At 45.4% G+C, this 71615-nt stretch overlaps 3 protein-coding genes across 4 annotated transcripts; 1 reads left to right on the forward strand and 2 right to left on the reverse strand.

The window, feature by feature from the left end:
- Positions 1-30184: 30184 nt before the first annotated feature.
- On the forward strand, positions 30185-33326 carry LOC100282784 (ASC1-like protein 1). Its single transcript, NM_001155690.2, has 6 exons — positions 30185-30690; positions 31630-31856; positions 31943-32098; positions 32202-32387; positions 32531-32715; positions 32811-33326. The coding sequence occupies exons 1-6, from the start codon at positions 30535-30537 to the stop codon at positions 32840-32842; spliced, it is 942 nt and encodes a 313-aa protein (NP_001149162.2). The 5' UTR covers positions 30185-30534; the 3' UTR covers positions 32843-33326.
- LOC100194392 (uncharacterized) lies at positions 33301-42763 on the reverse strand. 2 transcript variants are annotated; one of them, XM_008652740.2, is made up of 6 exons: positions 42428-42763; positions 42011-42153; positions 35450-35581; positions 34713-34898; positions 34307-34431; positions 33301-33769 (listed from the first exon to the last, which is right to left on the reverse strand). In XM_008652740.2, exons 1-6 carry the CDS (start codon positions 42621-42623, stop codon positions 33544-33546), a joined length of 1008 nt encoding a protein of 335 aa, XP_008650962.1. In that variant the 5' UTR covers positions 42624-42763; the 3' UTR covers positions 33301-33543. The 2 variants fall into 2 exon arrangements, with proteins under 2 accessions (XP_008650962.1, NP_001132895.1); NM_001139423.1 differs by having other exon boundaries at positions 33302-33769; positions 35450-35590; positions 42428-42744.
- A 24833-nt stretch (positions 42764-67596) lies between these two features.
- Positions 67597-68408, reverse strand: LOC103634066 (pre-mRNA-processing factor 19). The gene is made up of 4 exons (XM_008655689.1): positions 68394-68408; positions 68017-68121; positions 67820-67936; positions 67597-67726 (listed from the first exon to the last, which is right to left on the reverse strand). Exons 1-4 carry the CDS (start codon positions 68406-68408, stop codon positions 67601-67603), a joined length of 363 nt encoding a protein of 120 aa, XP_008653911.1. The 3' UTR covers positions 67597-67600.
- Between the last annotated feature and the right edge of the window lie 3207 nt (positions 68409-71615).

Consider the following 71615-nt stretch of genomic DNA (forward strand, 5'->3'; position numbering starts at 1 on the left):
TTCTTGGCTCGGCACCACCATCAGATGATTGCCCGAGCAGAAGATGCAGAGAAGCGCAACCGTCAGCTCCATGTGGATCTCACCACAGCTCAAGCCCGTGCAACTGCATTGGAAACTCGCGAAGTCATTGCGGTTGAAGCCCTGAACCAAGCCAAGGATGAGCATGTCCAGAAGCTGATGGAGGCCTACTTAGTAACCCACAACCAACGTAGAGCCCTACGGATCCAAGAGCCCGCTTCATCCAACCCAGTCCAACCCATGAGAGCTGAAGATCCCCAAATTCTTGAAGGTCACCCGGTCTCTATCAAAGGAGAGAAGAAGGCTTGGGAACTCCCGGAAGGAGCCATAGTCTTGGAAGGAATTCCAGTCTTCCCTCAGGCTATGGATAAGCAAGAGCACCCCGAGTCCTCCCAAGATCCCTCGCCAGAGTTGTTTGAGCCCCTCACCATGAAGAAGATTCCAGCATCGTCCCTTGAAGTCAAGGAAGAAGCTGCAAGCACCCCGCCAGCACCGCCGCCCTCTGAGGAGCTACAAGAGCCAGTCCCGCTTGAAGAAGAGTTCAACCCCGTCTTGCCATCTCAGTCGCCGCCAGAAGAAGTCATCAACATCAGCTCCCTCTTGACCCATCCAGGAGATGCCTCAGATTGAAGTTGTGCGCAAGCCTTGCCAGAAGAGAAGTTGTCAGATCTGAAATTAGTTTGCCGAGTCCTCTGCATGCATTGGGTAGTGAAGTTTTCTTCACTTTGGCTAGAGCCCTGCATGTATGAGAGGTAATCATGTAGACTCGTGTTTTGCAAAACTCTAATTGTGTGGCCCCCTAGGGCATTTCAGAATGAATTTCGCTTGATGTTTTCTCCTCTTTTGAGTGCATATGTGATGCTTTAACGTTAGTGCTCATAAGTCGCGTTTAGCATAGTTCTCAATTCAGGAGCTGAGCAATAGTAGTTATGCTTAGCCCCCGAATCCAAGTAGTTCGTGATTTGGAAAACTCTATTCTTCCCTTATTCAAAACATTTGATTTGTTTGTGCTTATCATTGCTGAGCTTGTGTGTTTTCTTTCTTTTTAAGAAAGGTTTTCTCTAAAAACATAGATCACAAATTAGAGCTAGTCCTCATCTTATGCTTCCATTCTCCCCTTAACCCATCTCAAGAGAAAAGCACCTTACCCAAGAAGATACCAGGAAGCTTACCCTTGAAGCATGGAATAAGCTATAGAGGAACCTATCCAGTCGCTCAGTCAAAAGGACCAACCGTGAGAATAAAAGCACTACCCCTGAGTCAAAGTAAACAGAAAAAGAGGACAAAAGGAGTTATTACCATACAGAGAGGCAAAGATTCTTGGAACCAGAGACCACAAACATCAGGGTCATTGACCCCACCACTCACCCGTGCCCCTCGCATGCGTGCCCGTCTCCATACGCACTACCACCGCCCCACGCCCCCTTTGCAGCGCACTACCGCCACCCACGCCCCCTCTTTGCAGCGCACCCACCGCCATCGTCGCCGGCAACAGGCCCCCCCTTCCCCTTGTCGCACATGCTGCCTCGTGTCACCTGCTCCATCACTACCACTCCACACACCCCCCAAGCACCCCCGCTCGCCTATAAAACCCCCCACCAGCTCCCTCAACTCCCATCTCGCTCAAAGCAAAGCACACTCCAGATAAATCCCCTCTGCCAAATCGCAAGCAACTCCATTTTCCACTCCCTCGCCCCTAAGATCACAATGCTTGGTGATTCTTGGGTTGAAGACTGTTGTACATGGTTCATAGTCTTTGGTTTCCTCCAGTGTATGATAGTAATACTCTTTGATAGAATCCTCCAGTGGGAAGAGCAAAGAGAAAGAAAGAGGCAGTGAAAAGTGAAAAGTGAGAAGAGAAAAGAAGATAGTGAAGAGAAGATAAGAAGAAGGTTCTCCCAAAATCAACCCAGTGTCAGTCATCTCTTCGCAGCCTGTTCAAGCAGCAGCAGAAGAAGAAGGCCTTGTAACACCCTTGTTATGAGGTACTTCAAGGAGTTCAAATCCCCAAGATTAAAGAGTTCTACCCTCATTCTTTTTAAGTGGGGTAGTGTTCCAGTAAAGTTCTTGCTATGGAGAAAAAGAAGAAGGCCTGTAGCAAGCTTGTGGAGGACCAGATCATCGAAGCATATAAGTTTCTGGATGAAAAGTGGTCACCCAAGTTTTGTTGATGAAGCACCAGAAGACCAATCAAGAAAGGAATTCATGTGGAAGTTCGTAAGAGGAAGGTTTGTGTGTTGGCATCGATGCTTCTTCAATAAGCTAGCTGCCAAGGGAAAGCCAGAAGCCTGAAGATGATCTTTGAGTAGCCAGAATCAGCGTTTGCAATCAGCAACCGGATGCTCCTGAAAGGCCAGATTTTGTTGAAGTTTCATCTCCTCGAATAGGTGCTATGTAGCTAAAGTAAAGCTATACCCATAACCCTTCTAAGCCGAATCTCGAGGACGAGATTCCTTTTAAGTGGGGTAGATTTGTAGCATCCCAAAAATTCCAATCTTGGAATTTTCTCAAACTCGCTCTAAATTCAAAATGAATTTCAAATTTCATTTCAAAATGTTTGTTTGCGAGTTGATATCAGCAAATAAAATATAGTCGTCTATATTCTCTCCAAAATCCTCCTCAAAATCCTACAGATATTTCCCCAGTGATAACCCTCGAATTCTTTCCAAAAATATCGCCCAGATATTTCCCGAGTAATCCCCTTCAAGTTCTTTCCAGAAATATTGTCCAAATATTCCACCGTTATATCTCCAAGTATTTTTCTCTTGAGAAATACCTTCAGAATCATTTTTCAAGTCCCTATAAATATTTTCTTCATAACTTTCCTCATGCTCATACGTATACGTATGCCTCCAGTGTCATACGGTGAGCTCTACAAGCTAATCTCACTTATACAAGACAAATACATGCTAATCTCCCACTAATCCTCTCATCCTCCCACTAATCCTCTCATCCCTCCCCCCTAATCCCCCACCATGGCTATAAATAGAGGGGCAAGGGCCTCCTCTCATCCCACCCCAAGCCATTTCATGGCAACTCTCTTCCCCCCCCACACACCCACTCCATGTTCCACACAAGCACACACTAGCACAAGGATCGTTCGGTCGTTCTTCGATCGTTCGTCCCCCTGTTCTTAGTTTGTTCGTTCGTTCGTTCGTCCGATCATTCGTCTGATCGTTCATGGTTCGTCCGTCCGTTCGTCCGATTGTTCGATTGTTCGTCCGTTCTTCCGATCGTTCGATCGTTCGTCCGTTCGTTCGTCCAAATAATCTTTTTACTGCTGTTATGCTGCCGAAATTCCGATCGTTCGATCATTCGATTGTTCATCGTTCATTCATAGTTCCTATTCATCGTTCATCGTTCGTTCATAGTCCCTATTCATCGTTACTATTCACCGTTATTGTTTACCGTTACTATTGTTATTGTTACTATTCATCGATAATATCTATAATAATTTTTCGTCATTGCTATTCATCGTTACTATTCATCGATCATCCGATCACCCTAAATTTCAACTACTCATCCGTCATGTTGTCCAGTCCACCTAAGACCAGCCAGACCAATATTTCAGTCATACGAACTCCGGTGACTGTGATTTTCCTACAAGTAGGGAACCTCCCATCTGGTCACCCATCCTAGGTTTCTCCAAGTTGAGCATGCTTAACTTTGAGATTCCTTTGAACCAGGCTTCCAAACTCAGATTCCAATAATTATTGTTTCTAAATTCTTATCAAACTATTCCCTATCCAACCATGTCATCCCTTAAGCATGGTCCATATTCCAGAAAACTCTCAAAATACTCTTGTCCCATATTCTGCCTATAACTCTCTTGTTCATACTAAGTCAGACGATTCATTTGTCACTATTCTCACCAATAGTGAACTTCACTGTGCTACACCACATACACCCAGCTATAAATACACCCAGCTACTCTCTCCCTCTCCACACACTCAACACCCTCAGCCAAGGCAAACACTCCACCCACTCGGTTACTCCGCTCTGCTGGCTACACGCACAGTGTCGCTTTGCCTCCAGTCCACCCTCCTGGTAAGCACCTCCGCTCCACCACCAGTAATATCACAACACCACATGACACAGATTCTACTCAAGATTCTACCCATCCATATATCGCTATTCTGACCACTATACTAAATATTTGTTGGTATACTTGCTGGTTTGTATGTTTGCTTGCTCATGTTGCATAGTTATCGGAGCGTTCATGCCGTCTCGTGGAGGCCAGATCTGCAAGTCTACGCCAGGCGGTGGAGCCAAAAGCCAGTTCCGCGAGCTCTCCTTCCCCCTTCGCCGGATAAGCATGGCAAGCTCACTGGATGCCTTTGATGCATAAATTACCTATGATTTTTCAACCACAACCCTTAGCCTGTTATTTTATGCATGATATGATTTTGAGACAAGTTATTATGGCCACCCAGCCGCTTGCCACAATCAATCCTCGATATATTTGTTCCAAATGATTTGAGAAAAGGTGTGAGTTTTCAAAAGAAAATGCTTTTCAAAATATGTATGATGAAGGGTTTTCACCCTTATCACCTTTGAGTAGGGATGATCAGGGACTCCCTGGTTTAGGGGAGGGCCTAAGGTGATGGCTCAGCTGGTTTAGGCGTGAGCAGAAGGATTGTCCCCTCTTATAAGGACCGGTTTGTCATCCTTCACTACCTGTACTCATGATAAGTACAACCACTCGAGACTGTGTGGGCAGTCACTCAATCTAAACTCGTACGGTCCAACCCCAGGGTTATGAAGGCTGGGGAGCACCGGGAGGATAAGGAGGGGGAATGTTTTGTCCGGTTTGGACATGGCGGTGGCCTGACTCCTTTCGGTATAACCGTTAAGGTTAGGACGTGCGAGGAAGGAAAGAGATTCGGATTCGGATCTCATTGATCATGAGATCGCAGAGCCAGACTAGTGGGTAAAGTGTACACCTCTGCGCAGAGTTTGAAAACCTATTCGAATAGTCTGTGTCCACAAGAATGGATGAGTCTGGTGTGGTATGCCAATTAGTGTTTTGTTTTCAAGAAAAAAAGGGTGCGGTTTTTTAAAGGTCCGGCGGTTGAGCCGTGAGCTATGGCGGGACGGGAAGTCCAGTAGTTGTTTTTGAAAATGAAAACCAGTGGGAAACTGCTGAGATACCTGGATGGTTTAGTCCAGGGGATTTTGTTCTATATTGAAAAACTTCCTGCTCCCTTTGGGAGAGGATGCGCTTTGCAAAATACAAAATGTTTTACAAAACAACCCTACATAAAATATTGCTGTTTCTGCAAAATATCCTGAGCTCCAGATATTCCATGCATTATATCTGATTTCCCCATTCCACGGGTGAAGGTGGGCTGCTGAGTACGTTTGTACTCACCCTTGCTTATTTGTTGTTTTTCAGAAAAAGGAGATCGGGTAAGAGTTACAACTGTTCCCAACCTTGCATGTGGCTGTTGGACCGCTGATTTGCTTCGCTGCGTATATCGGGCTGCTTCAGCCCCACTCTGATGATATGTCCCAAGTTGTGGACCAACTCTTAAAGTTGTTCGCCACCTTTATAGGTTTGTATCGTTTAAGCAGATCTATAATCATCTGATGTATAAATGTGTTTATTAGCCTCCTGGGACTAGTAATTGTATCACATTTGAGTTCCAGAGGATTGGGGCGCTTCAGGGTTCCTCCTCCATGCGCCTAGGGGTCCCTTTTATAGCCCCAAGGCAGCTAGGAGCCGTTGGAGGCATTCTTGGAAGGCAATTCTTGCCTTCTGTCGGGTGGCGCACCGGACAGTCCCTGTAGCTGTCCGGTGCGCGATCTCCTTCCTTTTCTGGCGCATCCGACCATTGCAGTTTTGCGGCAGTTGGCACACCGGACACTGTCCGGTGCACACCGGACAGTCCGGTGCCCCTGCCGACCGTTGGCGCGCCCACGCGTCACGCGCGGATTGCACGGCCGACCGTTGGCGCAGTCGACCGTTGGCTTCACCGGACAGTCCGGTGCACCACCGGACAGTCCGGTGAATTTTAGTCGTACGTTGTTGAACGTTTCCCAAGAGCGACGACTTCGCCGCGGACGACTCACCGGACAGTCCAGTGCACCACCGGACAGTCCAATGATTTATAGTCGTACGTCGTCGTCGAGTCCCGAGAGCGGTCTGTTCACCGAGACTGGTCCTGGCGCACCGGACACTGTCCGGTGCACCACCGGACATTCCGGTGCACCCAGACCGAGCAGCAGTTGGCTGTACACAGCCAACTCTTTTCCATAAAAATTTCTTCTGTTTCTAGCACTTAGACACAATACATTAGTCTTCAAATCAATGTACTAAGTCTAGAAACATACCTTGTACCTTGATTTGCACTTCTTGAGTCTTTGGCACAAATTAACACTTAAAGCATTAGTGTTGGGCACTTAATCACCAAAATACTTTAGAAATGGCCTAAGGGCACATTTCCCTTTCAGTAGGGATGATACGACTGATGAGGACATCCTCCACTATTACCCTTGGCAAAGACACAATTGGCCTAGTTGGCCCAATTGTAGTCGGACGACGACCGTGTGAGCCTCAGAATTATCCCACCTCACTTAACTTGGGAGGAGGAATCCACCTTAAAAGGTAGAGCCACCCTTCCCCCATCAGACTAGTCTTTTGGGGCGATTGGGCCTTTCCCTGAGTTGGATGTGCTTAATAAACTGTTGGGCTCCAGGCAACCCTAATTTATTGGGCCTCGGCCAATCCCACCTGGACTAGGTGTATCATCTTGTATCAGAGCTAGGGCCCACTTTAAGAAGGTGGGAATGATGAGGACATCCTCCACTATTACCCTTGGAAAAGTCACAATTGGTCTAGTTGGCCTAATTTTAGTCAGACGACGATCGTGTGAGCCTCAGAATTATCCCACCTCGCTTAACTTGCGAGGAGGAAGCCACATTAAAATGAAGAGCCACCTTTCCCCCATCGGACTAGTCTTTTAGGGCGATTAGGCCATTCCTTGAGTTGGGTGTGCTTAATGAATTGTTGGGCTCCAGGCAACCCTAATTTGTTGGGCCTCAGCCAACCCCACCTAGGCTAGGTGTATCAGTCTTCAACAAATCCTCTGGACTTTTTGAATTCACTAGTGATGTTGTATTTAATGAGACTAATGGCTCTCCAAGGGATTAAGTTGATCTTGATGATATAGATGAGGATGAGGTTCCAATGGTCGCACTAAAGAACAATGCGATTGGAGACGTGCGACCACAAGAACAAGATCAACCATCTTCTTTTCAACCATGGCACAACCCCCTACACAAGGTGATGAACAGGTACCTCATGATGGCATTGATCAAGGGGGAGCCCACGAGGAACAAGACAAGGATGAAGAAGAGATTCCACAGCCACCTCCATCCCATGTCCGCTCCACCATACAATGTGATCGTTCGATGGATCTGATCCTAGGTGATATCAACAAGGGAGTAACCACTTGATCTTGTATCGCTAATTTTTGTGAGCATTATTCCTTTGTATCTTCTATTACTGTCAAGGTAGAAGAAGCTTTGAAGGATTCAAATTGGGTAATGGTCATGCATGAAGAGCTCAACAACTTCAAGAGAAACGGAGTCTGGAGTTTGGTGCCACGTCTAAAGCAAAGTGTTTTGGGAACCAAGTGGGTGTTTCGCAACAAACAAGACGAGTATGGAGTGGTAACAAGGAACAATGCTCGACTTGTGGCAAAAGGTTATGCCCATGTCACAGGTTTGGACTTTGAGGAGAGTTTTGCTCTTGTAGAAAGGTTAAGTAAATTTACATTTTATATGCCTATGTTGCTCACCATTCATTTACGTTTTTTTTCAAATGGACATAAAGAGTGCCTTCCTCAATGGACCAACCAAGGAGGGAGTGTACGTGGAGCAACCGCCTAGCTTCGAGGATGACATGTATCCCGACCATCTATACAAGCTCTCTAAGGCGCTCTATGGGCTTAAGCAAGCACCAAGAGCATATTATGAATGACTTAGAGATTTTCTAATTTCTAATTCATTCAAGGTTAGAAAATTTGATTCCACTCTTTTCACTAATACATGTAATGGTGATTTATTTATGTGACAAATTTATGTCGATGACATAATATTTGGTTCTACAAAAAAGTCTTGTGAGGAGTTCAACGTGCTTATGGTGCAAAAATTCAAAATGTCGATGATGGGTGAGCTGACATTCTTTCTAGGATTTCAAGTTAAACAACTCAAGGAAGCCATCTTCATCTCCCAAACAAAGTACATGCAAGACATCCTCAATAGGTTTGGGATGAAGGATGCAAAGCCCATTAAGACACTGATGGGAACAAACAGGTATTTGGACCTCGACGCAGAAGGTAAGTCTGTAGATCAAAAGGTATACCAGTCTATGATAGGATCCTTGCTTTATTTATGTGCAAGTATACCAGACATTATGCTTTCCGTATGCATGTGTGCTAGAGTTCAATCCGGCCCCAAGGAATGTCACCTTGTGGTCGTGAAGTGGATTTTAAGATCTTTGGTTCATACGCCTCACTTCGGGCTCTGGTATCCTAAGGGGTCTACCTTTGACCTAATTACGTACATAGATTTCGATTATGCCGGGTACAAGGTAGATAGGAATAGCACATCATGGACATGTTAGTTTCTAGGAAGGTCCGTGGTGTCCTAGAGCCCAAAGAAACAAAATTTGAATGCCCTATCAACCGTTGAGGCCGAGTATATTGCCACATGCCATTGTTGTGTGTAGTTGCTATGGATGAGGCAAACCATCAGGGACTTTGGCTACAATATGAGCAAGTCCCACTCCTATGTGATAATGAGAGTGCAATCCACTTGGTGGATAACCCCGTTGAACATAGACGCACTAAACACATAAACATCTGGCATCACTTCCTGAGAAACAAATAGCAAAGGGGAGATATCGATATGTGGCATGTTAGCACCGATCACCAGCTAGCTGATACCTTCACCAAGTATTTAGATGAGAGGAGGTTTTATGAGTTGCGCAATGAGCTAAACGTCTTAGATTCACAAAACTTGGATTGATTTATAATATACATTATTTATATACCTTAGATCATGTTTTATGCTTTAATTCATATTATTGCTTATTTTGGTGCTCAAGTTGTAGAATGTCATCATCGGGCTTCATAAGTCCAAGCGCATTGATGCATATGTTTAGGGGGAGGATATGCTACAACTTGACCCTTCGAGACTAATGCTTTTTGTTTGAGTTGAGTTGATGTAGTCTCAAAGGAGGATTGAAAGGAAAAAGGAGGATTTGGACAATGGAAGAAGCTTCCACTGCATAAACAGTATCAATGTACTTCGTTCCAAATTGCCTTGAATTTTCATTCACTATTTTTGGAGAGGCAATGAGGTTAGGCCACTTAGTTTCTCTGTTTTGGTGCTTAATTCTAAAGGGGGAGAAATTAAAGGCCAAACCAATTGGACTGACCACCATGTGAGTTTTAAAAAGATTTTGAACTTTGAACTTGACATTTGATCAAAACCATCTTGATAGCAAAGAGGAGCCCTCTTATTTGCAAAATTTGTTATGGGGGAGAAGTTATCTTATAATAAAAGGGGGTTTTGGGTATTTGATCAAAACAAGTGTTTAAAACTGATTTGTTTTGCAAAACCAAGTGTTTTTGACATAGAAGTTAGGAAAATGGCTTTGATTGCAAAATAAAAAAAACAAGTAGTGGCTAATTGATCCAAATATGCCAAATCATTTGAATATTCCTTCATTTTTAGTTTGAACTTCAATTGCCACTTTTGACTCATATTGGTCTAAGTTAGTCATATTTGAGTTGCTTTAGGTGTGTTGGCATAAATCACCAAAAAGGGGGAGATTGAAAGGGAAATGTGCTATAGGGCCAGTTCTACCTATTTTGGTGACTAAAGTGTCCAACACACCACATTGGACTAACTAGTTTGATATGAGTACGATCACAGGTTCACTTGGAGGCAAATTGATGGAACTAAGTCCAAATAACCTGTGACACCTGGTTTTAGAAGGCAAACCGAATGCGAACCATGTACATGCCAGGATCATAAATTCACATACACAACGATTACATAATTGGACATCATCACACAGTGCACAAATAATAGCGAAAAGAAGTAGTACTTTATTACAGTACGATGTCCAAAACATCCACAAAGTCATTAACTTAAACCATAATCAAAGTGCTAAACGAAACGCGGTACGATAAGGCCTTCATAGGCAGCTGACTGGGGGTTTGCCGCTAATCTATTCTAGAACTCATCAAAGTCCTGAACCTCCTGAAAGTCCTCCATGTGGCCTTCATCTTCTCCTGAGCAGGGTTGCAATGGGGACAACCTGGTGTTTGGTGTTTTAAGCAAGGGTGAGTACACATCAACGTACTCAGCAAATGTCCCGTTTGGCTAAAGTGGACTAGCTGTATGTGGGGTGAAGCTTAAAGTAGTTGCTTTTAGTTTGTTAGGCATACTCAGCAAATATCCCGTTTGGCTAAAGTGGACTAGCTGTATGTGGGGTGAAGCTTAAAGTAGTTACTTTTAGTTTGTTAGGTATTTATTATTAGTAGAAGCCCAGTTTTAGCAATAACCCCAAGTTATTATTCCAAAAGGTACTCCCTCTTAGAGTAATCATCATCATTAAACCATCATCATAAAAGTATCCAGAATATCTTTAATCAAAGGAGCTCCCAAGGCTGCTCATAACCGTGAGCACGACTGATATACCAGTTTCTAACCCTCTGCAGAGGTTGCACACTTTACCCACGAGTCGTGATCCCATTTTTGCCTCGGGTCGATCAAACCCTCAAACACTACCAAGGTGAGTCGGCAAGGTTTCACTACGTAGCCTTTACAAAGATTCCTTAGAGGTTGTGGCCACCTGTTAGGTTTCTCTAGTTTCATAAACATAGCACCTCTCCCTGCAGGAGGGGTGACTAACAAAAGCAAATCGAACGAACCTCAGCACCCAGCCTCGGCAGAGCAAGTACTGTGCCTAGACCCCATTAACGGCACAACAGCGAAGCCGACTACACCTCAAGTCCTCTAATTAATCAGCTAAGGGCATCCCATACCACCCTCATGGTTGTACTGTTTTTCTGGGTGGTCATCCAACGAATAGGTCCTTATGGAGAGGTACTCGAGACACAGCCCGATTCCCCTAAAGTGTCACAAGTTCATCATCTTATCCAGAATAATCATCATCGTATCAAAAATATTCTCATCATGTTCATTGATTAAGGTAAAGCACTAGCATGGTATTAATCATAGTAGTCAATTCAGAACAGTAACCAAGGACAGGAAAAACAGAACACTAGTCAATCCTTAGGTTGATTATGGTATGCGGGACAATGAATTATAAAGTAAGTAGGACATAATGGGTCGGAGGACACTTGCCTTCACCAGGTTGTTGCCCAGGCAAGTTTCCTGCAACTCCCTCGGAAACCACGGATTGCTCGTTGTCTACGCAAAGCAATAATTCATTCAACACACTTGGGATATACAAAAGAACAGTACACCAAACATATGCAACAGAGTAAATACAGGTTCAATAGAAAAGTAAAGACAAAAAGGTGCTTTCTAAGTTTAGGGTAGGTCACTATGCCAAGTGGTCTATTGTTCCCTAACCAAGCCTACCTTACTACAATCACTTGTTGTCACACCCTAATTTTAGGGGTCCAAAACCCGGGCGCGAAATAATCACCAAGTGTCCTAGGATCAAGTCTCACACATATGATGACTAATGGTACAAAAACAAATGTCATATCTTTACTATATAATAGGAGTTCTTGTACAAAATAGTTAAATAATTACATCATACGAAGACCACGATCCAACAACCAAAGTTGACTGGGAGACGACGGCCTAGACCTCTCACGATCTCATCACAGCATCCTCCATGCGCCTCAACATGTGGCACCTACTCTTGACCTGGGGGATGTGAGTACAACAAGGGTGAGCTCACATACGTTCATCGCTCAACAAGTTGTGGGGAATAATGTGCATGAACTCACCAAAGGTGGGAGCTCATGTGAAGAGCAAGGCTTACCAAATGAGATGGTTAAAGCTGAGATTGCTTTTAAAGTTTGTCAAAATTTTATTAGCAGTTACTAGGTATAAGTAGATACCAACCCAATTAAATAAGAGATCAAAATTGTTAATAACACCCGCGATGTAATGCATATGATAGATTAAGTTTAGTTCCATAAATTAAACATGTGAGTGTCCGAGCTGCTCATGACCGTGAGCACGGCTGATATACCAGTTTTACACTCTGCGGAGGTTGCACATCTTTACCCACAAGTCGTGTTACCCATTTGCCACAGGGTTGATCGGACCCCATACACCTCTACTGAGGAAGCGAGGCAGGGTAGCACTACGAGGCCTTTCCAAAGTTCCACTAGTTCGAGAAAACTCGCTACGGATTCAGGAAGAAGGAAGCATAGGAATCCCTCGTCTGAAAAGCTTTATAGACAGTTCGACCTGATGACCTCCCTATACTCTAGCAGTGACACCTCCCCGCTTGCCGCTTTGGGGTAAGGTAATCTCTCCCTAGCTTTCCTAATTACTTGGCCAAGGGCGTCCCATTCCACCCTTATGGTAGCACTGTTTTCCCGGGTGGTTCTCCATGTTCCAATTAACAATATGATCTTATCATGAACAATAATTAAACAACAACATAATTGGAACATGATCATAATAAAACATTAGTTTCCCAAAACCAGGTAGAGCAATAGCAAATCTACCCAATAATTCATCTGTTTGTAAGGTGGGGGATAAACAATGCTAGGGAAACCTATTAGGTCCCATCAAATTAACTTGAGCATGTCACAGTGATTAACAAGAACATTATTAGGTAAAGAAGAGCGATCAATGGCACAACTTGCCTGAGACTCAAGATTCCCAGGTACCAACTTGGTCTTCAAGTGACTCGTAACCTCGCTGCTAATCGTAGCAATACAAACAAACATGGTATAGGCAAAATTAACATCACACCAAACATAAGAATAAACTGCATAATAATGTTCTACGCGTCGTAACTAGATGCTAGGTTCGAGAACCACTAAATTCGGAGTTACGGTTATAAAGTTATGATTTTCGGAAGACCTACCTGGTTAAGTAATTAAACTAGGTTTCGTGTTGATTTTATAAAGAAACAATTGGATCTATACCATTAAAAGATCCAAACTTTAGATATATACCATGGACCCCACATGTCATTGACTCATGTGGACCCACATGTAAGTGAGATAGTAATGGTATGGATCCAAAGTGGTGATCTTTTAATGGTATGGATCCAAATTTCCCTTTTATAAACCATATGATAAAGATAATCCAAAGAAGTAACTAACTTAATCTCTAATCTGAGTTATCACTTATCCAGAGGTCATACTTTAGTCAAATTCTAGAGGGACCAAATTAAAATACTTCTTTTAGCTTGAGTTAACCTAATAAACATATGTATTTAATTATTTTCAAAACGTGTCACATGATAAAAAACAATGTTACTAATGCGTGGGCAATTTTATTATGAAGTTAACGCAATTTGAACCGGTCAAATTGGAGTTAAAATGAAATACTTATGAATTTTTCAAGTTTATAGGTATTATTTATCCTCTAAAATCATTTTATGTATTTCCACTGTTTTCTTGAATCCCCCTAGACCGCGGGCAGAAAACACAGGGAGTTTGGGGGTTATTTTATAAATATTAGGGTTTGACCGCAATTAGTGTACAACAGTCGAGGACTGCGGGTTCATTTAATAAAACCACGGGGCCTCCTTTGCAAAACGGCCGCGGCCGAAGGGATAACTTAGAATCTGCGCCGCACGATTAAGATTCTACAACCAGGATTAGATCTCGAAAAGGTACATAGCCCCAACCCTCCGATGAAATATCAACGGCCCAAGATTCAGCTAGGCACGGAAGAACTTCATCCGCCCGATTCTGGATCGAGGGACCGGATTAAGCACCAAACGTTTACCTATAGATCTAATCATGTGCGTTCATCACAAGATCAATGGCCATCACACCGGCTCCTTCCTCAGGCCATTTTCTATATATGAAACGCGGACGCAAAGCTCGCATCCCGTTTGTCCACGTCGGCTCTTCATGTTTTTGCCGCACGATGCCCCTCCAACGGCCAGCAACACACGTCAGTAAGTGCAGCGGTCTTCTTCACGGTTTATCTGCTCCAAGCGTCTGGCGGTTTCTAGACGGGGCATGAAGTGGCGCTTCAAGAAGGAAAAACTCCCTTGTCGCTGCTAGAAAGCGGACGCCACCGTCACAGCCGACGAAAGCTACTCCAGGTACGGTCCCTCTTCACCGACTCCCTCCCCATGCGCTGTCAGGAGCAGACAGGAGGCACCCATCGGAGATCTCCACGGCCATGGAGACGCTGGCCAACTTTGCACATGTTGCAACTTTTACCGGATCAGAAATGATCTCCCAGAAAAAAATGTACCTTGCTTTTTTTATATTACTTGCTAATGCACCCAACTATTCTACCATTTGCATATATATATTACTTGCACTGCTTATAAATTACTTAGTTAGAAAGATATAATATTCTTATCATTTATATTACAAGATGTTTTATACGCGCGCTGTGGACGCGCGTAGATTACTAGTTGAATATAGTGGCGAGGAAGACCACTGCGGCCGCCGCCATTGTCGGAGGCCGGAGCACATGCCCCGCGGTCGGATGCGTATCTCCAATCGTAGACTAGTGTAAGAGAAGGCGAGAGCTAACACGAACTCGAGAGGGGTGCCTCACCGAGGGTTGGGATGAAGGCGAGGACGGTCGATGGTGTGGTGCGTCAAAGCGGAGGGAGCACACTAGCGACGAATTCCCCACAATCAGCTTGCCCATGCACCCCAAGCTTCTGCTTCTTATCTTCCTCACGACACCGAGACGCACCCAGGCACGTTCCCGGATCCGAATGGTGGCGCCCCACGGCCTCGCCCATGGTGACGGTGTTTTCTTCTTCCGTGCCACCGTCAATGGCTAAGGGAGCGCGGGTTCTTATATGCCCAGGAGCACGGCTGATTTGTGGACTCCGATGAAGCTCGCCCGAAGATCCCGCGTCAGGTGCAACGGAACTCAGTTGCGAAAACCCTGGATTCTTCCCATGATCTGCGGCACAAGCCCCCCTGGTGACCACGCACGAGTTCGTTTTCTGGAGACGAAATTTCTGACAGCCCGGGCCCGCAACACAGTGACAGCAGCGAGCAAGCGCGCGTGGGAGAGTGATTGACGGGCGGGGCCCATGTGTAAGTGATAAGCCAGGGAAGGGCTGGGCCGCGTGTGGATTAGGTGGCCGAGCGTGGGTTAGGTTTAGTGGGCCGGCGGGCAGATTCGGCCTAGCAAGGCTTTTCTTTTCTTTCTTTTATATTTTCTTTTTTATTTTCTATTTGTTTTGTTTTCAGTTTTCAAATTCACATAAAAGTCTAAACACCAAATTTATGTTCAAATGCAACAACCCAAAATATCGACATGAATGCAACGTAGATATTTTTAAATATTTATTTTAATTATTTTATTTCATCTCAATTTATTAACTATTTTGTTCACTTAGCACATGTTTTTAATATGTGATGCACACGCATTTAAGAAATAGAAGTTCAGGTGTTACACTTGTTCAAATATAGTTAGTTCAGGGATGGGATTATGTAACACCCAAAATCTCATTTTTGTGCTTTAAAGAGTTCTCTAAAGGATTGGAGGTAAAATGACTTATAATAATGATTTCATTCCTTTGTAAAGTACATCTCTCTAAAGGGAATGATAAATAACGATAAGAGATTGCTATTCAAAACCTAGATCCAAATCTTGAAACTAAAGTTAAAATTGAAACTATGGGACAATAAATCAATAAGTAAAAGGCACACTTTCAACTTTATAATTAAAGCACTTCTTAAAATATTCGAATCTTGTTTGGAATGGAAAATCTGAAATAGAAAAGAATAGGAAAAAAGAAAATAAAAAAGAAGAAAGCTCTCCCTTTGTTCTATGGGCTAAAACTGGCCGACCCATTAACCTCGTTACTGCGCTTGCCCGGCTGGGGGAAACCAGTGACGACATGTGGGCCTCGCCTAACAGTTGCTGGATCTCTATGCATTACGCGGGTTGGTGATAGGTGGGTCCCACCTGTCAGCTTGATGTTCTACCGTAACAAAATCGCTCTCCTCTGCTTGAGATCGAGCGGGGTTTTTGGAGATCGCCCATGCGGATTTCTCGTCCTAATCCAAACAGCTAGTGTCTGGATTCTCTCTGTTGCGGTGTATAAATACGAGCCCTTGCCCTCCGTTCACCAGCATCGGTAGCCGCCGAGAGAGAGAGAGAGTCGTAGTCCTCATCAAGCTTCACCGAAAATCGCCGCTATGTGGGGAGGCCCGAGGCATCATCACCATGTCTTTGGAGACCGTCTAAGAAGCTTCACCAGGTCACCGGGTGAGTGCTCGTGACCTCTACAGGTGGATTGGAGTCCTGGGTGGCCGGAATGGCTCGTCGGAGCGAGGAACACCACCGTAGGCCGCACCACACCGTGATCTAGGTTGTCATCATACTCGATGCCGGTAAGGACTCACACAGGATGTTCGTCTTAGTCCCCACATTGTGTAGCTTGGAGCGTTGTAATCTATAGCCTGCTAGTGAGGGGGGATTTGTTGCCAGAGCAACGTTGCCGCCGTGAAGCCGCTGGTCTCGTGGTCGGGGGGTCTGGATGCGTCAGCCGGAGTTGTTATGATGCCCATCCAATTTGGGTTGGGTGGGGCCACGTTTATGCGTGGTCTGGGAGGTGTTTTGATGCATGGAGGGGCTTTCAGGGGGGGTAATCTAGAGAGGGCGCGACCACCTGTTCAATTGGCTCCGCTGGGTCGGGAGGGAGAAGACGCGTGGGGGTGTTGGGGGCCTTCGTCCTCCGAAGGTCCTCAAAAACATAACTAACATGTTTTCCAAGTATAATACAGTCACAGGGACCTTCGGCCTCGGAATGAAGTTGTACACGATATGAAAAGCACGGTCGGGAAGAAGGTTGAACCAGTTCCGAAGCTACGCATAGGGAAGCTTCGGCTTGGCGGCGGAAAATGGAACCGACTTAAAGAGAAAAAGGCTATCTAGTCCTCGATAGATGGTCCTTAAGTCAATAGTAAACATAAAGGGCATGGATGTAATTTTACCAAAGCAGAAGCCCGGCGGAATCAGTCGAAGCAGGTTTTACATACTGCTTAGTGCTACTCTCCTTATATACCAGAATACGTGAGTAATCAACCTGCAGCTTCTGTTGCTTCGGCAAGTCATTCACAAGCTTCCTGGCCCCAGCTTCCACTGCCACCACCATTGCCACCTACTCATACCCGAAGCCAGCAGCGAGAAGGGCGCCAGCACCCTCAACAGCAACGCGACTTCAGGGAGGAATCCGAAGCTCATACAGTCAATAGCACTGTACCAGAATCGAAGCACATATACTGAGGAATATCCTACTTCTGAAGTACTTTTATCTTTTATGCCATTTTACTTTCTATATGAGAAACAAGTAATGAAAAACTTAGTTTCAATTTCTTGTAATAATTTTGCCTACACCAGAATGAAATATATCTTCTTCATAGATTTACAAAGCTCGAAAGATGACTCTTAAGGGAACGAAGTAAATTTCGAAACTCAAAAGTCGTTCCTAAGGGAATGCAGAGCCGAAAATTGGCGAAGCTACAAAAAGCCATTCCTAAGGGAGCGCAGCATAAGTTTTCTGCTCAAAAGTCGTTCCTAAGGGAATGCGGAGCCAAAATTGACGAAGCTACAAAAAGTCGTTCCTAAAGGAGCGCAGTGTAAGTTTTCTGCTCAAAAGTCGTTCCAAAGGGAATGCAGAGCCAAATACCGCCGAAATATAAGGCGAAGAAGTTCAAAAGTTGTTCCTGAGGGGATGTAGAACTTATACCACCGAAATAGAAGGTGAAGAAGCTCAAAAGTCGTTCCTAAGGGGATGTAGAGCTTAGACTCAAAAGACGTTCCTAAGAGGATGCAGAGTCTTCCGTGTACTAGTGTGGGCGTATGTGTGGGTGTTAAAGCATCATCATATTGCATCATATCATCGCATCATTTAGCATAGCATCACATCATACATCATATTGCATCAACGGAAAGATTGAATATGAAGCAAGTCTTTGGAAATACTTCGATTGAATGAAAATGTGCTAAGGCATGAAGCAAGCTTCGGGTGACAATTCTATCAGATCTTCCCTAGAAGGGGCTTCCTTCTTTACGAAGCATGAAAAGAAGGGAAGGTGTTTTTTCGCCGAAGGCTCAAAAAGCGGTATGTGTGTATGTTTCATGCATCGCAAAGAAATAAATTACAACAGCCTACATATTCGATTCAATGTTACATACATAAAATGTTACATAGTTTTGTTACAATAGACGCCTAATCTTCCTTCAATTATTCCATACATCAAGCATTTCAAAATATTATTACAATAAAATCTATTCTTCTCTCTAAGGACTTTTTCTTTGACTTCGTTCAATAGTTTATCGACGACTTCGTCGATAATGGAGTTCGCCACGCTTATAATATCCAGTGCTTCCTTCATCTCTGGATCAGCTAGGGGATTGTACGACTCCGGTGGCGGGGATAGTTTAGCTGTAATAGGTAAACTGTTAGTTCGAAGCCGCAAAGCAAGTACTAAAGCCAAAAAATCAAAAACAATACCTATGCGCCTTTCGTGTTCAGCAGCCTCTTCAGCTCGCTTTGCTTCTTCCCGGGCGTCGTGGGTGTCTTTTTCATTCTTTTTTATAATTTCGTTGGCCAGCTCTCGGCCACCGTTCACCCAGACATCAGAATAAAACTTTCCGCCCACTAAAGTTGCTTTGGCTGAAGGATCCTTCGTATCGTCTATGGAGAAGGAAGCTTCGGCCTAGGCTATAGCCTTAACGTGATCACATCCGGCCTTCTCCAAAATAGCTGTGATTCCCCGAGCACCGGAAAAAGCACAAATATCCCCGCGATCATTTAAGATTTACTCGAAAGCTTCGGCTTCTCCACTTATCCATTCAATAACGCCCTCGGGGTCGCCTCGAATAAAATTTTCTTCAGAAGAGTAGGCGCCCACTTTGGAGAAGCTAGTTTTTAATTTCTTCACGCAATCCAAGGATTTTTCAAAACACTTTTCCTTGGATTTGTGAAGTTCTTCAACATTTTTCTCTAGCTTATTCTTCCAATATTCACTAATCTCTTGGTTAGCCTGTTTGAGCGTGCATTTCTCATTAGCTTCGGCCAGTTGTCTCCGAAGGTCTTCAACCTCGACTTTTTGGGCTTCGGCCTGAGCATTGTACTTAGCTTCGTCTTCTTTTATTTTACTCACTAATGAGATCAAAATTTTGTCTTTCTCTAGACCTTCGTTTCTCAGTTCAATCACCTCTGACTGAAGGTTGCTGAGAGCTATTGTACAACCTTCATCTTCGGTGCTCTTTTGTGCCCTCAAGGCATTACTAAGAATCAAGCCCTATAAAGAAGAAGAAAGAATTAAGCATGACAACAAAATACTTCATTTCCAACTTCAAAGTTAACTTTTGTACCTTTATACTGTCGTACGCGAGGCTATCAGCAAGATCATCCTTCGACATAACCGAAAGACCTTCCTCAAGCTTCGGAAATCCCATAATTTTTGTTATCTTCTAGCAAACGGATATTTCTTTGTTGTCCGGGAGACAGTATATGAAATCATCTTCATTAGTGTCGTTAAACACTAAGGCCCCCTTTGGATATTTTAATTTTTGGGCATAGTGTCTGGCTTCTAGGATCTCTTCTTCGGATAATTTTTCCCCAAAGCATGTCGAAAAATGTAATCAACATCTTCGACTGAAGCTTCGGGGGCAGGAGATTTTGCTTTTTCTGCCATACCTTGCCCTGTTGCCATGCCGATATCTGAAGTTTGTTGATCAGCCTTGTCCTCAGGCGCGACAGCCTTCGTGTCAATGGGCATTGTAGGCTCAGCTTCAGTTTCGGCCTAGACCTTAGCGACTTCGGCGACTTTCTTAATAGGAGCAGGGGTCAAGGCCTTTGTGGTCTCCATAACAGCGTCTAGCACGCTGGCCATCCTCCTTCTCTTAGGAGTTGCGGCAGGACCTTTTTGCATCTTCGGAAAATTTGCCTCTGCCGGTGGGCTTAGAATTTCTGGCATATTTACTGTTTCTTCCACCTTTGGCTCTTCGACCGTATCATCCTTAGCTTCGGCTGGCCCAACTGTAGGCACCTTCAGCATTACAATAGACTCTTCAGCGCTCTGCACGATGGAAGCAGTTTGTTTTGCTTCAGCAGTTGAAGAGGTCCCTTCGCCAAATTCAGGCACTATGGCCGGTTCAATATATCGCGGTCGGTGGGTCAGAACCTTCATTTTCTTGCCCTTCAGCATAGCAGTGGTGGCCGAAGCGATAATTTTTCTCTTTTTCCCTTGCCTTCGCAGCGGGTAGTGATAGTCAGGGTATACGAAGCCGATTGCATCAAATACCCTGTTCAATCTTTTCTTCCTCCGGCCTCCGAAGGCTGCGGACAAGGCATCATCTTCAGCCTTGGAATATGTCCCGAGTAGTTCGTTGCTGGTAGCTTCAATGCATTTCAACCAGTCATCATTTGGTTCATCAAACTTCTCTCTAAACCTGAAGGTATACTTCATTCGAACCAAGCCATTTTCACTGGATTCGGCAGTAGTCTCCTTCGGCATATCCCAGCTCTCCACAAGTGGCCACACCCTATAGGCTATGTGCTCTTGGACTATATCTCTTGTGCCAATGAAGGCGCAAACATTGCTAAATGCCTTCTAGCATGCTTCGACGTCACTTTCAATAGTAACCTTCGGCCTTCGAAGGCCGAAGCGAGACCAAATGGGGCGCTGGATAATCTCCTTGATGTCTTCCCTTTTAATCAAATCATTTTTAACATAAAATCACTCCTCCATCCAGGCCCCGGGCCACCTTTTCCGGTATGTTGGCACCGGGTAACTTGCATTTGAGCGGGCAATGAACCCGTAACAACCGAAGTTGTTGTGGTATTGTTCTTTGCCGGTAGCCTTCGTCTCATATAAAAGCTCGTGCATATTGCAGAAGCACTTTGCCCTTAGCTCCATCCCCTGGCTTCTTGCAGCCCAGACAAACATACCCATCCTAATTATAGCTTCGGGGGTAATCTGATGAAGAAAGATCTAGAATATCTTCAATACCTCAACCATAAATTTGCTTAGTGGGAACCGAAGGCCTGCCTTCAGGAAGCTTCGGTAAATAACAACTTTGTTTTCCTCAGGAGCAGGGGCAGTGCTGTCTCCTCCAACCCTGACAATAGACATGTCGCGAAAATATCTCCCCCTCATGGCGTTAATATGACTTTGTTTGATGGTCGATTTTCTGAAGATAGTATGGCTTGGCCGCCAGGGCCGGTCCTCAGAATCTTCATCTCCACTCTATACATCATAACTATCACTCTCATCAGAATCTTTAGACAAACCCTCTATTATCTCTTTAGTAATTTTCTCCGTATTCATCTTTGCCATTGACTCGTAGAACCCAGCAATGAAAGGATCCGCAACTTTCCTTTCTTCATATAGCTTCTTCTCCTTAGTAAGCTTCTGCTCAGTCATTTTTTCCTCGGTCAACTTCTTCTCCTCAGACATGGAGTAAGCACGTCCTTAAACCGAAGCTCGAAAATCAAGCAAGAGCTGGTAAGCAAGAGTTAAAAATTCGAGAAAAAAACGCAAACAGCAGAAATGTCGCATCAAATGCTGCCGTTGTGGGTTCCTATTTATACGCCAAACGCTTTGCAACTTTGTGGGCCCCTTTTGTCATTAACTTTCGCTATTCTAGCGAAGGGAAGGTGTTTTTTCGGACCTTCGGCTTAAGGCCTTCGTTCACGTCGCAATCTGAATTTATTGATATAACAAATTAATACTATGAGGGGCTACTGTTGGGGGCCTTGGTCCTCCGAAGGCCCTCAAAAACACAACTAACATGTTTTCCAAGTATAATACAGTCACAGGGACCTTCGGCCTTGGAATGAAGCTGTACACGATATGAAAGCACGATCGGGAAGAAGGTTGAACCAGTTCCGAAGCTACGCGTAGGGAAGCTTCGGCTTGGCGGCGGAAAATGGAACCGACTTAAAGAGGAAAAGGCTATCTAGTCCTCGGTAGATTGTCCTTAAGTCAATAGTAAACATAAAGGGCATGGATGCAATTTTACATAGGCTGCGTCTTGTGCCTATAAATAGATGAACAGTAACATTGTATTGTTCACGTTGACTTGTATTCACTCGCATGTCACACTTGAATTTTCACCTTCTGTCAAGCCGAAGGTACACATGTAACACGATATTGTTCATGTTTATTCATGAGGAGATAATAAAAATGTTCTGATTATATCATATGATTATTCATGTTTATTTCCATGTTTCATATGCTTCTACTTTCATTATTATATATTGAGATTATGAAGGTACACCCTTCATAACCTTCGTCTAAAGATCATTATATCCTAAGGGAGATAATGCTTCGAAGGACGAAGGCCTTTAACCATTAACATTTTGTGTTGCATTGTTCTTAACTCTTAGCATTCGAGAACAAGTCCCCAACAGGGGGCAATGGATCGAAAAGGCATGGACCCGATTAGATCTCAGGTACCATTCGGCTATAATGGAATGGTGACCATCTGATCCGACTTGAACGCATGAGATTAGATTGGTAATAAAACAGTTCATAGGGTTAAACTCCAGCCATGGATCGTAGATCCAACGGTCTGAGATAAGATCACTTAAATGCACATGTGGGCATTTGGTGTTGATCTGTTGCGGCTTCGGATCCCGTGTGCCAATATTGTGCCCCTTCGTGTGGCATAGTTTCGACCAGCAGTATCATGCCACGTGTCCGCGATTGCCACCGCTCTAGATTGATTGTTTTTCATTCCAACCCTCGGATTTTGCGAGAAACACCCGTAGTATGTTTCAATTACAAAAGAATTAAAACTAGGTCCTAGTATTTATAAATTGCACCCTGATTGTTCTTATAATCTAACCTGTTGTCCAATGATAGAAGATATATATAATTAGTTCCTAAAATGTTTTTTGTAAGTGTAGAATTAATTCAATAACTCCTAGAAAATCCATGTATTCCTTGTTTTAACTTTGTTTTAGCCTATTCCAATTGTGTTAGTTTCGTAATAATATTGCTTACATGTTGATAACATTGTTTCATCATAAAACATGTTTTCAAAAATGGATAAATAATTTGTGTAACCTATGTCTATTGGATTAACTTTTCTAAATCTAAGTTAATGTAGTATTTTAAATTGGTCCATCTATAAATTGACTAGAAGATGATCTCTAACCAAGATTTAACTTATGCTAAAGTTGATTAGTTATTTCTTTAATATCCTTCTCACATGGTTTATAAAATCAACACAAGACATAGTCTTAATTACTTAATCGCATAGGTCTTCCGAAAACCATATTCATTTAATAATAACTCTGATTTTAGTGATCTCGAACCTGCAATCTCGTAGCAGCGCGTAGAATATTCTTATGTAGTTTATTTCTATGTTTTTGTGCAATGTTATTTTTACCTGTTTTTTCCTATCTATATGTATTGCTACGATAGAAGCGAGGTCACGACAATCTCGAAGACTTAATTGGAGAAATACCTGGAGTTGCACCAAAAAGGCAAGTTGTACCCTTGATCACTCTTCTTTACCTAATAATGTTCATGTTAATCACTGTGACATGCTCAGGTTAATTTGATGGGACATAATAGGTTTCCCTAGTATTGTTTATCACACACCTTCAACAAAATGAACTATTGGGTAGATTTGTTATTGCTCTTCCTGGTTTTGGGATTAATGCTATACTGAATTATGATCATGTTCCACTATTATTGTTGGTTTATTAATGTTCATGATAAGATCATTGTGTTAATTGGAACATGGAGAACCACCCAGGAAAACAGTGCTACCACAAGGGTGGTATGGGACGCCCTTGGCTGACAAACTATGAAAGCTAGTGGAGGACTACCTTACCCGAAAGGGGCAAGAGCGATAGAGGAGCTGCCGGTATAGGGAGGTTCTCGGGTCGATCATGCTGCAACGGCTTTTCGAATGAGGGAGTCCTATATCGCCCTTCTCAAAAACCGTAGCAGGTATTCTGAAGCTAGTGGAACTTTGTAAAGGCCTCGTAGTGCTACCCTGCCTCGTCTCCTCGGTAGAAATGTATGAAATTCATGACCCCGTGGCAAATGGGTAACACGACTTTTGGGTAAATATGTGCAACCTCTGTAGTGTGTAAAACTGGTATATTAGCCGAGCTCACGGTCATGAGCGGCTTGGACACTCACATGATTAACTTGTGGAATTAAACTTAATTTGTCATTTGCATTGCATTGTGGGTTTTATTGTTAATTTTTTGATCTCTTATTTAATTGGGTGCTATCTACTTATACTTAGTAACTGCTAATAAAACTTTGACCAACTTTAAAAGCAATGCTCAGCTTTAACCATCTTCTTTGGTAAGCCTTACACTTAGGGATGGCAATCAGGTGGGTAGTACACGGATATATAGTTCGTGAATCCATACCCGCGAGACAAAACATAACCCATACTCGTACCCATAAACGTTCATGGGTATGGATCTCTACCCATACCCGTACCCGTCAGGTATCCGCTATTTGGTGGATACCCATTACCCGCCCGCCCACTAGAATTTTAGCATTCAACATCAAACAACAATTTTATCACATTTCAAAAACAATTATCATTCCAGTAGCATCAAATGATCATTTTAACACCAAACAACATGTCATGGATAAAAATTGAAAATTAGAATTTAGGATAATATATTAAATCTGGATGGCCCACATGTCAGATATCCATTGGGCAACAGGTATGGATACTGGATATCCATACCCGCTAAAAAATTATCCACAGATACCTTATTATATCCATAACCGTACATGAAGATACCAAATTCCACCATACCCATATCCAATGGATAATTATTTGCGGTTATTTACCCATACATGTACCCATTGCCATCCCTACTTACACTTCAGATTAGCCCCCACCGTAAGTGAGCTCATGCACATTATTCCCCACAACTTGTTGAGCGATGAATGTATGTGAGCTCACCCTTGTTGTACTCACATCCCCAGGTCAAGAACAGGTACTGCAGGATAAGGAGCATGAAGGATGCTGCGATGAGTTCATGAGTCGTCTAGGCCGTCGTCTCCCAGTCAACTATGGTTGTTGGATCGTCGTCTTCGTATGATGTAATTATTTAGTTACTTTGTACAGAACTCCTATTATATAGTAAAGATTTGACATTTGTTTATGTACCATGAGTCATCATATGTGTGAGACTTGATCCTAGCACACATTTGATTCACGTCCGAGTTTGTCCCTTAAATCCAGGTGTGACAGATTATACATTAAATAGGGTTGGGTCTACAAAGTTAAGCATTTGAACATTCATTAGGGGTTTCTATCTTTATTTATCCCTAATAGAGTTCCTACAACATCAACTCTAACCTAGAGATGAACTATAAATTGGGATATGAAAACAGTAGGTGAAGATTATTTTAACATGATGAACATTTCGCAATTTGAACCACCCAATTTGGAGTTCATATGACAAAGTTATGAATTTTGGAAGTTTTGGGATTCAAAAACCTATTTTAAACATATTTCTCTAATTAAATAAAAGCCTAGGGGTCTCTCTGCAAGATCCCATGGGCTCAAGCGAAAGAAACAGGGATGGCGATTTGATTCTCGGGAAATCGAGGGTCTCTTTAACAAAAATACTAGGCAAAGGGGTATTGGGCTCCCTCGCCAACAGATCTTAAATCAATGGTCGAGAAAAGAAGCTACGGGCGAGCGCATGGCTGACGAGTGGGACCCAAGGGTAGAGGTGTGCTGGGGTGCGAGCTTTAAGCCACTAGATGGGGGATCAAGGGCCCTGGTTCAATGAACCAACGCGAACCGCTATCCGAGGATCTGGACCGTTGGATCAGAGGTGGGCGGTTGAGATCGGGCGCCCAGGGGGTTTAACGGCTCTGGCTGCCTATGAGCGGCGACGCTCTCGCCCGCGACGGTGAGGTCGCCAGCAATGAGGCGGGCCCGGGTTCCAGGGGTCTGGGGTCGCCTGAGCGGGCCAGGGCTGATGAAGGGAACCCGACGAACCTTGTGGTGGGTCTGGGGTCGCCTGACCGTGAGAAGGGGGCGGAGGTGGGTGGACGGCAGAGGGGGCGCTCCGGCGGGTCGAAGGGTGCTCCGGCGAGCAATTCTGGCCGCAGTGAGGGGCCCCCTCCCCCATGCGCCCCCCTCTCCCTCTCTCTCATTTTCTTTTCCCCCGCAGCAACTTCCCTCTCCCTCTCTCCCACCTCTCTTCCACCTCCCCTTGCCCTAGGTGGGATTCCGGTGAGCGGTTGCCGCCGATCGTCGAGCCCCGAGGTGAGCTCCCCCTTCCCTTCCCCTCTCCTCTCCTCTCCCTCCTCCTTCCCTCCCCCGCGTGGCCCCTAGCCGGCTCTCCCTACTGGCGCGCTCGGCCCCCTGGTCAACCGCTGCCCCTCGCGCCCTGCCCCCCGGTGCGGCCCCTCCTCGCCGGCACGCGCGGCCGTTGGCCAGACGCTGCCCCTCGCGCCCGCTCCCTCCCCCGGCGTGGCCCCTCCCTGTCGGCGCGCATGGCCCCTGGCCGACCGCCACCCCTCGTGCTCGCTCCCTCCCCCGGCGCGGCCTCTCCCCGCGTGACGTGACCCCTGCCCCGTTCGCCGCCCCTCCCGGCGCGGCCCCCGGCGCGTGCGGCCCCATTCCCGCGCGCGCAGCCCTAGCACGCATAGCACTTAAATTCAGTTTTAAATATAGTTTAATTCATGCGTTGCGTCGTGCGCTTCATCGCGCGACGATTCGTTTTAAATTCAGATTTATTAGTGTGTTGCGTCGCGCGCTTCGTCGCGCGACGTTTTGTGTTAATTTCAGATTTAATTTAAGTGTTTCATTGCGTGCTCGGTAGCGCGATGATTCATTTAATTTCAGTTTAGTCTAAGTGTTGAGTCACGCACTTCGTCACACGATGATTCATTTTAATTTCAGCTTAATTCGTGCATGCTATCGCGTGACAACTCGTCCCAATTTCAGTTTAGATCGCGTGTGCTGTCGCGCGCTTTGTCGCGCGACAATCCTTTCAAATTTACCTATAGTTGTTTATAATAAATAAGTGCGTAGCGTAACTTTATTTTATGCATAACACGATTGTTAAATTAATGTAGTTATGTTTAGAGAAGTATTATAATCCATAGCTGCTTAACGTAATCACCTTTCGACCGTAGCCTCGACCTTTGTATTCTCTTTCTCGCATAGTCGTAGGTGCGAGCCCTACGCCAAGCGTATGCTTATTTCTTGCATTCTATTGTGTGGTGTATTGTTTCTTTTTATATTAAGTTTGTGAAATGTATGTTTGAACTCGTATAGATAATGGTCCATTGGCGAAGTCCGAAGGAGTTGCAGGTGAAGACTCTGAGCAGCAGCTGGTTGGTGAAGGCAAGTGTCCCTTGACCCATCTATGTCCTATACATTTTATAATTCAATCCTCACATTTACACATTTATACCTAAGGATTGACTAGCTTTGTTTATCATGTCCTTGTTGACCTATGTGGGTTGGGTCATTTTGGTTTAGCTCTATGCTAGTGCTTCACCCTAATCAATGAACATGATGAGATTATTTATGATACATTGTTTTCCCATTTTGATTATGATGATGGTATTGTGAAATTTATGGGGGCTCGAGCGGTTTCTCGAGTGTCTCTCCGTAAGGACTAGTTCGTTGGATGACTACCCGGGAAAACATTACAACCATGAGGGTGGTATGGGACGCCCTTAGCTGAATAATTTGAGGAACTGAGGTGTAGTCTGCTTCGTCGTCGTGCCATCAATGGGGCTTGGTGTATGCGGCTCGATCTATCGAGGGTGGTTTGCCCCTTGGGGAGGAGTGCGGTACATTTAGGAAACCTAATGGACGACTACAACCTCAGGGAATCTTTGTAAAAGCGACGTAGTGAAACCTTGCCTATTCACCTTGGTAGTATTTAAGGGTTTGATCAGCCCGAGGCAAAAGGGAATCACGGCTCGTGAGTAAAGTGTGCAACCTCTACAAAGTGTTATGAAATTGATATATCAGTCGTGCTCACGGTTATGAGCGACCTTAGGAGCTCCACTGATTAGAGACACATTGATCAGAGATACTTTGTTTACAGAGGATGAGGAGGATAATGATGAATTTTATTATGATTACGATTATGGTTTCTGGTATTCTTTCTGTTTTGGTAGAGTACTTTTGGGTTAACAACTTGGATTAATGTTAAAACCTGACTCTCTACTAGTAATAATTACCTGATCAACTAAAAGCAATTGTTTGATCTTAAACCCCACATAACGCTAGTCCACTACAGCCAAACGGGACAATTGCTGAGTATGTTGATGTGTACTCACCCTTGCTTTACACACCAACCCCCTAGGTTTTCCACACTGCAACCACTGCTTAGGAGAAGATGAAGTTGTGGTGGAAGATTTCCAGGAGTTCCAAGAGTATGAGGAGTTCTAGGCGTGGGTTAGCGGCAAACCTCCAGTCGACTGCCTGTGAAGGCCGTGTTTAGCTACGTTTTGTTTTCTCACTTTGATCTATGTTAATGACTATGTGGATATCTCGGACATTATGATGTAATTAGACTACTACCCTCTTTTATGTTATTATTTGAGCACTGTGTGATGATGTACGGTTATGTAACTGCTGTGTAAGTGAATTGCTGATCCTGGCACATACATGGTTCGCATTTGGTTTGCCTTCTAAAACCAGGTGTGACAACCAACGACCTAAGCGTGGAGAGTGGCGATAGTGTTGGCGTCAAGTCCGGAGGTTTGGGCAGCCTCGGGGACCACTAGGGGTGGCGTAGCGCCACGACCAAGGAGGACACGTTGAGCAGTGGCCGGCTGAGTGGTCAAGGCGGCGCCCATAGCGTTCTCTTGCTCCTAGGCGAGGGATGCAACACATTCACACTCCTGAGAGGCGGCCATAGTAGCCTGGATAGTGGCGAGGGTCGCAACCAACATGGAGGATGCAGACGGAGAAGATGCGACGAGGTTGATCCACTCAGGTTCGGTGAGGGGGATGGTGGGCGGGGAAGCAGGGAGGGGAACGCCCCGCATGCTAGAGGGGACGACCTGGCACAACATGTAAGTCGTTGGTGCCAGGGAGGAAGGTGGCGACAGGGGGGCACTGGAGAGGGGCCCTAGGCCGGCGATGAAGGGGGTTGATCTCCAACAAGCACAGTGGAGATGGTGGCGGTCAGGCTAGTCGTGCTGTGAGCAGAGGCGACCAATATAGGGCGGGTGGGGACGGTGGTGCTCGTGCCCGCAGCGGCGGCGGCGGCATGCTATAGGCCGCCTGTCGTAGGGGAAGAGGCTAGGGCCACCGGCGACGTGCAGGCCCACGTCCGCTGCATAGGAGAGGGGAAGAGAACTGCGGCCTACGGTGGTGGGGAGAGGAAGTCGTTGTCAAAGGTCGTGTTGGGGAGGAGGTCGAGGGTCGTGATGGCGAGGTTGCCCATGCCCGGAGAGAGGGCGCGACGAGCGACGACGTCCGTGGTGGTGAGGTCGTCCGTGCCTACCACATCTTGTGCTAGGTGGCCCACATCGGGGAGAGGGGGCGAGTTCGCCATAGAGGACTTGGGGCAGCTGAAGCAGAGCGGCATCCGGTGGAGGGAAGTGGGCGGTGGGCTGGGAGCAGAGGCTGGCGACTAAAGGGAGGGAGTAGGGAGAAGAGAGAGAAAGTTGAAAATCTAGCTCTGATACCATGTGAGAAACTCAACCCTAATCATGGTTGGGACTGTATTAGATAGACCGAGTAGTTATGTCAAACTCATTACACAGGGGTAGTCAGTTAATTACAAGAGGACTCACGCCAAAACACTAAAAACACTATATGTTATCTATCTTTATTGCACCTTTACGCGAGATTGTACACACGACACGAGTGAATCGTGTAGAGATCGGCTATTTTTGAAGGACATGTCTTTCGCATTTTTTCAATTAGTCTATAGAGATCCTCAAAAGTCCCTATATTAAATGAGGTTACATGCCCTAATGGCCTTCTCTTATGTGGCGTAGTCTCTACCCTGTCCAGATCATCATCTCATTTGCTGCGTTGTTTTGTTTGCCGCGCCCACAGAAATAGGCGCCAGTTCATCCGCTTCCATTCCTAGTTCTCACCACCCAGAAGTCCACCTCCTTGTTGCCTTCCTCCAATCCCAAATCTCACCTCCTTCCAGTTCCAGCTATCGCTTCTCGTGTTGGCTCGCCTCTTCCTCCATTCAGTGGCTCCTTAGATCGGCTCAGGGACACACCAGCTGATCGTGTCGGCGCCGAATCTAGTGGCAATTTCTCGCTATTGTTGCCCCGGAGCAGTGGTTTGGATCCAAGAAAGCGGCCGACCTTCTTGGTTGTATATCCTCCCGCAATGGCGGCGCTCCTGGAGCTGTTCCTGGGCTCCTCGTCCGCACCGGTGGACTGGGAGGCAGAGGCCTACCCGGCGTACGGGGACTTCGCCGTGCTACCCTTACTCGTCGCCTTTTTCCCCGCCGTCCGGTTCCTCCTCGACCGACTCGTCTTCGAGGTTAGATTGAACCAGATCATAAAATAAATTGCTTTTGTATTCATTTCTGTGATTGTGCAAGTCTTACATGCCACCGTTATACCAATTTTTTGGTGGATCAATTATGTAGTAGAAACTAAAAAGTACTTCATGGTGTACCTCTTGGCATTAGATTTGTGCTAGAGTGGGTCTGGGAAAGGTATCCTCACAATGTGTTAGATTTTGTTTTCCTGTGTGCACGGTGCACCAACGGTGTCTTCCTTTCGATATGTTCCACCTGCCTTTCGTTGTTTGGAGTCCTGTGTTTAGATGTCATTTTCATCTTCTTTTGCATAAGGTGTCACATGTAAGCATTTTTTGCTGTAAAGTGTGTTATCCTTTGGATGTAGAATCTCGACATCATGTTTCTGCTTTTATGGAAACTTCCTGCTTAACTGCTTATTACTGAGGAAATGTGGGGTGAGTAAAAACTCTGGCTTCCAAGTGGCTGTTAATCTATTGTAGAACAAGGATGGAACTTGTTAAAAGGATATTTATCATATACAAAAATAAAAATAAAGATAGTTGGGAAGGGGTAGGAGGGGGGGGGGGGGGGGATGAAGGGGGAATAATTGAGTAACCTGCACGTTGAAGCATTACTTCTTTTGCATGCATCAGACATTTTTTTGAGGGGGACTAAGCATTGTTTTGATTTTACATCCTCCATTGCACAATCAATGCTGCTGTGGTGTTAAATAAGAAGCCAAAACAAATTAATTTTGCACTGGGTGCCTGCCTATTTAGTTGTTAGCTACTTAGCTATGTCACATTTATTGTGATGTCAGTTTTTTACAACCATAGAATCTGACAAAATTATTTCAAATTAGCTGAATACAATCATGTGTATAATAGTTGTTCAATATCTGTGCTATACTAGTATTTCCTTGCAACAAAATTTCATAGTACTTATAATACTTGCAGGTTTTAGCACGGAAACTTATATTTGGAAAAGAACATGATAAGCTTGCTGAAACAGATGACAGTAGAAAGAAAATCAATAAATTTAAGGAATCAGCATGGAAGTTTGTTTATTTTCTTTCTGGAGAACTGCTTTCACTATCTGTAACATACAATGAGCCATGGTTTAAGAACACCAGATACTTTTGGATAGGCCCTGGTGACCAGATCTGGCCTGATCAAATGATAAAGTAAGAAAGCAGGTCTTCCCTTCCTCTTTCAAATTTAGTTTTCCCCAAGAAGATCCAGTTTCAACGTTTAATTTTCCTTCTTCCAGACTGAAGCTCAAAGCTGTCTACATGTATGCTGCTGGATTTTACACATATTCAATTTTCGCTCTTCTGTTCTGGGAAACAAGGCGTTCGGACTTTGGAGTATCAATGTCCCACCATATAGCAACTGTTGTTCTGATTGTTCTTTCCTACATTTTCAGGTATTTTTTAATAAAAAATCCTAGGACAGGGTGTTTGCCATTCTTTTGCAAACTGATACTAGCATTATGACCTAACTGTATTGTTATTGTGCCTATCAAACAGATTTGCTCGTGTTGGCTCTGTTGTTTTAGCCCTTCATGATGCAAGTGATATATTCCTAGAGATTGGGAAGATGGCCAAGTACAGTAGCTGCGAGTGGCTAGCAGTTGTGGCATTTCTTCTTTTCGTGGCATCGTGGATACTTCTCCGGCTTGTTATATTCCCTTTCTGGATCCTAAGAAGCACAAGGTAAACAACAATTATATCTTGTAGGTTTTCTGGCATCCAGTGCTACTTCTAGCCATTTGTCAATATACCTTAAAAGGAGCGTTACTCCACTAAAATCATTTTGTGGTTGATGATCTGATCTGTCTTTTCTTTCTTTTGTTCAGCTATGAAGTACTGCTGACCCTGGACAAGGAGAAACATCAGTTTTATGGCCCCATATACTATTATGTTTTCAACTGTCTTCTGTTCTCACTCCTAGTTCTTCACATATATTGGTGGGTACTGATATGGCGGATGCTAGTTAAGCAGATTCAATCGAAAGGGCATGTTGGTGATGATGTTCGATCCGGTCAGTGACCATTGTCTCTTTTTTCCATCATGGTGTTAGATGTTTTACGTCAGCAGCATCTTCTTGTTTACTAAAAACAATATACTGTTGCGCAGATTCTGAAGGCGAAGAGGAACATGAAGATTAACTTTTTAGGTTGAATGCTTAACTGAAGAACTATGTTGTGTGATACCTACAGCAAGGCACACCTTCTGAAACCACCTTTTTCCTTCTAAAGAAGATTTGCAGATATTAGATTTTATTAGATCATATCATTCTTTCAGCATCAAAGATGACAACTATCATTTGCGAGTTGCCACTGAAGCCGTCTGTGCTCTTGGATGTTTGCATGAAAACAGAAGTGAATTGTATTTTTTTCCCAGTCAACCGTCGTTTGTAAAAGATACAGAATAATCGCTTGTTCATCCATTCTTGTAACTAGACAGTTGATTTGATTTCAAATCATGTAATTTGCTACATCAGCTTAGTTGATTACTTGGTGTATCATCCATTATGATGTAAATGGGAGTCTTGGGAAGTTCACAACAAGAATGTGACACTATGTACTGTTATTTCTCCTATTATTTTAATAAGAGCACAGAGAAGTAGCCCAAGTGCAAGGATATCATATAGCTGCTTTGATGTTCAGTTTGACATTTTTACATGACACCGTGACTCCATGAGTATCAAAGATCCACAGACATTAGACTGATGTAATATCCTGAAAGTTCTACAAAAGAATCAATATTGAGCCTATCCAAGGACTGAATGACGTCAAGCATGGGCCAATTTTACATCATATTGGCTCTGTACTGTATAACAAAGAAATGAGAGGAACTCCAGGGTGATCTAGGGCAAGTATTTTGCAATGAGCTTGTCAACATGAAGAACCACATCAGAAATGTGAGGGCGCATTACAGCTTCAGGTTGAAGCATCCAGATAACAAAATGGCGAAGCTCATCAGGATAAGGAGGTTTGGGTCCTGCTGGCCATTTCAACTGCCCGTTTACAATGGCAAGTTGCAGACTTCCTCCAGATTCACCAAGAGCATACTCAAATGGTGAAACATTGTACCTAGAAATAGTAATGTGATGTCAGCCATTTATCGAACACTTAAAAACTCTAATTCATCTGTGGATCTGATGCACAAATTATGTGTCTGCTAACTGGATAATAAGGAAGTTCAGGAAATTAGTCAAGATAATGCAAAATGGTATAGCTGCACAAAGAAACATAATTAGACTTAAAGACAGCTCATCCTCGAACCCTTCAGCCACCTAGAGTATAGCAGAAGCACATGATTGACAGTTGTCCATAAATGTTCAATTCAAGCTTTTGATGGGAGTGGGACAGTCACTCTTCTAGTATTTAAGAACATGTTATCAGTGTTTCTGAAAAAAAGAAAATGAACCAAACGGGACAGAAGGAACCTTATAGAATTGCCACAAACAGTCACACGTAATAATCAAATTTAACTGTTCCCAAGAACAAGAAGTTCAGCTAAATGTGCACCAGAGTAACTATTGAGAACTGCACTAGCACTACAATCAATAAACAAGGGAACTGAATCAAGTTTTGCGAAATTTTCTCATGCAAACCACATAGACTTACATGATAGCAAAAAGAGTGCATCCTAGAGACCAGATGTCTGTCCTCTCATCAATATCGGCATGGCTTGGGCAGTCCCATAATTCAGGGGCCCGGTAAGGAGCAGAGCAATGCTCAGCGGCCCATTCCTACAGACACAATATGGATCAATAATACTTAGACAGAGACGGCTTTTAATGTACTTTTAAAGTAAGATAAACTCTATGCAATTATGAAAAATCTAGGGAACAATAGAACTTAAGTTTTTTTTGGTGCAGAAACATTAAAATTCGTCTGTAAGTAGCAAACAAAAAAAAAAGAATCTGGACTATGGAGAAACCACATTAAGATTATGAAAAGAAAATGAAAACTGCAAATTATCAAAAGAGATCTCTTATTTGGAAAAAAATAGAAGGTAACACTGACAAACCTGCAACTGTAGTGCCTCAGAACGAGAACGGATTTCCTTTCTTGCAGGCCTTGCACTTCCAAAATCCATTAAAGTTGCAACAGGTGCTTGTCCTTTACGCCAGGTTATAAGAACATTACCAGGCTTAACATCATTATGAGCGTATGGAGGATCAAAGCTGTGCATGTGTTTCAGCCCTTCACACATCTGTGATTAGCCTTCCATCAGTATATAAAAGTAGTAGAATGAAAAAAGAACAATGGTAACCATTTTCCAGGCAATTTATGATATCCCATTGCAACACTACAGGAAGATAACTGCAATGTTCCAAATTTCACTTTGACATGAGAAGCCTATAAGGAACTAATGAGAATGAATAAATACTTTACACACTGTACAATTTCCAGAGGCATCCCAGTTTAACTTTCAGACATCACGTTGCTACCAATGGGCTAGATTCGACTCAAAGAAAAAAATGAAACATGCGATCTAATAATCAACAAAGTTACTATTAGCCCAACATAAATCAATATGGGAAATCACAACTCTAATAATTATTTTACATCGTAGTTTTCCCGCCAACAGTTTTGAGTTTAGAAATATTAGGAGGGACTTGATGATAACCTATTTCACAGTAAAAAAACTAAACATTGATCTCAGCAAATAGCGTTGTTGCATGAAAGCAACCATTAACTGTGACATCACCAAGAAACTTGTACGATGATATAATAGCCTTCTGGTCTCCTCAAATAACTGACCTGCTGGAATATTTGCAGAACATCAGCTGTGGAATAGAATTCCCTTCTGGACAGCATGATGTTAGCGTTGTCAAACAAAGTACCATCCAGATGAACAGGGAAAAGTAGGTATGCTTCATGGCTCCAATCTCCCTGTTGACTCTAAATATATCAAGACAACAGGCCTTCTCAACATGAGTAAACTTTGAAAGCATTAGTGATTAATTGAGTACAAACATCAAGTTCCTAACCCAAAAAAATAATAACTACTTGACCATACAACATTACATCCGACTTTATCACTTGTAACCATTTTTATTACCTGGCATATGTATCAGATACGAAAAGGCCTCAATTTTTTAAAGACACTATATAATGCCTACTACTCTCTCTGTCCCCGAAAGACTGCAATTCTCACTTCCCGAGGAGTCAAACAATTTTAAGTTTAACCAAATCGATATAAAAAATACAAAGGTTTATGAAACCGAAGAATACAATATATTTTCATAGTAAATCTAATTGGAGACATAATTGTATATAATTTTTCTTAGAAACTTGGTTAAATTTAGAAAAGTTTGACTTATCCAAAACCTAGAATTACATGTAATTCTTTTTGGGATGGAGGGATTGTAAGTAGAGGGACTCTAACTCTCATTAAGAGGATGACACTATGAGTTGGAGCAATTTTCTGTTTATTTCCTCAAACACTACACAATGTCATACCCATCTAAGGGTTAGAGACACATATTTATAGCCCTAGAGGCTGCACTACCACACCTTCTCACACACACTATACAACAGGATTGTTCTCTAGATGCTAAAGAAACTACAGAGGATAGTCAAAAAGCGACTGTTGTCCTCTAGATGCTAAATAGACTACAGAGGACAGTCAAAAAGTGTCTAGATGCTAAAGAGACTACAGAGGACAGTCAAAAAGTGACTGCTGTCCTCTAGATGCTAAAGAGACTACAGAGGACAGTCAAAAGCGATTGTTGTCCTCTAGATGCTCAAGACTTATTCCATCATTCTCCCCCTAAGTCTTGGGCGTCGTCTTCTGGGAAAGTTGGGCCATCCCGGACCTGGAGCAAAGCTCAAGAAACTTGATCTTCCCAAGGGGCTTGGTGAGCAGGTCTGCAAGCTGATCCTTGGTGCTGATGTAGCTCGTCTTGATGCTCCCTTCTGCCAAGCAGTCTCGGATGAAGTGGTCAGTGTTCGGCTAGGCGACGGCTAGGCGGCGACTAGGCGCGCCTAATCGCTAATCGGTGGGCTGTCGCGTAACCTAGGGCGTTGTGCGGTGTTTAGGCGGGCGCATCGCCTAGGCGGCGCTCAGCCGCGCCTCCGCGGCGATTTTGCGGCGCGTAGGCGCCGAAGGCGGCCGCGTAGGCGGGCGGCGGCCGATTTTTTAGCGGAAGCGCGCGGCGATTTTTAGCGGAAGCGCGCGCCGGGCCGTCCTGCTCCCGCGCGGGAAAATCCACACGCTAATTCGCGCCAGGCCGTCCTGCAGTCCTGCTCCCGCTCGCACTAGTCCCGCTCGCGCTCCCGCTCGTCCCCGCCGGCCTCCTTCCTCCCCACCGGCCCTGCTTCCTCCCCGCCGCCAGCCTCCCTCCTCCCCGCCGGCCCTGCTTCTTGCCAGTGCCGGGCCTGCTGTCGACGGCGCACCCCTCCCCGCCGGCCACCCCACTCCCCAAGGTGAGTTCTCCTCCCCCGTCGGCTGCTCCCCTCCCTGCTCATCCCCCTCCGCCAGCCGCTCCCCTGCTAACTTGGCCTCCCCTGCTTTTAGCCTCTAGAGCCTGCGGTGTACAAGAGAAAGGATGTCATCAGAAACTGCAGCTACACCTTCTAAAACTGAAGCAGCTAGAGCGAATCTCGTAAAAAGAAATTCAGATGATGTTGGATGGGAATATGGTGTTCTTGTTGATGCTAACAACAAAGACAAGGTGAAGTGTAAGTTCTGTGACAAGGAGATGAGGGGAGGGATTTATAGGTTGAAGGAGCATCTTGCCCATGTTGGAAAGAATGTGAAGAAATGCACGTCTGCAACACCGCAGGCTCTAGAGGCTAAAGAGAAGTGCAAGAAAGCAATAGAGGCTGTAAAAAGGAAGAGGGAGGAGAAGACTGTTCGTGAGCTAGAACTTAGAGAGGAAGTGAATGTATCTAGGGTTGGAGAGGAGTCAGAAGAAGTCACTTGTGTTGGAAGCTCACAACCTCACAAATTAGGGCCAATTGACAAATGGACACGTGCTATTGATCCCACCAAGGCTGATTCTTTCAAACAACAGCAGTTGAACAAGGAACTGTGGAAAGAAAGAGAGCATGAGATGCACAAGTTTATTGCAAGATGGGCCTATAATCGTGGTAAATTGCTAGTATACTATGCTGTTTTTACATTTTAAAATTCATTATTTGCTGTTATTCATGAACTGAACACTAATTAGACTTCATTTTTTAATCATTGGCAGGAATACCTTTCAATGCATGTGACAATGATGAGTTCAAGCAAATGTGTGAAGCAATTGGACAATTTGGACCAGGACTTACACCTCCAACTCAAGATGCCTTTCGAGGTAGTTTGCTGGAAGAAGAATATGAAAGAACCAAGTGTTTGTTGCAGGAACGTGAAGCCGAGAAGATGAAAAATGGGTGCTCTATTATGACCGATGCTTGGTCAGATAGGAAGAGGAGAAGCATAATGAATATATACACTAATTGTGCTGATGGAACCTCCTTCATCAGCTCAAAAGAGATGTCAGATGTGTCACACACAAGTGAAGTCATTTTTGAATTAGTGGACAAAGCAATTGAAGACATTGGTGAAGAAAATGTGGTGCAAGTAGTCACTGACAATGCCTCTAACAACATGGGAGCAAAGAAGCTATTGCTTGTGAAGACACCACAAATATTTTGGACCTCTTGTGCAGCTCACACAATCAACTTGATGCTCCAAGGAATTGGCAACTTGCCTCGGTTCAGGAAAGTGATTGACCAAGCAAAGTCATTTACCATATTTGTGTATGGCCACACAAGAACATTGGAGTGCTTGAGATACTTCACAGAGGGGAAAGAGCTAGTGAGGCCAGGAGTGACTAGGTTTGCTTCATACTTTCTCACTTTGAACAGTATGCAAGAGAAGGACCAGTTAAGGAAGATGGTGGTTCATAGCAGGTGGGACTCATTAAAGGATGTGAAATCAAAGAAAGGAATCTGGCCACAGCTACTATATTGAGTCCAGCCTTTTGGAAGGATGTGAAGCTAATGTTGGCTGTTTTTGAGCCATTGGTCAAAGTCCTCCGTTTGGTTGATGGGGATGTGAAGCCATCCATGGGTTTCCTTTATGGAGAGCTACTAAAGGCAAAGAGAGAGGTCAAAGAGGCCTTTGGCAATGTTGAGTCTCGATTCAAAGATGTTATGGCTGTAATTGAGAAGAAGATGAATGGAAGACTTGATTCTCCATTGCATTTGACAGCTTTTTTGCTGAATCCACACTATAGCTATGCTAACCCATCAATCTTTGATGAGCCCAAAATGAATGAAGCCTTCATATCTTGTGTTGAGCAATTTTATTATCATGATGAGGACCAACAAGAACAGGCTACCAACTTTGAATTGAAAAAATTTCAGAATAGAGAAGGACCATTTAGCAAGAAGCTTGCAAGAACTTTTCAAAACTATGATTACATTCCAGGTAGAGGTACTTATTATATGGTTGTTTGTTGTTTTCTAACATGGTTGTTTGCTGTTTTTTAAACTAATAGAGGTGTTTCTAATTTATTTCAAAATCATGGTGGCGGTTATATGGAACTGAAACACCAGCTTTACAGAAGATGGCTACAAGGATATTATCTTTGACATCAAGCTCTTCTGGTTGTGAAAGAAATTGGAGTGGGTTTGAAGGGGTTAGTACCTATCTATTAATCATTTCAGCAGTACTATGATTAAATTTCAGAACTGAAAATGCTTTTGTTTCTAATTTATAGATACACACTAAGAAGAGAAATAGGCTGACTACAACCCGCCTCAACAAGTTGGTCTATATTCAGTTCAATAACAGGATGATGAATAAGAGAGAAAAGATTAAGTCAAAGAAAATCACTAATGTTCTCTTGTCTAGTGATACAACTGAAGCTCAAGGTTTTCTCCAAGAGGGTGGAGATGATTGTGCACAAATTGTCTTTAGAGATGGGGAGGAAGATGAGATGGAAGGTACAGGGATACCTTGGTCTGTTATTGGAGAGGCAGTGGGAGCAGAAGAACAGCTTGAGCCTCGTAGAAGTGCAAGAGTGAGAGAGCTCTATGAAGGAGAAGAGTTTGAGTCTGAAGAAGAAGAGTATGAAGATGAAGATCTGTGCTACAGTGAAGATGAAATATGATCTGGACCATCTCCATCTAGTAGTGAAGCATTTTGTGATGCCCTGGTCTTATGAACTGCAGTTGTGTCACTTTGTGTCTGTGTGTCTTCTTTTGTGATTAGTGAGACCTGAACTAATAACTATGTGCTTGTGCTGTCCTTTATTTATAAATTATGTTCTGCACTTGTATTACTGTCCTATCCACTTGTGTTGTAATTACCAGCTGCTGATATGGTGTGCTCAACTGCTCATGAATGGGAGGCTGCTGAAATCATCCAGATAAGTCCAATTTAGTGTTTTCTATTTTTTTTATGAACAGCTAGCTGTCTATTGACTAATTTACTAACTACTAGCTGTCAAAATGTGTTGCAGCCTTGTAGGAGCTAGGAATATGCAAGAGTAAGCTCAGCTAGGAATCAGATATGTCTACTGGCCTTCTTTTTATACTTACTGTGACTCATATATAGTAGTTATATACGTATATATAGTTATATACATAATATATATATAATTTATGGCTATATTGCTAAAACGCCTAGAAAAGCACCTAGAAGCGCCTAGGACCGAGTACTCCCGACTAGGCGCTAGGCAATGGGTCAGCGCCTAGATTCCGCCTAGCGCCTAGCTGAACTTTGGAAGTGGTATCTCATCCGGATGTGCTTGCTCCGTTCATAGAACACGGGGTTCTTGGCCAATGCCAGAGCAGACTGGCTGTCCACCCTGAGTTCCACCGCTCCAGTGTCTCTCCCGAGGAGATCACCGAGCAGTCGAGCGAGCCAGAGCGCCTGAGTCGAAGCAGTGGAGGCCGCTATGTACTCGGCCTCGCAGCTAGACATGGCCACCACCTGCTGCTTGACCGACTGCCAGCTAATGAGGCACTTGCCGAGGAAGAAGAGGATCCCACTTGTGCTCTTGCTAGTGTCGATGTCACCGGCGTAGTCACTGTCGTTGTACCCGACAAGGTGTGCCTCCCAGGGCGCCTCGGGTAGTAGAGACCGTGGTCGAGAGTCCCCGCAACATAGCAGATGATCCTCTTCACAGCCTGCTCATGCTCCGTCGTCGGTCGCTGCAGGAACCGACTAACGTAGCCGACGGAGTATGTCAAGTCAGACCGTGTGTGGACGAGGTAGCGAAGGCTCCCCACAAGACGCCGGTACTGTGTAGTATCCACCTCCTCCGTCGTGTTGTCGTGACTCAGCTTCAGCCTCTCCTCCATCGAAGTGAGAGCTGGGTTGCAGTCGGTGAGCCCAGCCAGCTCAACAATGCGCTTGGCGTAGGCGGTCTGGCGAAGTGTGATCCCGGAGTCTGCCTGGTGCACCTCAATCCCCAGGTAGGAGAGATGCCCCAGGTCACTCATTTGGAATGTGGCCTTCATCTCTTCCTTGAACGCTGCCACCTCTGCATCCTTGGCGCCGGTGATCACCAAGTCGTCGACGTAGACACCCACCAGCAGGGCACTTCCTTGCCCCCGTCGATAGATGGTCGCCTCGTGCGGGCTTGGCGTGAAGCTCATTCCTTTGAGCGTGGAATCCAGCTTGGCATTCCACGCCCTCGGTGCCTGTCGCAGGCCATAGAGAGTCTTGCGCAGGCGCAACACCTTGCCCTCTTTGCCAAGGATCGCAAAACCTGGCGGCTGGTGTACGTAGACCTCCTTCTTTAAGTCGCCATTAAGAAACGCCGACTTGACGTCCATGTGATGAACGTGCCAGCCCAGCTGGGCTGATAGCGCAAGGAGGAGTCGCACGGATTCCATCCGTGCCACGGGGGCGAAAGCATCGTTGAAGTCGATCCCCTCCTGCTGTAAGAAACCGCGTGCCACCAAGCGAGCCTTGTGTTTGACGATGGCGCCAGCTTCATCACTCTTCAGTTTGAACACCCATTTAAGGGTGATCGTGCGATGACCATGAGGGAGATCAGCGTTTAGATGTTGTCCTCTAGATGCTAAAGAGATTACAGAGGACAGTCAAATAGCGTTTAGATGCTAAAGAGACTACAGAGGACAGTCAAAAAAACGACTATTGTCCTTTAGATGCTAAAGAGACTACAAAGGACAGTCAAAAACGACTGTTGTCCTCTAGATGCTCAAGACTTATTCCATCAGGGAGTAGTCACGATACAATTAGTGAATAACTGGACATGTGTTTCTAAACCCTGCACATAGTTTGACATCTCAATATCCAGTTGCTTATAGCATCACTAGGCACATAAAACATAAAAACAAGGCAGAAGAAATTACCTTCACGGCTATTATGGCATGATCAAGAAGCGGCAGAAGGTTGGGGTGATTGAATAAGGACGACACACGGATCTCCTCCCTCACCAGATCCAACTGCTCCTTGCTCTGTATCAGCACCTTCTTCATGGCATACGTTCCATCCTCTGAACAACACACCAAGGGAAACATCTTCAGTTTGCCATTAAAAGATGTGGAACTGAAAAACTTCCTCTCATTTAATCACAGCATCTTCTAATCGTAGTGGAAAAGACCTTCACGATACATTAGCCAAATAAAAGAATGAAAATTTTGCGAACTATAAAACCACCGGAAAATCCTGCTTTCATCCATTTGGGGCAAAATTTGTTTACCAACTAATCCAGCGCAAAGTATGCACACTGAGATGAAATGAAGAACTCGCGAGGGGGAGCGGGGGACCTGAGACGTGGGCGGGGTCACGCCTAGCGAACGCGGCATCGGAGGCGGGCTGGTGCTCTCTGACGAGGTAGACGAAGGCGAACCCGCCCTCGCCGATCTGGCGAAGGACGCGGAAGCGGCGCTCGTTGATCCAGACGTCGCCGCCGCCCGTGGCCGCATCGTAGAGCGCGTTGAGCCCCGAGATGGAGCAGCCCATCTTTGGTTCCCTTCCTCTTCTGCTCCTCACCGCCGGCGAACTCCGACGCCGCACGCTCCAAGTCCTGGTTGGTCCGGTGGGTTCGCAAGTCAGCCGCGTCCACGCGGACAAAGACAATGACTCCAGCCTCCTGCTTTATGCGATTGAATTGGGGAAAATATCCTATGCAATCACTTATCCTGGTGCAAGCATGCAATCAAGCGATCTGGTGCATCCGATCTAGATCTAATGGTAACTGTTATTTTACATTTAACTCCTTCCACCTGAAACCTAGTGTCTATTTTACATTTAACCACTTCCATATGAAACCGTTGGATCTAAACTGGATGCTCTGGATAGTTTGATTGCACGCTTGCACCAAAATGAGTGATTGCACAGGATATGTCCTCATTGAATTGGTTTACAAATTTTGTTTTTTTAAAAAAAACCCACAAAACATCTCCACGTTTTGAAAAAAAAAACTGTTGCACGTCAACAGATGAACTCAGATTAAATCATCAGTTTTCATGTCGTCTTAACTTCCAACAAATCTAATGCCCTCTCTGAAGCATGCCGCACATGTCTCATATAATTCAAAATCAAACAAATTAAAAGCCCATTAAAATGAAACTTCTTCATACACTTCTCACTTATATGTAGAGATGCCAATTTAACCTGCGGATTCGAATATCTGTCGGATATCCAACCCGACAGAGACAGGTATTGATACATTTTTTGACCCGTGGGCCAGATCCGTATCTAACTCAAAATCGGGTGGACACGAATTAGTATATTACCTCTCCATTCGTTGGTTATCCGTTGGATATCCAAAATTTACTCATACTTTATTTTTTCTAGCCTAGCTCATATTACACAGCAAAGAACGAACCTTATCTCAATGGACATTGTCGGTACCCTAAAACAGGGGTACCCCTTACTACAGTGTGAAGGCACGGTGCCCATGCGGCTATCTCTAGTCACGTGGTAAACATCACCCGGCCCCACCACGTGGATGGCTCCGGGGTTGCCACGTGGCCAGAGAAGACGATATACTCCAGGGTATCAACAGTAGGTCCGGACCCCCATGAAAAAGTGTCGGACCCCCATACGTACGGACCGGACCTCCGGGTAAGGTCCAGGACCTCCACGGGCATGAACCGGATCCTTGGGATGGGTCCCAGACCCCCTGTGTGGGGTCCGGGCCACTCACAGCAAGGCCCCGGGATTCTGGGACAAAGAATACCCAGGCCTTAATCAAGGCCAGGCGGGGGTCCAGAGCCGACACGTAAGCCAGTGGGTGGAGCCTGACGTAAGGCCTCTAAGCCGCGCGGCCCCTGTATTTATTGCGGATAAGGCGCGCCGCCTGTCCATTCCACTGGCAGGTGATGTGCCGCCTCGGCATTAATGAGCCATGTCCATTCCACTGGCAAGCGATGTGCCGCCTCAGCATTTAATGTGCTCTGTCCACTCCGCTGGCAGGCGGCGACCAGGCCATCCCGCAGGCGGCGTGTCTGTCCATTCCATTGGCAGGCAGTACGCCCGTGCTGCAGCGTACATTGTGCTCATCATGACTCGCGCGTTACCGAGGAAGCAGCCGCGAGATATTAATACTATATGGGCTACGGACATTATGGCGCTCGGAGATCTTCTGGGCGATACTGGCATTGGATACTTCTATAATGTATTCCCTCCGTTTTGCTCCTGGGCCCACATGTCGGGGCTCAGTATCCTTGTACGTGCCCCCTTGAGCTATAAAAGGGAGGGCACACGGCGTTACAAGGCAGACTCACTTACACGCTCACTTAGACTCTCAAGCTCTCAAGCTTTCAGACACTCTCAATACAACACACAATGGAGTAGGGTATTACGCTCCAGCGGCCCGAACCACTCTAAGTCCTCGTGTCTCCTCGTGTTCTTCCCGAATCCATCTAGCAAGCAAAATGCTTAGGCCCCCTCCTCATCTAAGGATTTAAGGCGGGTGCGTTCCGCCACCCGGCCGGAGAATTTCCTCTCCGACATTTGGCGTGCTAGGTAGGGGGCTTAGGCTTTAGGTTTTTGCTTGTCTTCCTGCTCGGCACGATAGTCCAGATCATCGAGCACCGCGCCGAGACTTCTGAGGACTTCCTGGTAGAGGAAGAAGCTGCATCTTCCACGCCACGAGTGTCCAACTGCCCTGCGCCTAGGGCTGCTGCTGTGCACGCTGCGCGGCTGCACACGCCTGCGCAGACGTCCCGGACTCCGTCGAGAGCAGCTCCTGGGGTGTTGTCTGCGGCCAGGGAGTTGCTACGCCACCCTCCTAGCTCCACAGCCTCGCGCGGGGGCCATGAAGCATTGGCGTGACGATGTCGACCGCCTGCTCGGCATGGCGCATTCTGGCTCGACCAGATCCAGGTCGCGGTCATCCCGGCGCTAGCGCGAGACGACGGCGTCTGTGCGCTCACCCTCGGTGAGGGGCGCACAGACCGACGACCTCTGAGCGGAGCTCAACCGCAGGCGTGCAGGAGAGGACGCCCCAGCCTCTCTGGAGAGGACTGATGATCTGCGGGCAGAACTCAACCGCAGGCGTGCGGGCGAGGATGCCCACGTCTCTCTGGAGAGGGCGTGTGAGCACCGGCAGAACGTTGAGGGTCGCAACCTCGACTATGACTTCGCTGCGGTTGCACCGCAAACCCTAGTGGGCGCCCGGATCCAGGCGGGTGTCCCCTTGGCCGGTGTGGGCTGCGCCGCACTGGCGGATCACCTCCGCGCGGCAACTTGGCCATCCAAGTTCCGGCCACACCTGCCGGAGAAGTACGACGGTACGTCAAACCTGTCGGAATTCTTGCAGGTGTACGTCACCGCCATTACGGCAGCAGGTAGAGACACCGCTGTAATGGCGACATATTTCCATGTAGCCTTGTTTGGGCCAGCCCAGACTTGGCTCATGAATCTTACCCCGGGATCAATCTACTCCTGGGAAGAGCTCTGCGCACGGTTCACAGCGAACTTCGCCAGTGCTTATCAATAGCATGGCGTGGAGGCTCACCTCCATGCAGTAAGGCAGGGACTCGGGGAAACTCTTCGGGCCTTCATCTCTCGCTTCACTAAGGTACGAGGAACTATACCCCGTATCTCTGATGCTTCCATCATCACCGCTTTCCGTTAGGGGTACGTGATGGAAAGATGATGGAGAAGTTGGCCACGCATGACGTGGAAACTGTCACCACGCTCTTCGCTCTGGCCGACAAGTGTGCCAGAGCTGCCGAGGGCCGTGCATGGCACTCGGCACCACATACCAGAGTCGCCCAGACGGGTGGCTCGGGTGTCGTCACCCAAGACGGCAAAAAAGAAGAAGAAGAAGAAGAAGAAGAACCACGGCCACGAGGTCGTCGTCTGCTGCTCCGCTCGTCGCAGCCGCGACTGGGGGCCGGAACGAGTGCAACAAGCACCCACGACCGAAGGGGGTAACAGCGGATCATGCCCTATGCACCCCAACGGTCGCCACAGCGCCGCGGAGTGCCGCGAGATCATCGAGCTCGCGAAGCGCGTCAACGAGCAACGTGAGCAGACATCCAAGGATGGCTCCCCACCTCGTCGCCGGCCTGGCAAGGAGAGGGTCGACGACGGTGATGTGGCCGTGGGAGAACGGGACTTCGGGTATCAGTCACCTGAGGGGGTCCTGAAGGATGTTTTCACTGGGGACGACTACTCCGGTGACAACAACTTCGGTGACGACAGTGACACACACCTATGACTACTTGAAAAGCATGGTGCAAATTGGGTCGTTGAACTTCCGATGGTACTGTGGGGGAACTGGACCACACCCAGCCGAACTGCAGGGAAGACCCCGCTCTTCCTGGTCTACGGGGCCAAAGCCTGCCTTCCCCTGGCAATCCTTATGGGCTCCCCACGGGCCTAGTCTTTTTGATGAGTCCATACAGGAAAAGCTACGGCGTGAGGACGTGGACTTCATCGACAAACGCAGATGGCAAGCGGTGATCCGAAATGCACGGTACAACCAAGCGCTCAGGCGTTACCACTAGCGGTTCGTGCATAGTAGGGAGCTCCGGGTCGGGGACCTGGTCCTAAGGCGAATTCTAAACCGAGAAGGGCTCCACAAACTCCTCTCCAGTTGGGAGGGACCCTTCAAGGTGATGGAAGTATGCCAACCCGGGTGTGTTCGCCTCGCCACAGCTGAAGGAGTGCCTCTTCCCAATCCCTGGAACATAGAGCATCTCAGTAAGTTCTACCCGTAGGAGCAAGTCTGAGGGGTTAGGGTTTCTTCTTTTTGTAACTAGGTTGTGCATATGTGTACGCCAGCCCGATGAGGTCCGCCCTCATAAGCCCGGCCTGTTGGTCTGCACCCGTGCATGTCAAGTTATAAAGAAAAGATTTACCCCCTCAGATGTGCTTCTGTGATTATTCTATTCTGCTACAGTTTCCAGATATTAATTTTTATCTAACCCACCCATATAGTTCCCACCCTTGCTGGTATAATGACATCTGAATTGAGTAGCCAGGCTTGCAGTTTGGGATCCCTCGGTAGGCAGGGGCGGAGGGCCCATTATGGCCCAAGCCATACCTAAAAAAACAGGAATCACTAATCAGCTATCCGGCCGCCGCAGTCCCAGCTCCCGCACGTCCGCCGAGCAGCCAGTAGGCAACAGACGCGGAGACGCCCAGCCGGCCAGCCCAAGCAGCGGCGCCCAGCAGCCCCAGCAGCGGCGCCCAGCCCCACGCGGCCACGCCGTCCGGCGTCCGCCCAGCACTCCAGCAGGCGCCCAGCCCCACGCGGCCACGCCGTCCGCCCAGCAGGTGCCCAGCACCACGCCGTCCGCCCAGCCCAGTAGCCGCGCGCGGCAGCCGGCAGTGCGGCACCGCCCAGCAGCCGAGCACTGCGGCACTCCGGCGCGCCTTCCGCTTCCAGGTTCGAGCACACGCAACAGTAGCACGCGAGGCCTTCCGCTTCTTTGTTTGAATGTTGATTGTTTGAATGTTGATTTAAAAAGCGAAATCCATCAAGGGCTGGAGGTTTGGTTGCTAACATGGAGTCATTTTGTTTTGTGTTAATCATGAAGATGATGTTGCAAATCCTTCGCATCACAAATGAGTTGTCCCTTCTATTGCAAAAGAAGGATCAAAATATTGTTCAGGCCATGTCTTTAGTTGTTGATGTGAGTGTAGGATTACGGGGAGGCTACACTAGCGCAAAACAAAATTTTCAACCCCATAATACCAAGAACTACTGCGGTTATAGGTCATGGAATTACCACTAGACGCGCAGAGCAGCGGAAGACGTCTCGATGTAGACGAACGCGTCGAGCAGTGCCGTGAAGTCGTCGGCGTCCTTCACGTCCTCGCACGGTTTGTCCCAGTGCTCCAAATGCAGCACCTCCGAGGTATCCACACGTACAGGGAGGAAGCGCCGCGTACCGAACTGCTAGGTTCGCGACGGCGGCTTGGCGAGGGCGAGAGGTGAGCGGCGGCTACCGGTTTGCAGGTGGCGAATTAGGTTATCTCTTAACCGCGCCCCCGCCCCTCATTATATAGGCGTTATGGTGGGCTTCTGACGCCGAGGCCCATCATTAACCCTAAAGCCCAGTCTAATTTTGGATCTAATCCGAATTAGGCTTCCTTCCCCTTAAGTGTGTGACCCTATAGGTTCACGTACAAATAGACATAGCCCGAGTACTCTTACTTGGCCCAATAATTGACAGCGGCCTCTAGCAAGACATGTCAACTCCTATGTGTACGTAAAGATCATATCAGACGAACCATTGCGACATTATGTACATGTTGTTCCCTTTGTCTCACGATATTTGGTCTGGCTCTAAGCTGACCTCTCTTTCTCGATACTGTGAATTGGAATCCTTTCAATGGTTAACTCTTAACCCTAGCACGACCATGCATTTCTTGATCCAATCACTCGAGGGGCCCAGAGATATCTCTCTCACAAAGAGAGGGACAAATTCCATCTTGACTAACCATGCCTCACAGCATGCTTCCTGACAAACCCAAAACTACCTTTATAACTACCCAGTTACGGGATAGCGTTTGATAGTCCCTAAGTAAGTCAATTCACATCTTGAGAACATGCGACAATCTCAGGTCTAAGGATACAGTATTCATGTTGCAAGAAGAGAACTATATTACAATATCTCACGTTGGGTCGGTCCAGCCTCATGTCATACATGCGCCCACATTATTAGTTTAACATCTCCATGTTCATGACTTGTGAAATGTAGTCATCAACTAATACATGTGCTAGTCATCGACTCTGACTAGGGACATCATTTAGAATAACCATATAAGTAAAGAATCTCACAAACAATTCACATAATTGCTAATCAATACAAGGTGCCTTCCATGGATATTCAATTAAGCAATATATATATCATGGATACAAAGAAATATGCTCATCTCTATGATTATCTCTAGGGCATATTTCTAACAGTGAGAATTCGTTTGAATGATTTGAGAAGTGAAGGTTGGGATCCATTGTTTGAAGAAGTCAAAGCTTTTTGTGTGGAAGCTGGTATTGATATACCAGATATGGATGGTCCAATACCAAGATTTGGTCAGTCAAGAAGAGGAGGAAGAAATAATATCACTCAAGATCATTTTTATCGTGTTGATATCTTCTATGCTGCCATTGACTCTCTTATATCAGAGTTGGATCATCGATTCAATGAGGTATCCTCTGAATTGCTTACTTGTTTTGCTTGTCTTGATCCAAGAGATTCATTCAGCAAGTTTGATGTGAATAAGCTTGCTAGTCTTACGGAGATATATTTGGAGGATTTCTCTTTTGATGATCGCAAGTTAATCAAAGATCAGTTACTGACATTTATTGTTCATGTGCGAAGAGTTGATGAATTCAAAGCTTGTCATGATCTTGCAAGCCTAGCAAAACAATGGTTCAAATTGGCAGGGATACTGTATTTCCTTTGGTCTATCGGCTCATTGAGTTAGCATTGTTACTCCCAGTAGCAACGGCCACGGTTGAAAGGGCTTTTTCTGCCATGAAAATTATCAAAACTGAGTTGCGCAACAAAATGGGTGATTATTGGCATAACGATTTAATGGTGATTTACATTGAGAGAGAATTGTTCAAAGAGCTTGATCTTCAAAATATTAAGAAGGCATTTCAAAAGAAGTAGGATAGGCAAATGCAATTGCCTAGGTCTCCAAGACATATATAACAAAATCAGTGGTATGACAATTTCATGTTTTGTAGCAATTTGTTTTTATTTTAGACAATGTTTTATTTCTTTATATATATCGCGAGTTGTTATACAAGTTGATCGATTGTGTGTTAAATATTATATGGTTGTGTAGAGCCATACCTAATTTTTTTCGTCCTCCGCCACTGTCGGTAGGGAGGGTCCGACAGCCTGGGGGCCAGTTCTAGAGAATGGGTACCCGCCCCCTGGGGTGGTCCGGAGCTGTGTAGCCGCTTAGCTTGGTTTCGTACCCTAAGCCTGCACGCTCCGCCACTCTGTGACAGGTATCCTAGTATTTGGAACTATAGCCTATGGGTCCGGCAACCTGGGGTCCGGTTCTAGAGAATGGACGCACGTCTCCTGGGGTGGTCCGGAACTGTGTAGCCGCTTAGCCTAGTTCTGTACCCTAAGCCTGCACGCTCCGCCATTCTGTGATGGGTGTCCTAGTATCTGGAGCTGTGATTCAGGGGGTCCTGGCACACGGCTTGGCTTCCCAGGCTAAATCCTGCAGGTCCTATTGCATGAATCAAAGGATGGCTGATACCATATGATGGGTCCTATGGGTGTGCTACTAACGCTCTCGAGCCGGGTCCAGGTCCCAGTCGAGGCTACCTCCTGGGGGCCGGGTCACCAACTCTTTCTTAGGTATGCTGGTATCCAGCCTCGACACATTGAGCCTACATCCCAAGGGGGGCCAAGTACCAGGAGAGGAGTTGGTAACGCCACACACAGCAAGAACAAATGTCATATAGATAAGAGCTGTTTAATTGATAGTTCCCAAAAGTATCTTACAAAAAACAATACATCCCCTTCAAGCGGAGCCCTAGCCTCATTTCTATAGGTATGAACTACCTGACATCAGCAGGGTCGCGCTGGAAGCGCGTGGCCGCCGTCTCCACAACATCTTGTACGACCTCCCGGGCGGCGTCTTCAGTGTCGGCAACCGGACCAGCGATCACCACCACCGCCCGTGGGCACCCTCCCTCAGCACCGCCGGGCGCAGGCCTGCCGCTCACCCTGAACACGGTGGCGACCACTGGGAACAGCGGCGCCAGCGGCAACCCGGTGCTACAGCTTGCCAACGGCGGTGGCCTCCTCGAAGCGTGCGTCAAGGTGAAGGAGCCCTCATCGTTGGAGGCGACGTTGAGGCCATCAAAGCTAAAGAGATGGAGGCACGACAGCGCATGGCGCTCGGCGGGCCTGGCCGCTGAGACGGAGCCGGAGCTGGACCAGTTCATGGAGGCATACCACGAGGTGCTGGTGAAGTTCAAGGAGGAGCTGACGAGGCCGCTGCAGGAGGCAATGAAGTTCACGCGAAAGATGGAGCCGCAGCTCAACTCGCTTTCCATCTCCGGAAGGTCGCTGCGCAACACCCTTTCGTCCGAGCTCTGGCGGAAGAAGTGCCACCCCCACGAACATCTCGCAGAGGTGGGCAAAGATGGCCGCCTGGAGGATGGAGTGGGGCGTGAGGTGCTAAAGCTGGAGCCCGAACTCCTCCAACAACAGTAGGAAGAAAGGTGAGATCGACAACACCAACCCGTAGGAGAGGTAGGAGACGAAGAGCACGAACTCCCCGGCGGCGAGGTCGCCGAGGGGAGTGGCGCCGGCGCGGATCCTTTCGGCGAACGCCGGCGCGCTCCAACCGAGCAGGTTGCGCACCAGGTTGAGTGCCCCCTCGGACTGGAAGCGCTCGGGATGGACTAGCGAAGCCATGGCGACTACGACGGCGGAAAGCGGAAGAGTGCGGATGCAAAGGGGCACAGAGAGCTCGAAGGCGAAAGGGCGCAACGATTGGAGAGAATGCGAAAGTGTAACCACTGCACGCGGGGTGAATCCCTTTTCAAGGCAGACTCTCCCGCTCGCGCCCCGAGATGCCACAGAAAATCTCACCCGACGTGCACCAAAGCAACCCAGCCTATGACACGTGGGCCTGGGCCCACAAGTCATACAACTGGTGCGCGGGTCTCTAAGTACGAAGAAGGTGAACCGCCACGCAAGGAGCGAACCACCGCCCGCGGTAGTACGCCTCTTCATCTCCGCCGAAAACAACGGCCCAATTTATGACACGAGGGCCCAGGCCCACAAGTCATACTCCTTGGGAGTCGGTTCCTAGGTGCAGGAAGAGCGAACCGCCGCTCGTGCCAGTACTGCGCCTCCTCGGGACCGCCACAGAAGACAGAGAAGGTGATTTTTAATCCAGTGCAGCGGTATCGAGGCGCCTCGCGCATGGCCCGGCGAAACCATCAGCCATGGGGGCCGTGGGTCAGTCAGTCGCGGGGATAGACATGGCAGTTGGCGTGACCGAGGGCGAACTGGCAGTGATTACGTCAGCAAGCGCACGGAAGCGGCGCGCCAATCACCAATCAAGCTTTGGCCCCACCTGCAGGTTCGTATCCTCCCCTAAGGTGGGCCCGGGGGCCACTTTCGGTACCCTGAAATAGGGGTACCCCTTACTACAGTGTGAAGGCACGGTGCCCACACGGCTATCTCTAGTCGCGTGGTAAACAGCACCCGACCCCACCACGTGGATGGCTCCAGGGTCACCACGTGGCCAGAGAAGACGATATACTCTAGGGTATCAACAGTGGGTCCGAACCCCCATGGGAAAGTGCCGGACCCCCGTACGTACGGATCGGACCTCCGGGTAAGGTCCAGGACCTCCACGGGCGTGAACCAGATCCTTGGGACGGGTCTCGGACCCCCCTTTGTGGGGTCCGGGCCACTCACAGCAAGGCCCCGAGATTCTAGGACAAAGAATACCCAGGCCTTAATGAAAGGGAAATAGACTTACACCTTTTCCTAATTGATTTTGGTGGTTGAATTGCCCAACACAAATAATTGGACTAACTAGTTTGCTCTAGATTATGAGTTCTACAGGTGCCAAAAGTTCACAACAAACCAATAAAAAGATCGAGAAAGGATTCAAATATAAAGAGCTAAAGTCAGCCGAAGTGTGCCCTGGTCTGGCGCACCGGACTGTCCAGTGCACCACCGAACAGTGTCCGGTGCACCAGGGACTCCAACTCTGAACTGCTCACCTGGAATTCTAGAGGCCGCTCCGCTATAATTCACCGGACTGTCCGGTGGTGCACCAGAAAGTGTCCGGTGGCGCACCGGACTGTCCGGTGTGCCAGCGGAGCAACGACTACTTTGCGCCAATGGTCGTCTGCAGAACGCATTGAATGCGCTACAGTGCACGTCAGAGTCAGAGCAGAGCCAGATGGCACACCGGACACTGAACAGTGCCTGTCCGGTGCACCACCGGACTGTCCGGTGGCCCAGAAGACAGAAGCTCCAACGGTCGGAATCCAACGGCCAGGTGACGTGGCAGGAGCACCGGACAGTGTCCGGTGGCGCACCGGACTGTCCGGTGGCGCATCGGACTGTCCGGTGTGCCATGCGACAACAGCCTTCACCAAATGGCTAATTTGGTGGTTGGGGCTATAAATACCCCCAACCACCCACCATTCATTGCATCCAAGTTTTCCAACTTCCTACACCTTACAAGAGCTATAGCATTCAATACAAGTCACACCAAAGAGATCAAATCCTCTCCCAAATCCATAGTTCATTCCAAATCAAATAGTGACTAGTGAGAGAGTGACTTGTGTTCATTTGAGCTCTTGCGCTTGGATTGCTTCTTTTTCATTCTTTCTTGTGATCAACTCAATTGTAACCGAGGCAAGAGACACCAATTGTGTGGTGGTCCTTGCGAGGACTTTGTGTCCTGTTTGATTGAGAAGAGAAGCTCACTCGGTCTAAGTGACCGTTTGAGAGAGAGAAAGGGTTGAAAGAGACCCGGTCTTTGTGACCACCTCAACGGGGAGTAGGATTTGCAAGAACCGAACCTCGGTAAAACAAATCCTTGTGTCTCACTCTTTATTTGCTTGCGATTTGTTTTTCACCCTCTCTCTCTCGGACTCGTTCATCTCTCTAACGCTAATGAAAGGGAAATGTGCCCTTGGGCCATTTCTAAGTATTTTGGTGATTTAGTGTCCAACACAAGTGCTTAAATGATAAACTATGCCAAATGGTGGATAAGGTGCAAATCAATACAAAGGTATGATTCTAGGCTTAGTACATTGGATTTTGTGTACTAACATGTTTGTCTAAGTGCTAGAATCAGAGAAAATACAATTGGAAAAGCTTGGCTCGAAGCAGCCAAGAGTCTGCTCAGTCTAGGTGCACCGGACTGTCCGGTGGCGCACCGGACAGTGTCCGGTGCGCCAGGCTGGCGTCTGTCAACTGGCTGCTCTCGGGTTTCGTCGGCAGCGTACGGCTATAAATCACCGGACTGTCCGGTGGTGCAAACAGTCGGCCGGGCCAACGGTCGGCCGCGTAATCCGCGCGCGACGCGTGGCAGAGCCAACGGTCAGAAGGGGGCACCGGACTGTCCGGTGCGTCAACGGCTCTGAATCTCCAACGGTCAGCTTCGCCAAAGAAGGAAAGAAATCCGCACCGGACAGTGTCCGGTGGTGCACCGGACTGTCCGGTGCGCCAGGCGACAGAAGGCAAGAATTGCCTTCCTAGAATGCTCTCAACGGCTCCTAGCTGCCTTGGGGCTATAAAAGGGACCCCTAGGCGCATGGAGGAGAACACCAAGCATTCTCTAAGCATTCCTAAGCACCAAGACTTCAATTCCGCGCATTCGATTCTTTGTGATAGCAACTAGAGCTCCATTTGAGTAGAGCACTCTTTGAGTTGTGTTGAGAGCTCGTGTTGCAACTTGTGTGCGTATTGTCGCTCTGATTTTGTGTCTTGCGTGCGTTGCTCATCCCTCCCTTATTCCGTGCTTCTTTGTGAACACCTTTGTAAGGGCGAGAGGCTCCAAGCTGTGGAGATTCCTCGCAAGCATGATATAGTAAAGTGAAAGCAAAACACCGTGGTATTCAAGTGGGTCTTTGGACCGCTTGAAAGGGGTTGAGTGCAACCCTCGTCCGTTGGGACGCCACAACGTGGAGTAGGCAAGTGTTGAACTTGGCCGAACCACGGGATAAACCATTGTGCCATCTCTGTGTTGATATTCTTGTGGTTATCGTGTTGTGCAAGAACTCCTTTTTAGCCACTTGGCTTTATTGTGCTAACTCTTAACCAAGTTTTGTGGATTAAGTTTCAAGTTTTTACAGGATCACCTATTCACCCCCCTCTAGGTGCTCTTAATTGGTATCGGGGCCGTTCTCTTCAAGAAAGGGACTAATCGCCCAAAGAGATGGATCCTAAGGGCAAGGGGATGGTGGTCAATGACAAGGAGAAGGAGTCCTTCGTCAATGATCCAAAGGATGACAAGCCTACTGACTCAGGCTCCGGCCACAAAAGAAAAGACGGGAGGAAGAAGAAAACAAGGCACATCAAGGAGATAGTCTACTACGACAGCGACGAATCTTCCTCTTCCCAAAAGGAAGAAGACAATGACTACGAGAAAAAGAAGACGGTTAATTCAAACTTTTCCTTTGATTATTCTCGTATTCCACAAAGTTCTAATGCTCATTTGCTTTCCATTCCCCTCGTTAAACCCCCCCCCACTTTGATGGAGAGGACTACGGATTTTGGAGTCACAAAATGCATAGCCACTTGTTCTCTCTCCATCCAAGTATATGGGAGATAGTAGAAAATGGAATGCACTTTGATAGTACGGATAGTCCCATGTTCATTAATGAGCAAATTCACAAAAATGCACAAGCTACTACTGTTCTTCTAGCTTCATTGTGCAGGGATGAATACCATAAGGTGAGCGGCTTGGATAACGCCAAGCAGATTTGGGACACCCTCAAAATCTCACATGAGGGGAACGACGTCACCATGCTCACCAAGATGGAGTTGGTGGAGGGCGAACTTGGGAGATTCGCAATGATCAGGGGCGAGGAGCCAACCCAAACGTACAACCGGCTCAAGACCCTCGTCAACAAAATAAGGAGCTATGGAAGCACGCGATGGACGGACCACGACGTCGTCCGCCTAATGCTAAGGTCTTTTACTGTCCTTGACCCACATCTTGTGAACAATATTCGTGAGAATCCTAGGTACACCAAGATGACGCCCGAGGAGATATTTGGAAAGTTCGTAAGCGGGCGGATGATGATCAAGGAGGCTAGATACGTTGATGATGCGTTGAATGGCCCAATCCAAGAGCCTCAAACCATTGCTCTCAAAGCAACGAGGAGCAAGGAAGTGCTACCTAGCAAGGTGGCACAAGTTGAGGCAGCGGGACTCAATGAGGAAGAGATGGCCCTCATCATTAAGCGGTTCAAAACGGCACTAAGGGGTCGCAAGGAGCATCCCAACAAGAACAAGACGAAGGGGAAACGCTCATGCTTCAAATGTGGTAAGATTGGTCATTTTATCGCTAATTGTCCCGATAATGATAGTGACCAGGACCAAGAGAAGAAGAGGGAAAAGAAGAAGGCTTACAAGAAGGCTAAGGGCGAGGCACACCTTGGAAAGGAGTGGGACTCAGATTGTTCGTCGTCCGACTCCGACAACGAAGGACTCGCCGCCACCGCCTTCAACAAGTCGGCCTTCTTCCCCAACGAGCATCACACCTGCCTCATGGCAAGGGAAAAGAAGGTAAGCACTCATAACACTAGTACTTACGCTTCCTCAAGTGATGAAGAATCTAGCGATGATGAAATAGACTATTCATGTTTATTCAAGGGCCTAGATAGAACTAAGGTTGATAAGATTAATGAATTAATTGATGCATTGATTGATAAGAATAGTTTATTAGAAAAGCAAGAGGATCTTTTGTATGAAGAACATGATAAGTATGTAGAAGCACAAAAATCCCTTGCTTTGGATATTAAGAGAAATGAAATGCTTTCTTGTGAATTGTCTACATGCCATGACTCTATTTCTAGCTTAAAGAGCATAAATGATGATTTGAATGCTAAGTTAGAAATAGCTAATAAATCAACATCTTGTGTAGAACATGTTGCAATTTGCAATAGGTGTAAAGATTTTAATGTTGATGCTTGTAGTGAACATCTAGTTTCAATTTCTAATTTGAATAATGAAGTGGCTAGTCTTAATGCCCAACTTAAGACTAGCAAGAGTGAATTTGACTAACTAAAATTTGCAAGGGATGCCTACACGATTGGTAGACACCCCTCAATTAAGGATGGGCTTGGCTTCAAGAGGTAAGTCAAGAACTTAACAAGCTATAAGGCTTCCATCTCCGCCAAGGAGAAAGGGAAGGCCCCTATGGCTAGTAGTGCTAAAAAAACCATGCTTTCATGTATCATGATAGGAGACATTCTAGGAATGTTTATAGAAGTTATGATGCTTTTGATTCTCATGCCATGATTGCTTCTAGTTCTTCTATTATGCATGATAGAAATTTGACTAGGAAAAATGTTATTTATTATATGCCTAGAAGAAATGTTGTTCATGTTCCTAGGAAAGTAATGAATGAACCTTCTACAATTTATTATGCTTGCAATGCTTCCTTTGCTATTTGTAGAAAGGATAAGAAGGTAATTGCTAGGAAATTAGGGGCCAAATGTAAGGGAGACAAGACTTGCATTTGGGTCCCTAAGACTGTTGTAACTAACCTTGTAGGACCCAACATGAGTTGGGTACCTAAGACCCAAGCCTAAATTTGCCTTGCAGGTTTATGCATCCGGGGGCTCAAGCTGGATTATCGACAGCGGATGCACAAACCACATGACGGGGGAAAAGAGGATGTTCTCTTCCTACGTCAAGAACAAGGATCCCCAAGATTCAATCATATTCGGTGATGGGAACCAAGGCAAGGTGAAAGGGTCAGGAAAAATTGCTATTTCATCCGAGCACTCCATTTCTAATGTGTTCTTAGTTGAGTCGCTTGGATATAACTTGTTGTCTGTGAGTCAACTTTGTAATATGGGATATAACTGTCTATTCACAAATGTAGATGTGTCTGTCTTTAGAAGAAGTGATGGTTCATTAGCTTTTAAGGGTGTACTAGACGACAATCTTTATTTAGTTGACTTTGCAAAAGAGGAGGCCGGTCTAGATGCATGCTTAATTGCTAAGACTAGCATGGGCTGGCTGTGGCATCACCGTTTAGCACATGTGGGGATGAAGAACCTTCACAAGCTTCTAAAGGGAGAACACGTGATAAGTCTAACTAATGTAACTTTCGAAAAAGATAGACCTTGTGCAGCTTGTCAAGCAGGTAAACAAGTGGGAAGCTCTCATCACGCCAAAAATGTGATGACAACATCAAGACCCCTGGAGTTACTTCATATGGACCTCTTCGGACCCGTCGCCTACCTCAGCTTAGGAGGAAGTAAGTATGGTCTTGTTATAGTTGATGATTTTTCCCGCTTCACTTGGGTATTCTTTTTGCAGGATAAATCTGAAACCCAAGGGACCCTCAAGCGCTTCCTAAGGAGAGCTCAAAATGAGTTTGAGCTCAAGGTGAAGAAAATAAGGAGCGACAACGGGTCCGAGTTCAAGAACCTTCAAGTGGAGGAGTACCTTGAGGAGGAAGGAATCAAGCACGAGTTCTCCGCTCCCTACACACCACAACAAAATGGTGTGGTAGAGAGGAAGAACAGGACGCTCATTGACATGGCGAGGACAATGCTTGGAGAATTCAAGACGCCCGAGCGGTTTTGGTCGGAAGCCGTGAACACGGCTTGCCACGCCATAAATCGGGTGTACCTTCATCGCCTCCTCAAGAAGACTTCGTATGAGCTACTAACCGGTAACAAACCCAACGTGTCTTACTTTCGTGTATTTGGGAGCAAATGTTATATTCTTGTGAAGAAAGGTAGAAATTCTAAGTTTGCTCCCAAAGCTGTAGAAGGGTTTCTGTTAGGTTATGACTCAAATACAAAGGCGTATAGAGTCTTCAACAAATCCTCGGGTTTGGTTGAAGTCTCTAGCGACGTTGTATTTGATGAGACTAATGGCTCTCCAAGAGAGCAAGTTGTTGATCTTGATGATGTAGATGAAGAAGACGTTCCAACGGCCGCAATACGTACCATGGCAATTGGAGATGTGCGGCCACAGGAACAAAAGGAGAAAGATCAACCTTCTTCCTCAACAATGGTGCATCCCCCAACTCAAGACGATGAACAGGTTCATCAAGAGGAGGCATGTGATCAAGAGGGAGCACAGGATGTCCAAGAGGAAGAGGAAGAAGCACCTCAGGCCCCTCCAACTCAAGTTCGAGCGACGATTCAAAGGAATCATCCCGTCGACCAGATTTTGGGTGACATTAGCAAGGGAGTAACTAATCGCTCTAGATTAGTTAATTTTTGTGAGCATTACTCTTTTGTCTCTTCTATTGAGACTTTCAGGGTAGAAGAGGCCTTGCTAGATCTGGACTGGGTGTTGGCCATGCAGGAAGAGCTTAATAACTTCAAAATAAATGAAGTTTGGACACTGGTGCCTCGTCCCAAGCAAAACGTTGTGGGAACCAAGTGGGTGTTCCGCAACAAACAGGACGAGCACGGGATGGTGACGAGGAACAAGGCTCGACTTGTGGCAAAAGGTTATGCCCAGGTCGCAGGTTTGGACTTTGAGGAGACATTTGCTCCTGTGGCTAGGCTAGAGTCCATTCGTATTTTGCTAGCATATGCCGCTCACCATTCTTTCAGGTTGTTCCAAATGGATGTGAAGAGCGCTTTCCTCAACGGGCCAATCAAGGAGGAGGTGTACGTGGAGCAACCCCCTGGCTTCGAGGATGAACGGTACCCCGACCACGTATGTAAGCTCTCTAAGGCGCTCTATGGACTTAAGCAAGCCCCAAGAGCATGGTATGAATGCCTTAGAGACTTTTTAATTGCTAATGCTTTCAAGGTTGGGAAAGCCGATCCGACTTTATTCACTAAGACTTGTGATGGTGATTTATTTGTGTGCCAAATTTATGTCGATGACATAATATTTGGTTCTACTAACCAAAAGTCTTGTGAAGAGTTCAACAGGGTGATGACTCAAAAGTTTGAGATGTCGATGATGGGCGAGTTAAGCTATTTCCTTAGGTTCCAAGTGAAGCAACTCAAGGATGGGACCTTCATCTCCCAAACGAAGTACACGCAAGACTTGATCAAGCGGTTTGGGATGAAGGACGCCAAGCCCGCAAAGACTCCAATGGGAACCGACGGACACGTCGACCTCAACAAAGGAGGTAAGTCGATTGATAAAAAAGCATACCGGTCCATGATAGGTTCGTTGCTTTATTTATGTGCTAATAGACCAGATATTATGCTTAGTGTATGCATGTGTGCTAGATTTCAATCCGATCCAAGGGAGTGTCACTTAGTGGCCGTGAAGCGAATTCTTAGATATTTAGTCGCTACGCCTTGCTTCGGGATCTGGTATCCAAAGGGGTCTACCTTTGACTTAATTGGATATTCAGACTCCGATTATGCTGGATGTAAGGTCGATAGGAAGAGTACATCGGGGACGTGCCAATTCTTAGGAAGGTCCCTGGTGTCGTGGAGTTCTAAGAAACAAACTTCCGTTGCCCTATCCACCGCTGAGGCCGAGTATGTTGCCGCAGGACAGTGTTGCGCACAACTACTTTGGATGAGGCAAACCCTCAGGGACTTTGGCTACAATCTGAGTAAAGTCCCACTCCTATGTGATAATGAGAGTGCTATCCGCATGGCGGATAATCCTGTTGAACACAGCCGCACAAAGCACATAGACATCCGGCATCACTTTTTGAGAGACCACCAGCAAAAGGGAGATATCGAAGTGTTTTATGTTAGCACCGAGAACCAGCTAGCCGATATCTTTACCAAGCCTCTAGAAGAGTCGACCTTTTGCAGGCTGCGTAGTGAGCTAAATGTCTTAGATTCGCGGAACTTGGATTGATTTATAGCATACATGTGTTTTATGCCTTTGATCATGTTCCTTATGCATTTTGTTGTTTGTGTACGGTGCTCAAGTTGTACAAGCACTCCTCGGACCTCATAAGTCCACTAGGTGGGTGCCCGTGCGATGCCACGGAACACAAATTGCGAGCCACTAATGGACTTAGAGCCCTGGCAGAGCTCTAGGTACGTGCTCATGCGTTGCCACGAGACAAGAAAAATGCACGTGCATCGTGATATAATACCCGTGTATTGTGACGGCGACATAATTACTCACTTCCAGTAGCATAGAGGAGCATCTAGGGCTAATGGATCCAAACAAGTTGTTATCCAAGCAAACAATATGCAAACATAGGCAGGATTCATACAAACCATTCCTCAAACTCACGCCAGGCAGAGAATTAACTAACATGCTCACATAATTTTTACAGTCACCAAAAACAAAATCATTTCAAAAAAATACATCCAATATGAACCCAACAAAGCTTACATCAGGCATCCTATTAACCTGCAACTTGCAAGTTCTTAGATACGAGTAGATGGTTCAGTTCGTCCATATTAACCTGGAAGTTCTTCTAAGATTCAAAAAATACACAAATGTCACATATAAGTTCTAGAGAAAAAAGATTGTCGTATTTTTTAGACACACTTTTTCCCTAGACTGTAGCATTTCACAAGACGTATGGATTAATGCATGCCTTAGCATTCAGTGTTTTATTCAACAATAAAAGAACACCGTAAATGTTCTGATAGAATTATGTCATGTTTTTTTCAGAAATTGTTATGCGAACAACCAAAAAATTAGAACCTACTTATACAAGATCTAGTGAAATTCTAGTTGTGTTGATGCATGCTACCAACAATACATCCTGCATTCAATCGGTTCCATCGAGCTGCCCTTGGAAGAGGTGTGTCAGATATGCTGAAACAAAAACACAGAGAAAGCATGCATCAAACTTGCATATCATGCAGCAAGAATATATCCAAAACAGACATGAATTTGGATGCTTCCTTCTAAAAACATATGTATTTCTAAATGATAAGCATGAATCATAGACAAGTGTGTACATCCTTACAACACTGTAGGCATATGGTGGTTTCCCTTACTGGCCAAAATGTTTTGCCCTGATGGAGAACTCTATTGGGCCCCATTCATCTATTTCAAAACAATTGCCTAATGTAGCCATATAAAGCTGCAGACCACCAAATAAAGTTGTGTAGAAAATAAACAAAATAGCACTTCCAAATCTACAATCATTGACAAAAGCTCCTTATATGTATTTCCATATCGACCATAACGCAGCTGAGGAGACTTGTTAATTATACCAAACAACATGGAAGAATGGAGACTGTATTAGAGAACTTGTGCTTTTTATTGGCCACCCAGAAACACACTATTTATTCTAGAGACTGGTTCCCTTAAAAAACATTTGGGAGGAACCTTAAACTGGCGGTATGGGGTAGAAATAATGAAGCACCAAAACGACCACATGTTTGGAGTAAGGCTATGTGCAAACAAATGTATAATAGTAGTCTGCAGCATGAGTGTATTTGAGGTTTCAAGATTAACAGTACAGAGGTCACAGAAACAAATGCACACCTAGGAAGAATGAGCCTAATGCAGTTGGTCTTCTCTGAGCACTTTTCAAATAACGAGTCAAGAGTCCCGTTTCAATATCAAACCTCTGGATGGAAGCACATTTTAGAAACTTCATAATGATTGCTTTGCAGCAAAACCAAATGATAAAGATGTTTGTAGTACTAATTTGTTGTTATTTAATAAGTGGCGCAAGGAAGGTTTAGAGGATAAGTAACAACAGATCATTACCATTCTGAACTATTAAAACAAACATAATTAAAGTGATCTTGCTACTGTTTAAAATAAACTTGCTACTGTTATTTTCGAAACTGAATTACCTCTCTCTTTTTTAAACTGGCAGATTTGTACTCCTAGAAATGGATTATAGCTACAGGTAATTACATTCTTTTTAAACTGGCAGAAACAAAAAAAAGACAATTGTGAAACATGGTATCAATAATTCTAAAAAACACGAACTATATAAGGATAAAAAATTTACCTGGAGCAATATAACCATATGAGAGCAATTGCAGACATACACTGTGATGCGCCATAGTAATACATTCAGTCACCAGGTAGCACCATTTTGCTAATTCCAGGTTTGGACAGAATGGCCTTGTGCGCTGTACACAAAAACCGATGTACAACTCACATCAAATAAATTTACAAAGATCCACTCTGACCTCCAGCGTATTTGAAAGATATTTTTCTTTACTCTAATTAAACATGTCTTTTCTTGCAGATACCAGAAATGCAGAGGTCGAGGCCACTTAATGATGAAATGATCAAGTTTGGACAGTCATATGTATCAAATTGCATGTCCTAATGTGTGTCTTAATGTGAGTTTTGGTTATTGTAGATCCATAATTGCAATAACGTAATTTGCTTACAATTCTATGATAAGGAGCTTCTGACAGATACATACTATATGAAGACAATGAGTCTCTTGGCCTTTTCGGTATATGGAAAATATATGGGCATGTCAGCTCAATGGGACTATATTGAGCTTTTGATCAAGGACATCGATACAACGTCAGAACGCAGTACAAACCAGACAGAGTAAGAGTAGTATGACTCATACTATCCAAAAGTTCATCCGACTATGATTATGCAGTAGTAAACAAACCGCACCATGAGCTACTGAGGAAAATCACCAAAAATATCATAGAGAATGTAGGATAACATACATAGATGGTTCACCGGTAGTGACTCTCAGTTTCAAATAGAACATATATTACTCTTAACAGGGATAAAGGCAAAGATGATTTAAACACATGGAGGCACTTAAGCTAAAAGTTCAGTAGTACTTACCCCGACATGGCCAGTAGAAGCATCTACACCTCTACAGGAAAACATCCTCCTTGAGAGTTCCCTTTGAATCATTAGTTCAAATGACTTATGATTGTATAGTATAACAAATTAGACTCAATAAACAGAAAGGGGATATATTTAACATGAGGACAAATCTTCAATGGTACTCCCTTTTAACCAAAAATAATAAGCATACTCTCATCAGGGAAAAATAATAAGATTATTCTCATCAGGGAAAACAACAAAAGTTGTAATTACCCTGAATATACAGGTCAAGCTTCTCCTTCTATTATTTCCCCTTCACATCAATCTATTCTAGTTCTAGAAAAGAAAATTGGATGTTGTATAAGCAAGATATAAATGGGAATAAAATTAGTTAAAAATGATAAAAAAACATAGATGCAAAATTAGGAAACTGCTTGATTGCTAGAAATACATGTAGGGGCCTCCCCCACCATTCACATAAATATGGTAAATATGCTATAAATAAACAAGAAAGCTGGATTTATATATTTCAATGGAATGGTCTGCAATAACATAAAAATGACCTTTGCTGGATTTCCCTTCCAGTTGATGGAGAACAATGTTAGATATGGGAAGTAAGCTTGATCCTGTAGAAAGAAATAGAAAGTACATATGATCCTTCATTGTTTTTACACAGACGTAACAAAAAATGTATGCTGAATAAATACAGACATTGAAAATCCATGATGACTAAAGATATATATTAACAAGATTGCAATGCACACAATAATTGTACAAAGCATTAAAAAATTAAGCACCGGAAAGAAAATAGTGTTACAGATTCATGTTCATACCTCTCAACACCTTTGTTGCAGACACAGAAGAGAAGAAAAATCTTTGAGAAAATTAGCATACAAAGAAAGTATCATCTCCAAACCTAGGGACCAAGCTCGGGGAGGTTCGGTAGATCGTCGAAGCCGGCGGCGCAGGCGCAACGACTTTCTATCAAAACTGTATACTTTTTCCCCTAATGTTTCTTAGTAATCAATTCATACAGATGATGAATATTCTAGCTTGGGGAATTAAATAAACACATGGACTTCTCTATTGCCTATTGTGTTTTTAGCATGGTTTTTATTTGATGGTCTTGTGTGCACTTGAATGGCAAATATTTGCATCTTCGGTCATGAGTTCATCTACATGAGAATTACTGTGTATCTCTAAATGGTATGGTTATGGACACAAATTGTTCAAAACAACTCCATTGTCATGTTTGTGGGTCTGTCTCAATCGAAGACACAATCAGTCCCCTACCTTTCTTGAGAAGATTAATTTTTGAATATATAACAGTAAACTAAGTACTTCTGCTAAAGTTTAAGAAGGAAATCTCGCGTCACTGAAGGCGCCTGACTCAGGTCCAAGCTACTGATGGTGCGTTCGAATCTCCCAAAAAAGAGACAGATCGACAGAATACACAAGCAGAAAATCACATCTGCGGTGGGGTGCTATGGGGGAGCAGTGGTACTCACGTAGATCCCTAGTTGTAGAGGTCGAGGAAGACAATGACGCGCTCGATGCCTCGACCTGGGCAGGAGAGCGAAAACTTCTTGTGCGCGACAACGACGACAGTGATGAGTTTAAAAAGTTAGTACCTTCCTAAGAAGAATAGCAACATCAGCCTATGCTAGGTAAATAATGATTTCAGATAGTGCTAGATATCGAGAATGCAAAATGCAGCATATGACTGAATTTGTGGTCTTAGACCTGTGCGTGGTGAATTAGGACTTACAGGCCATCTAAAATGCAGCAAAATGCAGAATTGAACTCCTGCTCTTGGTGACAGACCTACAAGCCATTTAAAAGGTGAGGATCTTGGTAAACAGTATAGTAGACAGTTTAGACAGTTTTTCCTCATTTCATCATCCCATCAAACATGCTAAAAAATTCAGAACTACTCCATTGTGAAGAAACATTTGGATTGTGATGTGTTACCACTGCTAAGTACATGTTGAGGACTGAAAAACACTACGGAGAGAGTTGGGGTGCATAATCTTAAGAAAGGCACCATAAAATTGATACTTCAATTTCAATACAAAAATATTGGTACTACCTGGTTAACAGGATCAAACATCAGTAAACGATGGAATAGAAGCATGGCATAAATAATGCACTCAGGTCCCAGGTTCCCGCATAAATAAACCACGCTTAATAGGGATTGCCCAGTAGTAAGGAGAGCTGTTACACAAACCTGCATATAAAACATTAAACCTCCATTACATCCAAGTAACTAAAGTTAGCAAGATACATTCTTAAATTCTTCGTATTTAGCCACTCACAAGTGCATTCATGGCACCAACCTTCTTGTGATGTTGGAATCCAAGTCATTTTTCACGAGACACAGAAACCAAATGAGGATGCTGAAGAAGGCCCACCAATACATTTACCTAGCGTTGAGTGGAGGCCGTGGTATAGATCAAAGTCCTCTATACCTCGCCCCCGCTCCCACATGTCCCCTTCCCTTTAACGAGTAGTAGAGATAACTTTTGCTAGAGATGGACCACAGGTAGAATCCTGTGCATATAATTTAATTGAAAATTAAAAGAAACATAATATATATTACTTTTCATTAAACTTTTGGAAGATATAATTAAAATTGAAAAGTGTTTTGTTATTACTCATACCAATAACAAAGATGTTTGTCACTAAATTCTTTTTTAAAACAAATATTCAACTTTGTCAAATAGCAGACTGATGCAAAGTGTATTTTTTTCCTTCATTGAAAATTTTGAGCTTTCAACTTACAATTGAAAAGTATTTTGGGTATCCCAAAAAGGATCTCTAAAAAAACCTAAAGATTACTATGAAATGAACATACCATGTGAACTATGGCTAAAAAACGAGACATGTGTATTAAGAAGCCAACTATGGCTAGGAGATCCCTTGGATGGCTAAAATGAGTTATCTGAACTATCTAGATTAGATAACTTTCAGTAACCTTCAACTCAAACCAAGAATCAGTCTGTCCAGTATCTGACCCATTTCCTAGATAAGAAAAAATATATCAGCTAAAGAATTGTTATATAGTAAGTAACAGAAATAGGAGTAGGAAAGAAAACATGCAGGCACAAACTACATCTTCTGAGCAACAGAAGAAAATCCCCTACCTGAAATGATTAAAGATACTCATGAACTAATCAAAGCATTCATGCTCGACCTACAGCAAGCGGTTTGACCATTCTGACATTGCCATATAATTGATGGATGAATTATGATGAATACTTATTCATTAACTTGAAACAACGTAGCTAGCAAATATAAAATTCACGTACAAGTATCAAGTAAAGCGAGATAACGGTGACTCACAATTTACGTCTATATTGTGAAGGTGACGACAACCTGTACTCTCTACAAAATTTTCATGAACATTGATTTGCATGGTCTTACACATGAACTTGCTCCCAAAGTGGGTGTAAGGTGACAAGAGTTTAAGAAAAAAATAGTATAGAATTAGTGGCACAGACAACATAATGAGCAATTAATTAATGGTAGAGTTTACATCTTGCTTTCTTTTGAAAAGAGTATTTTTTATATCATTTTGAACGAAGCAATGCAGTATGTGTGCAGTGTTTTTTCATCATTATATTTGCAGTGGGTTTAGATAATTTCCAAAACTTCAGCTCTCTATTGGGTCGTTGTCTTATGGGGTCTATAACTGTCTATTATATCTGAACCACCAATGGCAAGATAGTTTCCACTAAAATCAAATTCCACTGCAAGGAAAAAAATAACATACATCATATCATTAAACTCGCTCTTAAGAACCAAAAAAATCCAGTTAACAAGATTACAAATAAATTCTACATGAAGCAGATCCAAACAAAAGAATACAGTATCAAGGCAACAAGTTGATATTGCATTTCATACATCAAATGACCCTCTCCCGATAGCTATAATTATACATATCAGTATTGGTTGGCGTGCACCATTCTAACTGTTCATGGCCAAGTTACTTACCAGTATTGGTTGGCGTGTCCAAATCATAGGGAGAGAAAGTCCTAAAATTTCTTAATTTACGAAGATCCCAAAGCTTAACACCATCGTGAGCAGCAATCTGTAAAGTGATGGAAATATTAGAAACTAAATAAATTTGTCATTGTGCACGTAGCTTTTATCTAAATTACGTACCGCTAGGAAGTAACCATTTTCAGAGAAAGACATAGCAGTGACTGGTCCGACATGACCCTCAAACTTTGCGACATTTGACTACAGATAGAAATGTCATTATCAGACATGTTTTAAGAGCATGATCACCTAAAAACAAACTTGAATAAAGGACACCACAGTACCAAATCACACCTGAGCCTTCACGTCCCAAATTTTAACAACAGCATCAGTAGTTCCTGTTCCAAGGATAAGACCATCTGGATGGAAAGACGCAGATGTATATCCCTCTTGTCCTGAAGCCTCGCCAACCTGATAAAAATAATCATGCACAATGATATGCATACTCAAATGTAGTAAAAATATGTGTGCATGTGTGTGAGGGAGGTAACCTGTGTCAGGCAAGATCCTGTTGAAATATCATAGAAGCACCAAGAGTTATCCTTGGAAGCACTCACAAAATACTTCTGAGTCACATGTACTGTAACAGCTTCAACCTAACAGATTCAACCTGCAGTGGGTTAAGACAGTAGGCACTAACATTTCTACGGCATCACCAGGAAGGTCAGCGGACGATAGAGAGATACAGAGAGGAAGATCAAACGCACGTACGCAACTGCTGACGGCGTCCTCAACGGAGGTGAACGACGTCTTCACATGCCATCTATTCCGACGCGAGCGTCCGTCGAGACGAGATGCTTGGATCGCTGCGTCGGGGAGGAGAGATGTTTGGATCCCTGAGCGGGCCGGTGGTCGCGGATCCGAGGACGATTGCGAACGGCATGAGCGGGGCGGGCAATGGTGTCTCCGAGGGGGCTTGACGCTCGGCGGCTGCCTGGGCACCAGGGCGAGGAGGATGGGGCAGCGAAAGAGGCAGGATGGAGGGGAGAGCAAGGGCGGCGGTCACGGCGCCGAGTCGGGGGGCGGGGGCATGGTGCACCCTGTGGCCGAGGGCAGGGGGCGCGGTTTGGTGTGGGGCGAGATACCCGGCGGTGAGGTTGGTGGTGGGATCTGCGGACGTCTGCCGTCGAGTCACGGGCGGGGGCGGGATGCCGGGAGGAAGACGCGCGCGGGCGGGGGCGGGGTTGGTGGGGGCGCGTGCTCGCGAGTGGGAAAGGAAGGAAGACGCGCGCGGGCGGGCGGGGGCGGGGTTGGTGGGGGCGCGTGCTCGCGGGCGGGATGCAAGGAAGGAACGCGCCGGCGGGGGCGGGATGTAGGGAGGAAGACACGCGCGGGCGGGGGCACGGTGAGGCTTGGTGGACACCCTCGCTTATAAGGATTAGTAGAGATTTGCAAGTGATGCACATTTTTAGGGGGAGTTGTGTTACAACTTGACCCTTTGAGACTAACCGTGTGCTTGAGTTTTCTAAATTTAGTCTCAAAGGAGGATTGAAAGGGAAAAGGTGGACTTGGACCATGCAAGAATTCCACTGCACTCCGATGAAAGGGTAACTTATTCCAAGTTCATCTCCGTGCTCTTATTGCCTTTTTACTCTTAATTGAAAATTTTGGTGAGGCAATGGGGTTCAAGGGCCAAGATTGATCCCGTTTTGGTGCTTGATGCCAAAGGGGGAGAAAATAAGGCTAAAGCAATAAATGGATCAACTACCACTTGAGAATTTTGAAAATAGCAGAATAGATCTTTTGGTTTGTCAAAAATCTCTTATTGTCTTCTTGTCAAAAGTTTGTCTCTTGTGGGGAGAATATTATGGGAAATAGGGGGAGTTTTTGAATCAGTGGTCAATTTCTCTTGGAATATCTTTCTCTAGGCCTCAACAAGTGAATTTGACTTAGAGATAGGAAATTGAGTTTGATTTTCAAAAACAAACCAAGTGGTGGCAAAGAATGATCCAAATATGCCAAATTTGATTCAAAACAAATTTGTGTTCTCAAGTGAATTGATGTTGCACTTCTTTTAGTTGCTTTATGTTGTGTTGGCATAAATCACCAAAAAGGGGGAGATTGAAAGGGAAATGTGCCCTTGGGCCATTTCTAAGTATTTTGGTGATTTAGTGTCCAACACAAGTGCTTAAATGATAAACTATGCCAAATGGTGGATAAGGTGCAAATCAATACAAAGGTATGATTCTAGACTTAGTACATTGGTTTTTGTGTACTAACATGTTTGTCTAAGTGCTAGAATCAGAGAAAATACAATTGGAAAAGCTTGGCTCGAAGTAGCCAAGAGTCTGCTCAGTCTGGGTGCACCGGACTGTCCGGTGGTGCACCGGACAGTGTTCGGTGGTGCATCGGACAGTGTCCGGTGCGCCAGGCTGGCGTCTGTCAACTGGCTGCTCTCGGGTTTCGTCGGCGGCGTAAGGCTATAAATCACCAGACTGTCCGGTGGTGCACCGGACTGTTCGGTGAGCAAACAGTCGGCCGGGCCAACGGTCGGCCGCGTAATCCGCGCGCGACGCGTGGCAGAGCCAACGGTCAGAAGGGGGCACCGGACTGTCCGGTGTGCACCGGACAGTGTCTGGTGCGTCAACGGCTCTAAATATCCAACGGTCGGCTTCGCCAAAGAAGGAAAGAAATCCGCACCGGACTGTCCGGTGCGCCAGGCGACAGAAGGCAAGAATTGCCTTCCTAGAATGCTCTCAACGGCTCCTAGCTGCCTTGGGGCTATAAAAGGAACCCCTAGGCGCATGGAGGAGAACACCAAGCATTCTCTAAGCATTCCTAAGCACCAAGACTTCAATTCCGCGCATTCGATTCTTTGTGATAGCAACTAGAGCTCCATTTGAGTAGAGCACTCTTTGAGTTGTGTTGAGAGCTCGTGTTGCGACTTGTGTGCGTATTGTCGCTCTGATTTTGTGTCTTGCGTGCGTTGCTCATCCCTCCCTTATTTCATGCTTCTTTGTGAACACCTTTGTAAGGGCGAGAGGCTCCAAGCTGTGGAGATTCCTCGCAAGCGGGATATAGTAAAGTGAAAGCAAAACACCGTGGTATTCAAGTGGGTCTTTGGACCGCTTGAAAGGGGTTGAGTGCAACCCTCATCCGTTGGGACGCCACAACGTGGAGTAGGCAAGTGTTGGACTTGGCCGAACCACGGGATAAACCATTGTGCCATCTCTGTGTTGATATTCTTGTGGTTATCGTGTTGTGCAAGAACTCCTTTCTAGCCACTTGGCTTTATTGTGCTAACTCTTAACCAAGTTTTGTGGATTAAGTTTAAAGTTTTTACAGGATCACCTATTCACCCCCCCCTCTAGGTGCTCTCAGCTAACCCGACTTGTAGTTGTGCTTAAGTTTATAAATTTCAGATTCACCCTATTCACCCCCTCTAGGCGACTTTCAATTGGTATCAAAGCCCGGTGCTTCATTAGAGCTTAACCACTTGAAGTGATGTCGGGAGATCACGCCAAGAAGATGGTGATCGGCGGTGAGAAGTCCGCTACAAGCCACGAGAAGGCTTCATCAAGGGAGTCCGCCAACAAGAAGAAGGATGGACCCCCTTCACGCATTCGATCACACAAGAGTGGCGAGAAGAAGAAGAAAATGAAGAAAGTGGTCTACTACGAGACCGACTCTTCCTCACCCTCTACATCCGGATCCGACGCCGCGTCCGTAACTTCTAAGCGCCAAGAGCGCAAGAAGTATAGTAAGACCCCCCTATGATATCCTCTCATTCCTAAGCATACTCCATTACTTTCCGTTCCATTAGGCAAACCACCGACTTTTGACGGTGAAGATTATTCTAGGTGGAGTGATATGATGAGATATCACCTAACCTCACTCCACAAAAGTATATGGGATGTTGTTGAGTTTGGTGTACAGGTACCATCCGTAGGGGATGAAGATTATGATGAGGACGAGGTGGCCCAAATCGTACATTTCAACTCCCAAGCCACCACTATACTCCTCACCTCTCTAAGTCGAAAGGAGTATAACAAGGTGCAAGGATTGAAGAGCGCCAAGGAGATTTGGGACATACTCAAGACCGTGCACGAAGGAGACGAGGTGACCAAGATCACCAAGCGGGAGACGATCG

Source organism: Zea mays, chromosome 7 (assembly GCF_902167145.1).
Source record: "Zea mays cultivar B73 chromosome 7, Zm-B73-REFERENCE-NAM-5.0, whole genome shotgun sequence".
Lineage (NCBI taxonomy): Eukaryota > Viridiplantae > Streptophyta > Magnoliopsida > Poales > Poaceae > Zea > Zea mays.

Bases quoted from the DNA above. Each gene is read 5' to 3' on its own strand.
- LOC100282784 (NM_001155690.2), top strand. From the start codon at position 30,535: ATGGCGGCGCTCCTGGAGCTGTTCCTGGGCTCCTCGTCCGCACCGGTG. The intron at 30,691-31,629 runs GTTAGATTGAAC...TAATACTTGCAG, and splicing joins TCGACCGACTCGTCTTCGAG to GTTTTAGCACGGAAACTTAT. The intron at 31,857-31,942 runs GTAAGAAAGCAG...TCCTTCTTCCAG, and splicing joins TGGCCTGATCAAATGATAAA to ACTGAAGCTCAAAGCTGTCT.
- LOC100194392 (NM_001139423.1), bottom strand. From the start codon at position 42,623: ATGGGCTGCTCCATCTCGGGGCTCAACGCGCTCTACGATGCGGCCACG. The intron at 34,432-34,712 runs GTTTGTCAGTGT...TTGTGTCTGTAG, and splicing joins CTGAGGCACTACAGTTGCAG to GAATGGGCCGCTGAGCATTG. The intron at 33,770-34,306 runs GTAAGTCTATGT...TACTATTTCTAG, and splicing joins TGCACTCTTTTTGCTATCAT to GTACAATGTTTCACCATTTG.
- LOC103634066 (XM_008655689.1), bottom strand. The intron at 67,937-68,016 runs GTTACCTCCCTC...TATTTTTATCAG, and splicing joins CAGGATCTTGCCTGACACAG to GTTGGCGAGGCTTCAGGACA. The intron at 67,727-67,819 runs GTGTGATTTGGT...TTCTATCTGTAG, and splicing joins TTTGGGACGTGAAGGCTCAG to TCAAATGTCGCAAAGTTTGA.